Genomic DNA, 63,086 nt, shown 5'->3' with positions numbered 1-63,086 from the left:
GTGTTGGAGCCATGGGCGGTTGCACCTGGAGCCTTAGTTCAGGAAGAACCATGTTCAATGTATTGGACCTAGATGACTAAGGTGAGGAGAATATGAGTGCATACTTGGACTATGGTCGGGCTCGTGACACAACAATCGATATTAATTAGAGCCTGCTTTGAAATTGTGATTATTGGGTTTGCCATGTACACGCGAAGGCAACTCAAGCAAATAGCCGTACCAATGAAAAAAGGCGGATTAGAGCATGGCTCTGTTACACGGCTTCACCATGTACACTCAGGCGCAACTAAGCAACTTCCTAAACCGATAAAGAAAGTTGGAGCATGCTAGTAGAGCAAGAGCTGGTGGAGCAGAGCTTAAGGAAAATCCCAGGGGCAGTAAGACTAACTAACTGGAGCAAGGGACCATGTCACTCCTAAAGGAAGTGCGAGTGCTGTAGTACACGGGCTATCTTGGCTTGAATCTTGCTAAGTTGGAGATTGTTAGTAGTATGACTCAACAATGATCTACCGATTAAAAGTAGGTAATCCATTACTATCTGCATCGAGACTCGTAAGTTTAAACCTGGCGCCAAGAGGTCCATTGACCTAAATAGTTAAAGACGGGGATACAATGAATGCATGTGAAGCCCAAGTTCTATTGTCCAATTCGTCTGCGCAGGTTTCAATGTGCGTTACTCTGTTTGGGCTTTGGATTCTATCAACCTGAGGCTAATCACGACACCATTCTATCGACCAAATTTGTTGCCAAAGTTTGGTGCTTTATCCGTGAATGTCAATATTTACGTGGGCTTTAATTCAATTCCTCAGGGCTCCATCTTTTAGGACATTTTGGATGGGCACGGTTCAATCTAATTTAGTTTGACACAAAATACATCTAATAGTTCGTTTTGGTTTGGTTTTGATTAATACTATTATTAAGACCAAACCAAACCAAAGTAGCTCGGCCGGTTTAAGCTTATTCCAACGCATCAATAAAAATGTCATACATTTGTAGGCTTTTAACTTTTTAAATGTCCATGCATCTCATACATTCCAATTCGACCAATAGGTTTAGTTTTTGAAAACATGAAAATGTCATCGAGCAAGACTAGTTTCAACTAAATAAAATCTCATGCTAGCTAACAAATTATTAGTTACAATTGTGTAAGCATAAAATACAAACAAATCTCTTACTTGTTAATAAACTTATGTTATGGTGGCACTAATAATATGTGTATGGTAAGACCTCAAATAACTTATAATATGTGTAAAATAAATAAAATAAATAATTAAAAGATATATGATATGTTCAATTTGGCTTTGGTCAGATTCAAAAGTATTAAAACCGAATCAAACCAAAATAAATTGGTTCGCTTTGATTTTTAAATTGCTTGACTTTTTTCTTAGTCAAAATCAAATTAAATTGACCAAAAAAGTTCTGATCGATCAATTTGGTCGGTTTGACGCCCCCTCTATTTTTTTGCTTTTTTATCTTTTGCTAATCGTTGGACAAATTCAGTGTCTGATCCCAAAAATTTGAATAAGTGACAAATACGGAATATCTCATGATCATATGGTTTTCACAAAAATACAGAACTACATCTACATCTCTTTTGTTGTTAATCACGTTAACTATAACACGCTTTAGAACCTACGTGAGACTGCTTTTGAAAGAGATGAAAACGCTTTCTGACAATTAAAAGTAATTTCGTCCACATTTACTCAAAAAACCTGTATTTCTGAGTCATAGAAGTTCTTTTAAAGACATTTTTAGGAAAACACTTACATAGACAAGTATTCCTCACATAAACAATCCAAACGGACAGCTTTTCGAGATCTCTGCATATTTGTAAATTTATGATTACTAGCCTGACAGTGAAAATTGGCTGGTTTCTGGATTCCAGATTGGAACTTACAAGCACGAGACAAAGAAAAGGATGGAGAAAGGTGAGAAAACAGACACAGGGTACGTTAAATAAGGCATAAGGCACAAGGCTGTGGAGCACATATACCTTTGAGATAATTACCGATACAGGGTCAGACAAGCTGCCAAATTGAATTAGCACAGTGACCTTATGGAAAATATACATGGTTATTGCTTATCACCAATATCCTAATCCCTGGAGAGGTGGACTTGAGACACCTACGTAAAATTCAGTATTCTTGCGTTCTTTTTCCTTTGAACACTTGAGAGAGATCACTCTAAATCGAGCAGCAAAGTGAGTAAAGATTAAGCTCAGTCAAGTGTTCAATTCCCGCCGAAATAAAAATCAGTTGATAGAGTTTTATGATGGTACTAGCTCGAATTTTGTATCCCTGCCACCACAGTACAACACTACTGCCTCATAATACTCGGTTATGATTCTGTTTTAGTGTACTTGTTATTAGTATGCTTTTTACCTTGAATCTCATTGTGAAAAAAACTCATATATTATAGCAAAATGTTAAATAAGAAAAGAAAAATTGGAGGAGTTTGACTAATTTATATCTGTTAATTTTCTTTGATTAATTCAATTCAATGACTATAAGAAAAGAGGAGGGGCAAGCGAGGAGAAAACGGAGTGCAAAAATTATTTCCCAAAACTACCTTAATTTATGAAGAGAATAATTCAAGCTTGTATGTAAGAGGATAAACACTCTATCATAGATTGACCAACTGATCTAACACGCATTTTTCAGATTAATTATTTCAATTCAAATGCTTGTTGGGAAATTTGAAACCCATAAAATGAAACAGAAAATTACCTAAACCGAGAGCAATATTGGACCACAACACTATCATAAATCATCATGTCATATGGACCACCTTGTACGGTCGATGGCATTGGGCGCATGGTTTGGGCAAGAAATAATGGAGTTTGTTTTATTTTGCATATCTTCCCTCCCTCTGGACTATATAAAATTGTACGTTTGGCATTTCATGAGATAGTGACTTGTTAAGGAGCCAGCCCAGCAAAGGCCATTGGATACCAATCCTGCGGTTTGTGTCGTATCCAACTGGCTATCTACTGCTTCTGCTACAACTGCAAGACTGCAACAAAACCAGGGATAAAGATCGATGGCAAATTTAAACCGTCCGGTTGGATATACTTGGGAGGGATAAAACATAGAATCAGGACACCATTAACCACTCACGAGTCGAATGTGCATTCTTCTTCTAAATTCATCTGCAAAATATTCATGGATTTCAATGTCCAATGTCTCGTCTCTCATATCTGTAATAATTTATGGAACAATGGGTCCACTGCTTGCATGCACTTTCGAATCTAGATTAGGGTTCTAGTGGCGGTATGATGACTGAAACAGTTCATTTTTAAGAACATTAATTCAAAATATAGAAATTTTAAGTTGATAGTGTGCGTGCATGGGATAGTTGACCATGCACACATAATTTGCACTTTCATCAATAATTGAAAGTTGTGTGCGCATAAATATGAGATTATTAATAATAAAATTTTTACAATAATGTTGTTCGTATCACATTCTTAAGAACCTTATGTGGCAATAAATGGTGGTAAGAGATTGATCAATAACATTTATAAAATTCTTAATCATTAACTATTTGATTAATATTGTGATAATCCAATGTTTAATCGAAATATTGCATTTTAATTGATTTCAAATTTGGTTGAATTTTGTCATAGATAATCTTCAACAAAATACGTGACTCATATAGTTAACCTCAACAGACGTGCTTGGTTTAGTAGGTAGAGAATCATAGATCATGCTGGATAATAAGCATCGAAGGTATTGGTGTGATTAAAGTGTCTCATTGTTGATTGGAAAGGAGAAGGTAGTAACTACACAAGAGAACATAACTGGCATTCCTCATTAATAAGTAGTGTGTTGGTGGAGTGTGATTGAATTTGTCGCATTTTTTTCTCACGGCCCTCAAGTAATGGTAGTGCTCATTACATTATTTATGATCTTTGAATGAGTTTAAATTTTGAGATTTGTATTTACCCACTACACATTTTCGACACAAATCTAGAAATTTAAATTCATCTAATGGTGTTTTTTTCTTTTTCTTTTTTTTGAATGAAATCTAACGGTGTTAAATAGAGTGGTGAATATCGCCACCACTTGAGGGTGGTGAGCAAAAATATTCCCTCTAAAACTGTCTCTTGGGATTATTTCTGACCCAATTATACTTTACGACGCGTTTGTGTTATTAGTGTTTTGAATCAAGGACAATGTTTTCACCGTTTCCATAATTCTAAACATAATTGAGGGTCTCCAATCTCCATAGTTATAATTCAGTATCCACTCAGAAAATAATTAGTCCTCGCATTGAATGCTAATCGAATAATTACACGATCATAGGAACTGATTGAAATTGCTAGCCCTTTGGTTGATCTCAACAACTGTTCTCCAAATGATTCGCAACCTAATGAACCTGCATGCATGGCAAAATTAATTAGCATGAACAATATAGAACAATAAAAAACGTTTTAAATATTCATCATTAAATTTTACAACCTAATTTGATATGATTGTTGGATCATGTTTATACGGTACGTACGCAATCTTTTCTTTTGTGTTTAGAATTATTGTTTACGTGACTTTCCATTTTATGAGACGTACGTATCATATTATAGGGTAAGTACTTATCAAGTTCTTGGAGTTCGCCTTTGTTGGAATTGAACTCTAAAGCTCAATTCTAATTGATTTACATAGTTGTGATCGAGATAAATAAGAGTTTGGGTTGTATATGGTTAGCTATTTTTTTGTGCCACAAGTAATATTGATGACTAGTTTTAATTACTAAGGTCATAAGGGATTCTTGTAAGGAAAGTAATCCTATGGACTTTAGTATTCTAGTTATAGGCTCATTAGGGTTTCTTGAATCCGTTGGTGGGTAGGATTGAGCATTGGATAAGGAAGAGGTTCCCATGCATACTGCTATTATAATCACAAACCCTAGAACTCCCCATCAGTTCGTGACTAAGGAGCAGAGATCCATAGAAGAACCTTCACCTACCCTATCCTCGTGTACGTGTTCCCTTATGGTGTTTTAATAAGCATGAAAAAAATGTTACATATATAGTATTTACTGAATATGCATGCAACAATATACCATATGTAAATTGAATCTCGATAAAGTATAATGTTGCATGTAGTATATTTACTAATTGCGTACTTAACAAAGTAAACATATATACGAGGAGCTTGCAAATTGTTAATCTGGATGTTGAATATCTGATCAAGGGAAAAGAAAAGAAAAGGGTGAACTTTGAAGAGTTCAAAGATGGCATGCAGCAGCATCGGCCATAAAAGAAGCGATGTTATACCTCTGGAACCCATCTCTCTCTCTCTCTCTCTCTCTCTCTGGACATTTATCAACAATTCATATCTTATCATTGTCTTTCTTCCTTTTTCTTTTTTAGGTTGAAATACGCTACAGCCTTTGCCCTAAAAGCAAACCAAAGTGTAAGGAACAACAAAGACATCTCATACAAAATCAAAAGATATTGTTCCCTGATTTCAGCAATCTCCCCCCCCCCCACCCTTTCACCTTTTCTTGCTTTTTCTATCCAAGTTCTTTTGGTTATGTAAAATTATTTCTTTTTAATCTTCTTCTAAGTGATAATCCCTCCCCTTTATGTTGATAATCCGGCTTAATTCTCCACTTTCTTTTTTGGTTCCTCTTTCCCATAATTCCCACCTTTCATGCACTGCACTTGCCCATCTCTCAATGTCAAAGATTTTTCAGTATAACTGGAATAAAACTATACATCACATGTCATTATACAACTTAAAGAAAGTTTTTTTTTTCCTCTAAGTGTTCCTCCAATTACATAATAGCATGTGACATATCATCGTATGTCCCAATCACACTAAAAAAATCTATTCTTCTACAACATTCATTTAAAATTTTGTATCTTTCATATTTTATAATACTCCGACAATCGCGGTGCATGAGCAAATCAACAGATTTAATTATTCAATTGTGCCTAAGCAAAGCTTAAACACTAAGCATGCAATTTTTCTCAAAAGGGGGAAGTAAGTAGAAAGCACATGCAGTGCTTATTGTGAGTATGAGTAATGCTAATGTGATTAAATTTACAAATTAAATTATGTGTTACCAATAAGAATAAACACGTTTATCAACGTTTAAGTAATAAATCAATCATCAACTTTCATGTCCTTTAGTTTTCAAAACTCTTTCCGAATTTAGTGTTCCTAACATTACCAGCTTACTATGAGTGTCTTTTGTGCATTATCGACAATTAATTAGTGAGATCAATTGGTAAATTCAATTCTTAACTACAAGTGGCAGTAATCTAATGAACAAACACAAGATTGGGATAGAACTTAAAAAAACATTAAGTAAGTGGATATTAATATTTAGGTACAACGGTCATATATAAATCTAAGTTAACTAAAGGGTTTGAGGAAAATATATGTATATATATGACCATATTGTAGATGAAGTACAAAGGTCTTCACTTGTTTGGTGGGGGGTGCTACTACATGTCCCCTTTGCTCTTTGGAAATATTGAAGGGTCCCTCATAGGGCAATTGTTTGACATTTCTTTTGATTATCAGAAAGCGTTACTAACAATATTTGACATAAATAACTACAATTGTTACTAAACAATAAAAACGCACCATCGTGTTTTAAGAAATTACACAGATCATCAAGCACTTCGAATTACATTTCTAGAAAGCATTTGTTTTGCTAGCTAGTAAAAACTTTCGTGTGCTTCTATTAAGAGCGCTCGGAGCAAAAGTTTACAGAAAAGAGTTTTACACGTAGGCATTTTCATACGAGCACTTAGTCCCTATGCGCTTTAAAGTAATTATATCAAGATTGAAGCTAAAATATAGCATAAATGCTAAATAGGCAACAAAACTAGTCAATAGGTGTGCATTGAAACACGATGTGGACGGTGTTGCTGCAGATTTGGGTGGTTTACAACTGTTGGTCTTTGTTCCAGTCGTTAGGGCAAAATTTCAAACCCCAAGTCATACAAGATTTTAGCTCATCCATCGAGGTCAAACCTTATTTAGAACACCAAAAATACTATTGGCCGACAACATGTTTCTCTAATTAGGAATTGGATCCGGGACATTAATGTTTGGAATCTAAAAATCAATTCATTTGACCCGCTTATTGGTGTGTAAAAAAAATCAGTGTCATTAATTTTATGTGATAAATCAGACAAGTAAGTTAATAAAGACCATTGAATTAAATTTGTGCGACCCAGATGAATTAATCCATAGACTTCAAACACTAAAGTCCGGAAGGGATCCAATTCCCTCTAACTAGATGCATTCAAACGTCAGATTTTTTTAATGTGTAAGAAGCTCGGTCCGATATATCAAATGTAATAATATGATTGTAAATTTAGAAAAGAAAAAAAAAACTCCAACCAGTTGTATATAACACTCGGTATATCTGTATTTCTAACACTTTGAAAATTTTCTACATTCAACCCCTCCCTTCCTTTCCCAATCCTCCCTCCTGAATGCTGATCTAAATATATATATTTAGGGATTTTTAACAACATAATATTTAAACAAATTAACAATGATGAGCAATTATAAACAATGTGGAGCTAGCTACATAAGTATTATTGTTTTGTTTTTTGTTTTTTGTTTTTTCACTTGAAAAAGGCCATGCAAGAGAGTAAAAGGAGAGATACATAATTATTACTGCCCTACAGCTGCTGCAAGTCCTCTCTTCATTGCTATGTTCTTAAAAACTTTCCTCCGGATAAAATGTCAACCATCTCCGTTTCCAAATCCCATACATCCACCTTTCCACAAGGATCGGATCGTTTGGATTGCACTGGATTGGATTGGATTGGGAAAATTAGGATGAACACCCAGAGATGGTAGGCCATTTAACAAATCCACATAAGAAAAGTATTATTAGACATAGAAAAAGACTATTTTTTTGGGTCCTTAAAGAAAAAAAATTGGAACCAATTGCGGAACTAGCGAGGGATGATGCCGAGGATATCTGCATTACGGTTGTGGTCGGGATTCCTCTTCTTCGACAGAGGCTCCGGCGAGGATGAGACCGATGATCCAATGGCCCACGAATCATTCGAGCTATCAGAGCTAAATGACACATCCATCACTCCATTGGGACTGCATGGAACTGAACCAAACTTACGCTTGTTGGATTGTTTGCCACTGCCATTGCCTCCGGAAGATGTTAATTCGGAGATGAGCTTCGAGCATTCATCCACTTTGTCCTGTTTAAAATTCAATTGAAATCTGACTTCAATAAAAGTTTCAAAATTTCGCGTTCGAAATGGAAAAGATTAGTACTTTTCGGAGATTCAAGGTAATGATTAGCGAACCTTATCGATTCCGAGAATTCCCAGGAGCTGGTTTTGGTATTCCATAAGTAGACACGGTTCTATGTTGTTGACAACATGCAGCATTATGGCAGTGGCAACTACAGATGGAAGGAAAGACATGAACCTAGAATCTGCAGTTCACAAAAAAAAGGTTCACAATTCCAACAACATTGTAAGACAAAGCATAAAGATCGCAACTTTACTTTGTTTTCGATCATGTTATTACGAAAAACAAATCGAATTAATGAGAGAAGAACAAGATTTGGATACCTGAAATTAGACTCAGAAGGATGAGCTCACATCTTTTGAGGACTTCCCAGCAGAGATGGTTTTTCAGACCGAGTCTTCGGGTGATGTAATCGATGAATGAAATCGAAGTGACAGGATTCATCTTCCATTGGAGAGTAGAGAGCACCACAATCTCCATTCGTTTGATTGTTCTTGCTTCAAACACATACTTGCTATCCTCCACCTTAAAAAACACAACAAAACCCAACAAATTTCAACAACCAAACACAAACATGGGACAAGATTCAAGAAACCAAAGACAAACATTGTACCAAACAACATACTTGGAAATCCAGCAAAAGGGGAACTTGGGTCTCCTCAACTTTGGCAGCAAGAGAGATACAAGCCACGGCAGCGAGCTGGGTCATCCACGGCTTCTCAACCTGAAGATGGAGGCTAAACAAGAACCTGTCGAAGTAATCCGCCGCGAGCACCGCCGTGAGGGCGGAGAAAGAGTAGTGGGAAGCGACTCTCAGCATCCAGTCCACCGCCTCTCTGCGAGCTCCGGCCAGAGAGGGGCTGATTTGGAGGGGTTTTTGGAGCTCGTTTTGCTCCGATTCTTTGGATAACAGAGAGATTAGCTCCTCATTATCCCAGAACAGGTCTTGCTCGACTAAGATTGGAGCTTTTATTGGGTTAAACGAAGAAACGTTGCTGTTAAAGCTGTCTTCTACTAATTCCTCTTCTGGGAAATAATCCACTGGGCTCACTTGCTCATCCACCAAATGCTCCTCCGAGCAGTACAGAGCGTCAAAAAGGGAAACTGGGTTTTGCTCTTCACTTGATTCTACTAGTTGATGATGATGTTTTCGATCCATCTTCTTCTGAGAAGAAGAGATTTGATTCTGGGTTCATTACTTCATTGAAAAGCCAGAGGCTGAGAGAGTGTGAGCAAGAAGAAGGAGAAAGAGACGCTCTCTTTCTCTATCTTAATCTCTCTCTAAAGAACTCTTATCTGTCTCTGATTGAAGAGCAGTGGGGGAAGAGGAGGGAAGGGACTAACCACAACCCCAAATATGTGTTTTATAATATGTGGGTTTTTGTTTTTCTACACTGTCACTGTGAAAACTCTGTATTTTTGTTTTTATTTTCAGTTGAACTTTTTTTTATTATTATTTTTCTTGGTTCTCGTCGGGGCATAAGCAAAAAAACAAAAAAAAAAAAAAAATTATATATATATATATATATTATAAGACCATCACAAAGCAACGAGATTTTAGTTATATTTGTAATTAACAACTAACGATAAGAAATACGAGTTTGCTAAAAAAAAATGGAACCAAATTGCATAAGAAACCCAAACGAGCTAAATTATTAACAACAAAATTCTTTCACTGTAAATAGGTCTAATTCACAAGACCAAGTTTAATAATAAGAGCATGACAATTCGATACTAAACTTTCTAAAAGATGATCACTCACTTTGCATTTAAAATCAATTTTACTGCAAATTGAGAATTTGATTCCACCTTGGTGCATAAAATATCATCTCATAGTGTTTTTTGAAATAAATTGATGTTGAAGATGATAAGTTAAATTGGCTAGTTATTTTAAAATTTTGACACTATTTAATAGCTAATTTAGCAAAAATTTTAACAAAACTATTGGGAGATGCCTTAGAGTCGCAGTGTTGTATTTGAAGTGATAATATACTAGTTGCGAGAACAAAGTGACTAATTCGAGAGAGTAGTGTAGACTTAACAATCGCACTAACGTCATGACTCATGTGAGATTATGCACAATTTAAATTCACATGTTAACTTATCCTGCTCAAATATATAAATTTGAACTCATCATAAGTTTTACGCGTCGCATCGTGTTTTATTCGTTTACATGTCGCTCTCTTTGTTTTCAATCAATCAACTATAATATAAAAGTCATCGATAAATATCAAGGACAGCAGATGTCCAACCATTTCCGAAGAAAACATACCGAAAAGAAGTAAGTTATATGCTAAAACGATTTTTCAAAAGAAAAGATAAATAAAGGATATTCGATAAAGTTCTGTGAGTGAACATCCATCTAACCGGTTACCTAACGTATACCGCGTCAACTTAGTTACCACATTTTGAAAAGGCTTTGACTTAATTATATATTTTTCGTGCGTATGTGTATTATGTTATTAACTGTTCTAAAAATCTTTACGCTAAACGGGAAGTTACCGTCTTGATTAGTCTATAGGTGTTTGAAAATGAAGAAAGTGCTCCTAGACTCTCTTAGGTGTCCGCCTAACCAGTCTAAGCACACGCCTAGCCCGTCTAAATCCACCTAGGAATTCGCCTAGGTCACGACTTTCACTTAAACAGAAAATCAATAATTTTCACTTTGCATTTAGACTTGTTGAATACTTGAATGAACACTCATTATATATTTATTTCCCATTTTTTCAATATGTTTTAATACTTTATATCTATATTTCATTTTATTTTGCAATTTATCTATTCCAAAACAATTATGTGTTTGTTTATAAATATACACTTATTTAACAAAGATAATAAATTTACTTAAATTTGCTTAGTCCGTTTAAGCGCTAGGCCCCAACTCGTCATCCAATCAGCGCCTAACGTCTTTCAAAACCTTGATGTTATCATATCATACATTACTTTACCATGTGTAGAATAATGTACTAGTCGAACCATGTGAAGGTGCGCACATTTTAGAAAAACTGTGTGCCAATATGGTAGTATACTTGTGCGCATGTCCATTGTGAGCTATACATGTATATTTTAAACCAGGTAGATCTTAAACCCTAAAGTATTACTACATCTTGGTAATATACACTCGCGTACAGGTCAATAGTCAGCTTTTTATCATTGACTATGTATGATTTTAATTCATATAAAAAATCAAGAAGTATTTGTCAAATTTTTCTCGAACTTATAAAGAGTTGTCAATTTTCTTTTATGAACTTTAATTTTAGCCAATTATTCCCTTGCATTTTAGTTTTAGCCGACTACAGCCTGATCTTTTATAACTGATCAATTTCCCCTCTAGCGTTAGATTTTGAAAATTTTCATACATCTTGGTCACGTACACGGTACATGACAATTGTCTGAGGTAAAAAAAAATGTAATTTTATCCCTAATGTGGACAACATATTGTTTTTTCCTCTTTTCTTCTACTAGTTCACTCTGTACATTTTTTGTTTGAATTTTATCTTTAATGCGGACAACTATGAATCTTCTCCACGGCCTTGCTTTTTCATAAACATGTTGGGGTTGTGATGCAATTTCCTTAGCATTCCTAGTGACTTGATTCACATGACTGTCTCATTTCACATATTTCAATTCAAGATCCAAATTCAAATAAGAAAAGTAATTACTCATCTCAACAAATTTATTGCTAGAAATTGGCCAATTATGAACGTTTAGAGCTTAATCAGTTAAAATTAAAGTTCATGGTTGAAACTGGCCAATTATAAAAGTTCAGAAAAAATAATCGGCTAAAATTAAACGTTAAGAGAAAAATTGACAGCTCATTATAAGTTCGAGAAAAAAATCAATGAATACCTCAAAAATCAATAATAAAGTTTTTGCGTTGATTGGTTTGGGTAAAAGGGAAAGTAAAACTTTAGGCAGATAATTTTGAGCTTTAGCCCAGAGCACAGAAGTAAAGGCATCCGTGAGCAAACTTTTTCCTTTTTCTTTTATTTTCTTTCTCGTTTTTCACTTTTAATTTTGACGATCGATCGTATTCTCTGGCGTGGGGTTTAGGGTAATCTTCTCAAGTTTTCAATCTTGTTTGCGACATTCTAGTGTAATGATTGGTATAAATAATACAAACAATATTGAAGGAAGGACAATATATTGAACCAAATAGAAAAACTCGAGTGTCGAGAATAAATGCTTTAATCATATGAACTACGTAACTTTCAAATTTCTATATCTACCTCTTCCCCGATGAATGTTCAAAACAAAACAGAAGAAAAAAGTTTGCTTGCGTGACAACCTATTACTCAAACTTTACACAGAACAATAGTGTGCTGTAAAACTCTAGCATACAACTGAGTTCAACTAATTAAGGTTTAAGATTATGAAACGCAGATTAATTATCCTTTTTTATGTTTCTTTTTAAGGTTAAACTTTACCGTACTATTATCTCTTTGTATAATCGATTATATATGTGTCTGTCTATATGTACAGGAACAGAGCCATAAATTTCTTCTCATGGAGATAACTGAAAACAACTAAGAAAATCTTATTATAGTATGATTATACGCAATATGATATTAAGGATGATATCAAATAATGATGTATCACAATTCTAATGTTACAAAAATTTCAATGTAGTAGTGGAAAGTGGCAAAGTGATGAGAAAAATATAAGTATAGGATAGGCGGGAGAGAGTTTTTTCAGTTTGAATGATAGAACAAGAGCACTATTGCTTATATAATATTTGATATAAAGTATAAGTAAAATGAATATATGTTGGATATTCAATATATATATTTTCTTCAAAGATAATTTATATATATTATATAATTGTAATGAGCAACTAAACAAACGAATTACTTAAGTATGGTATCTACCCACAGTGGGCTTTCACTGGCTCTGTCCCCGTGTGTGTGTGTGTGTGTTTCTTGCAATTACACACTTCCCAGTAGAATTTACTATCCCACCAGCAGCGCAGGACAACTCAATTCCTCTTTTGTACGAAAAGTTGGTCTCTCCCTCTCTTCTCTCTCTCTTTCTGCACTGCACTCAACCATTATGTTTACAGCAGCAAACCATTACAGAAGAGAGAGAAGGCGTAGAGAGAGAGAGAGAGAGAGAGAGAGAGAGAGAGAGAGAGTATGTGCGTATCAGTGTATGTCTTCAAGTTTCTCTGTGTATTTCCCGCTATGCCATGCAAACAAAAAGAGAGGAAAGGAAGAAAAGGGGACACGTGGAGGGCTTCTAGGTCTTTTTCTTTTGAGTTGTAGCGTTCTTTTGTTTTCTTTTTCTTTCTTTTCTTTCATCTTTGTCTTCTTAGTCTTATTTCTCCTACTTGTGGTGCATTCATCGAGAAATGAAGCTAGGGAGCCAAGGTAGGACAAAAAGTGTTGGTGCTATTGCAGTTTGTAGTGTGGGACTCTGCATCAAATTATCATGGATTTGTTGGTGGATTTTGTGGTGGTGGAGAGCAACTTACCAAGCAGAGTTAGGACGTTATCTTAACATTTCGTCTTAATGATATAATAACATATAAAAGGAAACTCATACTTCATTTTATATTGACATTGAACACCAAAACAATGGTGTATCCGTCCCATAAAAATCCTTGTCGTGGTGCTTGAATTTTTAACACAATACAACAAAGGCGAAATTGCACAAATCATCAATGTAGTGTGTTTTCATAATTCATATGTCAACGTTACTTCTGTGTAGTAAAACTATCTCGTTAAATCACTCGATTACAAATATAAAATCTTGATCTAAAGCGAACCTTGAATCTAAGTTCTATCACTTTTATGATTATAAAATTATAAATATATTTTAATCTAATGAGTTACCCAATTCTCTCTCGCTATTTCAACTAACCTCGAGAGAGGTTCAATTTTGCTCATGTGAATTATCGTGTAACCATCATTTTCAAGGGCGGAAATGTCCTTTGAGCCCATCTAAGCGTGTTTGACGTATAAATCAGGTTTGAAAGATTAATTTACCTATGCAAGTGATGAACGTAGAAGAATTTCAGTGCAAAATTCGATGCATACTAAGATCAGTAACGGACTTAACCACGAAATAATTATTCATAAAATCGCATGAAAATGGATGCTTCGTGGAATTTGGCGTATACCAAAAACACCCTCTAAAAATCAACCAGAACTGAACAAAGGTTGGCACTGTTTTACTATCAGAAAGCCTTCAAAGCAATCTCCTTTTTTTTTTTCCTTTTACTTTTTATACGATCATTGGCAATTTCTTTTCTCTTTTTTTTTTGTTTGTTTTGTTTTCTCAGATTTGTAAACAATAATACCTCCTCCTTCATAATTCTAGTCAAAGTCAGACATGCCCACTCCTCAGAAAACTCAGAAAGTGGTTCATTTTCCTTGCATCAATTTCAATCACGGAGAGGAATTGTCTACCCTTTCATTTTCATACTTTTCTTATGCATTTCTGTGATATGTGATCACGGTTAAGCCACGTCAACATTTTATATTAATTTTTTATAAAAATAATAAAATAAAAAGTAATAAAAATATAAAATGTTGACGTGACTTAACCGTGACCACATAAACAGAAATGCATAAGAAAAGTATGAAAATGAGAGAACAAACAATTCACCTCCTTCAATCACCCCAACGGAAAGTAAAGGCCTTTATGGGAACTCATCAAACCATCCTCATAGCTCGTGGTTGATACTTGATTAGACCCTTGCACATATCACAACCCTTCAAATGCTCGGAGATGGATAGTCTGCCCTCCCCATCCCATCCCATGGTCTAATCAAGTATGGGGGAGGGTAGACAATCCAAAAATAAAAGAGCATAGTATGGGGGAGGGTAGACAATCCATCTCCCAAATGCTCTGCTTCACCATTGACACGTACTTGCCCTACTTATTGGATTGCTATTGTAACGGTATTTTAAATAAATAATGTGTTGTCATACGTTGAAGTTCAACCGTGTAAGAAAAAAAGTTCCACATGCACTAGTACAGTGAGACGGTTAGATTTGCACGATTAGATTCTTAGAGTCTCAACCAGGCCGTTCAAACATTGCAGGTGCAACCTAAACTTGAAACACCACCGCAGTAACGTTCCAAAGAAAGTCTATGATTCAAGATCGCTAAAGATCTTTCAACCCCCATGTCTTGCAAGCAAAAGAGAAAACTAATGTGCTATATGGACTGTGAGGGGTTACGTCCCACATGGATCCTCCCTTCCAGCTGTGTGGCACTCTCGAATTAGCGGGAGGCCCACCAAGTACAGTAGGCAAACCTAATGATGATGTTTGTCCAGTAATTATGGCACCACCCTACAGAAGTTGCTCATATTGACTGTAACCATGCACGATAATGGAAGACAGTTGACCTAAATGAGCAACCTTTTCTCTTATTCACCTTTTTCTTAATCCCTAAACACCATAGTTAATACATGCATTATATAATTAATACTTTTTTTTAAGCAAAAATGGTTCATTGACATAACTCTTCATTTTGATATTTGAGTTTTAAAATTGATAAAAGTGATTCTTGATTTATTCACTATCAATCATTTTGAACATTTATTGAAAAATCTCTGTTAAATTGAAAAATCACATATTCTAGTGAAGGGGTTGATTTGACAAAAATACTCTCAATTTAACAGAAATCTTTCACAAATGATCAAAAGAATTGATGGTAGACAATATGAGGGACTACTTCTATCAATTTTAAATATCATAAACCGAAGTGAAGAGTTTATGTCAATCTTCATGACCATTTTAGCTAAAAAGCCCATAATTAATTACACTAGATTTCCCATTATTTCATTACCCCATAGTTTCTATAGTGAGGCCTCCTAGCCACCATTCAACGCTCTAGCCAATGCTTCAAGTCGATGGTGTGGGCATGAGGTGATTCTGGCCATTGATGTATCGTAAATCTCACAAGCATTAACAGTCAAGATCAGCATGCGCGACTAACTCTAGTACTGATTTACTATCCTGAAATGAGTGACGTTAAAACTAAACCATATATGATCCTCAAGAAAGATTAATTGGCTAATATTCACTCCCTTCTTTTTGAATGGTACAAGAAATGAGAGGAAGAGTGAAATTTGAGTGCATTTATATATCACATCAAAAGAGGAGGGAAACAGCTGGTTTTACTATCTTTGTGTGTTGTTCAAAAATTAAGGCAAAGTAAAAGCTTATGGGTGGGGAAACATTAAAGTTGAGAATATTCCAAACATTTTTAGACCACAAAGCATTAAACATCCTTGAGGGAAAGTCCCTGTTTCTAAGTCTCAAAGAATGAATATGTTTGAAGGGTAACTGCCTGTAGGGAGCATTTCTCTTTTTCTTTTTTTTTCTTTTTTTTTTTTTTTTGTGGAAACAATAGGGAGCATTTCTTTTGAGCATAATTTACCACCAGAAATATGATGTTCGCCTTCAACATTAACCACATTCCTGCAGCCATTTCACGGTTTTGACAGTGCAAATAATTTGAGTGCTCCGGAGTACCTGATACTCCGGAGTACTCAAGAAAGTCCCATAGAGTCTAGACAACGTTCATCTGTGAGAGCTTGACTCTTTTGACTCACAGTACCAGTCTCAACTACTGGATTTCTACTAGTTGGTAAAAAGTACGGGACCACGAAGGCAAATGACTTCAAATTATCAGACTTCTAAGCTGTCAGACTACAAAATTTCCATATCTTCACTCATGATACTACCTACACTGATCAAGACCAAGTCCTATTGGATAAACCATCCATTGCCGGCCCGTTAAACACGATAAAAACTAGGCTAAGGGTGCTCGACTATCATCTGTAGGGAAGCTCTCATGGACCCTATGTATTTTGGTCTCACCCGACCCACCATATGAGAAAACTCCTCAAGTCAGTCTACCTTACCGAAGTTTTTTTCTTGTTAATCGCAGCCAAACATAGAGACAAATATCATCAATAGTTGTCACAATGCAAAGTTATTATCTCCGTTGAAGGTCAGCCAAAAAGCTATAAGACCATTGATCACCACATCGAACATCTTCGGAGTGATGGACTATACTGGCACAAGTCTTGAACGCCCGACAAAGGACTCACATATTTTCCTCCGTCTGAATTTTCTAATTACGCTAAAACAATTGATGAAGCTTCTAATCAATGAGAGAGCCAGGTTGTTACCTAATGAGCTTTGAGGACTTATAGGTGCAAAGCTAAGTAAATCAACCACCCCAGTAAAAGCAGGTCCTAGGAAAGACAGAAAAAAACCAAAAGTCATGAAATTAAAAAAACATGTTCAAGGCCAAGGAAAGGAGATGCAGTCAACAAAGTGAAGTCAACTTCAATCATTTTCTTAGTTGTCATTCTTAAAGATACATGTGAGTTTCAGTCAAGGATTATCTACTACATTGACAATTTGTAAATCTAGGTTATATGTGGGTCACTGAAGATCTGAAAACGAAAGACATTCCCCTTCCAAGGGATAATTTGAATATCATTTCATACGCATCTGTAATTACCAAAGCAAAATTAAGCCCCAATACAAGCGTTAGGAAGGAGTAATGCACATTTAGCCACTACCACGTTTAAAATGTTCCCGAATGAATCTATCTGCATGGGATGGGTACTTATCTCGGATATATGCTCGGAGACACTTCTGGTAGGAGAAGTCTATCCATACACCATCAGTTCTTATGACAAATAGGCACCTCGAGCGTTTAAATTGGGGATGCCGATCAACCTTCAGCAAGACAAGTTACAAAGAAAGTGATTAATTTGCACAGGCAAACACAAGAATCCACATCGCAGAAAACACAGGTTGATCATATATAGAACGGAGGACTGGTTCAGAAATCAATAAGAACTTAAAATTCAATGTTAAATAGTTTAAAAACCCAATGTCAACAAATAGTCATTTTAAGTTCTATTCATATAAAGATCAGACTGAAGAAGAGAAGTTTTGAGATAGAGACAGATAATTTCATGTCCCAGAACTATACAGAAACAATAATAGAAATAGTTTTATCTACCACATATTACACTCGTAACTCGTTTCTGAACCAACAACCTAAGGAAAATGTAGCCAAAGAAACAGCAGAAAAAAGTTACACCAAAACATTAATAGTTTACACTTTCAGCTTCCGCTATCATTGAATTGTATTGAAATGGTATGAAATAAATAATCTAGGAAAAATAAGCCCATATAGTCAAGGATAAGTTATGAACATCCAGATCTAAAGTTCCAAACACTTGCCCAATTGCTTAGGACATGCCCTAAAAAAGGTTAAAGTGGTAAGAAAAATGCAATGGCATGTAGCTCATTAAGCTAGAGCACCTGTGACTGGCCTCCCATTGAACTTCATCTTACACAGAGGGGACAAAAATAAATTTCAGCCTAGATAAATGCTTTTCTATTCACATAATCATTAAGAGATGCCATAAATTTCTTAGTTGTGGATGTTTGTGCAGTGATACTTCAATCATTTCTTTTATTATTCGGTTGCAATAGAGTTAACATCTTACATTCATCTCAGGTTTCCCATTACATTGGTTGGTGACACCAATTTCCTGTTAAATCTTTTGGTTGACACAAAAATTCCAATGACGCATGAGCAATAGCATATTAAAAATAGTAGAAGACAGGCCGAAAACAAGGAGAGAAGGGCGGATGTAACAGGGGGAGAAGGGGAGAAGGAGAGAAGGGCGGATGTAACAGGGAGAGAAGGGGAGAAGGGCGGATGTAACAGGGAAAGAAGGGGAGAAGGGCGTATAAAGATAAGGAATTAAATAAATAAGGGTAATATGATTATTATCACAATTTTTAAGCCGTGATGAGTAAGGGATTGCTGCAAATAGGATGAACATCAACTTGCTAGCTTTTCTAACCTATTTCCCCACCCAAATCACTTGCCTTTTTCTCCCCAATTAAATCTCTATAATCCACACTCCCTCACATCTAGGCCTCCTTATACTTCAGAACAACCATGACTTTTAAATTACCTGCCGCATTCCTTTCGAACATGTTCAAGTTTTAGTCTTCAACAGTCAATACGTTCACCACAAAACTAATACACAAACCCTAAACCCCCTCTTTATATGATTTCAACCTTTGAAACCCTTTTTCGGCTGACCCAAACCGCTCATGAAAACATCAACAGCCTTGTTTCTCTATACAACATAAACTTTCATACTTAAAAGAAGGCACACATTGTGCATTCACACCAACAGTGGTCTGTGACACACAACAACGCGTCTTCCAAACCATCCTTCACACTTCAACAAACAACTTGGTAGATACTACAAATTTAAAACAGACCTTCCTAGTCAATAATAATTCGAGGCTACATTCAAAAGGAACGAATGCACCGATGCTCAAAACCCATCATTTACACCACAGAAAACATATTGGCAATGACTAATGAGTTACTTACACTCAATATTTTATATATTTGATTACAATCCAACCTAAATTCTTCACAAGACATTCAATTAATGGAAATCTCCGACTGTGAATGGTGGAGGAGAAAAAGTTACCATGATAGAATCAATTGCGCAGCCAATTTTATCCTCTGAGTGTGGATGATGAGCAAGAAGCCTTTCCACCACAACCTTTTCATCTTCCTCCGTCAGCCGCTCACCATCCATATACCTGCAAACCACCAAAACCAGTTCACAAAGTAAAACGACGGGGCTCAACGTCGTTGCGAGCTAAGCTCACAGTAAGCATACCTATCAGAGTGCAGAATCTCCTTGGCCAGCAAAACGACGGGCTCGATGTCGTTTAAAATCTCCCGTTCCTTATCTTTCCACTTGCAGTAGTCAGGGTCGTCCCAGCAAGGGTACTTCGGTGGCTCCTTCACGCTTAGCACTCCTCTCAGTGCAGACCTGCCCACCGAGGACAATAGACTCTCCGGCCGAGTCGACTCGCTCGCCCCGCTACACCACGCCCTGCCGCTCGGGACCGCAAGCCCGAGGCCCAGGCGTCGGTGGTGGACTCGCGCGCAGAGGAACGAAACTGTACGCAGCAGCAACGGGTTTAGAATCGCCATTCGCGTCGTCGTCGTCATCTCATTGTTTGAGTGGCATCAGTCGGCGGTGATGATGACACAGTGAGTCGTGACTGATGCCGTGGACTTTGTGGGAATATTGATATTTGTTTCGGGTTTTTGGGAGAATAAACAAAATTACAGGCCCATTATGAGGCCCAATTTGAATTGGAGATAAGTAGTTGGGGCCGATAGATGGGTTATCTTATGCCTGATTGGTCCATCACGTGTTTTGTTTTGTTTATATTTTGTGTTGTCCGAGAGTCCAACGAACTGAAAATGCGTGGCCCACACTGCTGGATTTGGGTTATCATTAAGGTTTGAAACTTTGAACTTTATAGTTAAATAACAGAGGTTTTGAAATGGTAACGAGAGTTGAGAGTATGAATTCTCACATACTGAAGGAGTTTTGTATGTATTTATAAGGAGTTTAGGTATTATTTAGGGGCGTTTTGATATAAGCGCCTCGTTTTTTAATTTTTTAGACTAAACATATACTCCTTTTGAAAATTTGATCAAACATTTTTCTAAAATTTTGGTTATTAATTTCAGTTTTTCACATAAGTTCAATTTTGTTTAGAATTTTAGTTTTTCACGACTTCTCCTGGGCATTTCGTTTTTTTTTTTTCTTCTTTTCCTATTATCCCTATATTTATGCATTTATTATCCATCTCTATGCATTTTTTTATTGTTTGTTGTAAATTTTACTTTTTTTGTGAATATAGTAGAATATTTATAAATAAAAAAATTGTCAAATTTTATTATTTAGAAGACCCAACACATAATAAAGATTTGTTTGATTATATAGCTACGTCTAGTTACCTATAATATGGACACATTTAGTTTTATAGTAGATTTGATTTTTTGTATTTCTCGGTACATTTGGAATGTAAATATACCAAAATGGTTATCTGATAGAAACAATTGGTTTTGTGGTACAATTGGGAATTTTTTTGTTCATTTGGTCTTTTGGTACAATAGGAATTTAAACGTACCAAAAGAGTTACCTGACAATGGGCACATTTGGTTTTATGGTACATTTGAAATTTTGGTACATTTGGTTTCTCTGTATATTAGAAATCTAAACGTACCAAAAGGGTTACATAACAGTGGGTACATTTGGTTTTATGGTACATTTGAATTTTTGGTACATTTGCTTTCTCGGTACATTTGAAATCTAAACGTACCAAAAGTCAATACTTTTGTTCTCAAATGTACCATAAGTTTTAAGTATATTTTTTATATATCTATACAGGAAAAAAAATATGTATTGAAGACCTTTTATTGAGACAATTTTAATAGAAAGAGTTTTTTTAAATGAGGAATTAGTTAATTAATTTTTTATTTTATTTTATTAAAAAATATCATTTAATGCGTAGAAGGGGATTGACGAAATTAAATTTTTATATTATAGGCAATTAGTTACTAAGCTACCTTATGCCTCTATATAAATGCATTTAATGACATGGAAATTAAATAAATAGAAAATTATTGAGGTGTCAATTGATCAAAGCACCTTAATCAAATCTTTAAAAGGGATGAATGTTTAATCTAACCACTATAAAAAAGCTGCAGGATATTCTAATTTTCCCTATTATTTATATGTATGTCATTTAGTTGTATTGTGTATATTTTTAATTTTTATCATGATACCGAAGCAGCTTAGTTTATGTGTTGAGCCAACAACCTATGTCGGGGTGGAGCCACTAAGAGACCAGGATGGTCTCGAGCCCAACCTAATCACAGTCTTCCCTGAATATTCTAATTTTGATGATGAGGGTGAAGGCATAGTCGAGGCAGAGGATGCTGTTGAGTTAACTGAGAGGCCTTCCACTTCTGGTGAGAGGGTGAAAGCATAGTCGAAGCAGATGATGATGATGTTTAGTTGCATGAGAGGCCTTCCACTTCTGGTAATTAATCTCTTTTCTATTTATATACCAACTCACTCTATTCATTTTACATCAATGTTCTAATTTCTGGGTAGAGCTTTTATCATACTTGCCAAATTACAAGATTATTCCAACAAGTATAACAGTATATATAATGTTGCAATGTACTTGTAACTCCCAATATCGTGATTTGCAATGCTCTAGTTTTGTTTTATTTTGAAAATCTCCAGAAACTATATGCAAGAAAGTAACAATTTATAGTCACAAAATTTTGCAGGAAGTTTCATGAGCACGCTTTTGGGAGGCCGGAAGACCTCAAAATTCAAATGGCTGGATTTGCCAAGACCCTCCTGTGGTCTGATTCAGCTGCTAGCAGGTACAAGGTTTACAAACAATGTTGCCTGAAATAAACTGAGACCACTACACCGGAGCTCCCTTTGGTGCAAAAATCATCGAAAAGGAAGAGTGTGGAAATAGGTAATCTCAAATTAATTGGGGTGTACAGTTTATGCATGCATGTTTCGTTGACCTCTTGAAGTTTTTTCATTAATCCTACCCACCTGACTGTTGCGAGTGTTGTTAATGAATGCAGGGCTCACATACTTTGGCTTTAGAGGAAGTGAGATGGAAATGGAGAGAAAGCTGCATGCATTACTAGAACCGGTGGCTGGCTGCTGGATTACATATTTCACCGGAATGGTCTTTTCCTTTGCTTTCAGGCAAAATGAAGATCGTCTGGACATAGGCACATTCAAAAGCTCCATTGCGTGGTATGTGTAGTATAATGCAGGGAGCTCCAGACTTGTTTGAGGTCTTCAGTATATTTCTCAGAAAAATGTTGTTCAACTACTAGAATATTATTCACTGGACCTGCCGAGTACAGTGCAAACTTTATGTAAATACTAAACAAATTAGTTAAGTTTGGCGAATTGAACATAAACAACTGAGAAATTCAAATAGAAAATGTATTATGAAATAATGGTACACTAGTTAGCACCAAGTTTGCTTCAATGTCATCAAATATGCATAAACCTGGGGAAGGAAATAATTCAAATAGCATTGAGATAACCTTAAGATGTTCTCATCGAGGAAAAAAAAGAAAAAAAAAGCTTTCTTAGATTGATGGACCGTGATTTTGAAATTTTGAATCCTCCAACCAAAATATGAATTTATTTATACTTTTTTTTTTTTTTCGTGTCATTTTTTTTATTTATTTATGATTTTGGAGTGTATTGCCTGTCAAAATGAACTTTGAATCCTCCAACTGAAATTGTTTTAAGTCCAGTACCAAAGTCAGAAGCTCTTTAGGCTGCCATAACTTGTGTGGAGTGTACCATCAAACTGGTTGTGCGACGAATGCAACTCCTGAATACACACTTCCCAGTGGAATTTACTATCCCACCAGCAGCGCATGACAACTCAATTCCTCTTTTGTACGAAAAGTTGGTCTCTCCTCTTCTCTCTCTGCACTGCACTCAACCATTATGTTTACAACAACTGCAAACAATTACAGAAGAGAGAGAAGACGTAGAGAGAGAGAGTTTGCGCGTATCAGTGTATGTCTTCAAGTTTCTGTGTGTTTTTCCCGCTATGCCATGCAAACAAAAAGAGAGGAAAGGAAGAAAAGGGGACACGTGGAGGGCTTCTAGGTCTTTTTCTTTTGAGATGTAGCTTTCTTTTATTTTCTTTTTCTTTCTTTTCTTCCATCTCTATCTTCTTTGTCTTATTTCTCCTACTTGCGGTCCATTCGCCCGGAAATGAAGCTAGAGAGCCAAGGGAGGAAATATTGTGTTGGTGCCATTGCAGGCCGTAGAGTGGGAGAAATTTTTAGTTGTGACATGAATATAATTGGTACATTACGTGTTTTAATAAGAGTGGTGTGAAATTTTATTTTTTAAGTTATTAATTTTTTAACACATATATCCTATCATTTGTATAATGACACGTGGTATGTCGTCCCGTGTACCAATCACACTAAAAAATCTCTCGTAGAGTGGGACTCCGCATCAAATTAGATTTTCATGCATTTGTTTTAGTTTTTGTGGTGGTGGAGAGCACTTACTAAACACAGTTAGATCGTTATCTTAATATTTTGTGTTAATAATATAATCACATATGAAAAGAAACTAACACTAAACATCCCATGACGACAGTTTACTCATCCCATAAAAGTTATTCTCATGGTGTTTTGAGTTTTTAACGCAATACAGCAATGGTGAAATTGCACAAATCATCCATGTAGGCATGTATCTTTCATAAGTAAATTTATTATATTTCGTATAAATAAGTATCTGTTTATACTTAAAATATATATATAAGTTCAACATAAATTACAAAATAGAATTACATATATATTATGAAATAATAGAACATAATGATAAAATGAGGAACCAACATATAATGTGGGTTCGTTTAAGTATTCAACAAGTCTTTTACAATTTATTTATAAAAATAAAATGCAAAATGAAAGTTATTTATATTCTGTCTAAAGTGAATTACAACCTAGGTGGGTCTGAGCGGGCTAGGCAGATGCCTAGACGAGCGCCTTAGTAGGTCTATGCGTTTTTTTTTTAATTTTCAAACGCCTAGACTTTAATCGGAATGGTAACCGACCGCTTAGCGCCCATGCTAAAAGGAGATTTTTAGAACAGTGAATATGTTTTAATATAACTTATTACCCAATTTTCTCTTGCTACTTGAACTAACCTCGAGAGAGATTCAATTTGCTCATGTGCACATCATGTAACCATCATTTTCAAGGGCAGAAATGTCCTTTGAACCTATCCAAAGCATGTTTGACATGTAAATCAGGTTTAAAACATCAATTACCTATGCAAGCTAGTGATGTACGGAGAAGAATTTCAATGCAAAATTCTAAGTATACTAAGAATATTAACGGACTTAACCACGATATAATTGTTCATAAAACCGCATGAACATAGATAACTCTTGAAATTTAGCGTATACCAAAAATACCCCTCTAAAATCAACCAGAACTGAACAAAGGTTGGCACTGTCTTACTATTAGAATGCCATCTAAGCAATCTCCTTTTTCTTTTTTTTTTACCCTTTTACATTTTACACGATCATTGTCAATTTTTTTATCTTTTGTTTGTTTGCTTTTTTTTTCTTCTCAGATTTGTAAAACAATAACACCTCCTCTTTCATAATTATAGTCAAAGTCAGATATGCCCACTCCTCTGAAAACTCAGAAAGTGGTTCATTTTCCTGCATGCATTTCAATCACAGCAACGGAAAGCAAAGGCCTTTATTGGAACTCATCAAAGCATCCTCATAGCTCGTGGTCTATAGTTGATTAGACCCTTGCACATATCACAACCCTTCAAATGCTATGCTTTACCATCGACGAGTACTTGCCCTACTTATTTGGAACGCTACTGTAACGGTATTTTAAATAAATAGCATGTTGTCATGCGTTAAAGTTCAAACGCACGAAAAAAAACATTCCACATGCACCAGTACAGTAAGACGGTTAGATTTGCACAACTAAATTCTTAGAGTCTCAACCTGACTGTTTAAACACTGCCAATGCAACCTGAACTTGAAAACCCACCACACTAACGTTCCAAAGAAAGTCTATGATTCAAGATCGCTAAAGATCTTTCAATCCCCATGTCTTGCAAGCAAAGAGAAAATATGGACTGTGAGGGGTAAGGTCCCACATGAATCCTCCCTTCCAGCTGTGTGGCACTCTCAAATTAGCGGGAGGCCCACCAAATACAGTAGGAAAACCTGATGATAATGTTTGTCCGTAATTATTAGAGAGTTCTAACGAAAAACTCGCGGTACTGTTCACTTTAACGAAAAATTACATTTTTACATTAAAAAGTCAAACTTGATACTATTAATTTTACCTTTTATTTTGTCCTTATCTATAAAACTCAAAATTTTCAAACCATTTTTATTAATTTTCTATAATTATTATGGCACCACCCTTATACTTCAGAACAACCATGAATTTTAATTTACCTGCCGCATTCCTTTCAAACATGTTCAAGTTTTAGTCTTCAACACTCAATACGTTCACCACAAAATTAATACACGAACCCTAAGCTCCCTCTTTCTATGATTTCAGCCTTTGAAACCCTTTTTCAACTTGTTTCTCTATACAACAAAACTATCATACTTAAAAGAAGGCACACATTGTGCATTCACACCATGATAGAATCAATTCCGCAGCCAATTTTATCCTCTGAGTGTGGATGATGAGCGAGAAGCCTTTCCACCACAACCTTTTCATCTTCCTCCGTCAGCTGCTCACCATCCATACACCTGCAAACCACCAAAACCAATTCCCAATGACTCAGTGAGTCGTGACTGAACCGGTGGACTTTTTGGGGATTATGATATTTGTTTCGGGTTTTTGGGAATAAAATTACAGGCGCACTATGAGGCCTAATTTGTGTTGGAGATAAGTAGTGGGGCCGATAGATGCATTATTTGATGCCTGATGTGTCCTTCACGTGTTTTGGTTTGAACTACGTGGCCCACACTGCTGGATTTGGGTTATCATTCAAAGTTTGAAACTTTGAACTTCACAAATAAGTGACACAGATTTTGAAATCGTAATGAGAGTTGAGAGTATGAATTCTGGAGTTTTGAATGTATTTATAAGGAGTTTAGTTGTATGGTATACTTTTAATTTATATTATGATACTAAAGCAGCTTAGTTTACGTGCTGAGCCAACAATCCATGTCGAGGGGAGAGTCACTAAGGGACCAGGATGGTCTCGAGCCCAACCTGGCTACGGTGTCGGAAACTTTCCGATGGTCCCAGGCTTGCAGTTTTCATGAGACATAAAGAGGGAGATGAATTGTTGCTCGTGAGAAAGTCGAGTCGAACCACATCTTTTGTTGTTTTACCTTTGTAGTTTAATGAAACTGTGAGTTTGTAGATGAGGTTATTAAAATAGATTTTAATATTATTTCTAAATCAACCTAATCAAATATTATTTGCAGACCTCTTGTTTTGCCCTCCTCATGCAAACCAGAATTATTTTTTTTTGTATGTTTTTTTATATTTTTAATTTTTTTTAGTGATTAAGCTGCTCTTACCGCTTAGTACTAATGTCTCTTCACTTGCAATTGAGAAGTCTTATATTTGATTTTTACCAAAGGTGAATTTAAACCATATTATTTCTAGCAAACAGTGATATAGGAGATTTATTTCGGTTGGTATAATTTTTATTTACTTTTACTCTACTTTACTTATGCTTTGAAGTCAAATGTGAGATTTGTTCAATTTCGCTCACATGCGCACTCTTGTAATAGTAACTTTTAGGTTTAAATTTATTCACATTTTTTTTCCCACATTACTACACTTTATGGATTTGTCACCTTCCGGGTGTCGACCAACAGAGCTCGATTTGGAGTCCAAGTGGACATTCCGAGTCGGGATGTGTCACTAACTCTCTCCACCAATGCTAAACAAAAATAAAAATCATAGGCGATTTAGTAATTACATGTAACATGTTATAGATATTATATTAAAGTGTGATTGTATAAATCTTAGATAGATTTAGTTACTAGTTATTCGTTCCCTACTAGTATTGTATTTACTTGAAGGACAAGTATTTCTCTCATCTTTACTACTATAAATAAATACACTATGTAAAGAGAATAACATCTCATATATTCAGAGAAATCACTACACTTTCTCCACTCTCTCCCTTGTCAGATAAACTGGCCACAGCACAACATGAATTTTGTTGTTTTTTACACTACCTTTACAACCATATAAACATAGCAAGCCTTAGTTAAAATTTAAAAATAAAAAATAAAAAAAGTAAATTTATTCTAACCTCTTTCAAGCACACTCGTAGTCGTACGGGTCTGTACAGTTTGGAAGTATATGATACAAATAAGCTGACAACTGACAAGGTAAAAAGTATCAAACTTTAGGGCAAAGTGCTTTTTTACACTCCCTTTTTTGGGGGTTTTAATCAAAATGGACCACGACTAAAGTTTTTAAATCGCACCATTTTATGCCTTTTTGTTGGTTTAACCATTATGTATGCCGTTAAATTATTGATGTAGCTTTTATGAAATCTATCTTGAGTTGTGTCAAAAGAAAAAATTGCAATTTAACAGCATATACATTACAATTAAACTAACAGAAGTCATAACATGATGCAATTTAATATCTTAACAGTGTAAATTGACAAGAAAGATGATCAATAATGGCTCTTGAAGAAATAAGTGAGGGATGACTCACCTCTACCCTATTATTTGTCTAGCAGGCCCATATTCTTATCTCAAAAGCATAAATAATTTTCAGATTAAAGTTTAAAAGTATGTGTGAATTGCCAATCGAACTTTTGACTTTTGAGATAAAGATTCCTGCTTTCTTCCTGGTCAATAATGGCTGTTGAAGAAATAAGTGAGGGATGACTCACGTCTACCCTACCATTATTATTTGTCTAGCCAGCCCATATTCTCATCTCAAAATTTGGCCAGAAGAAAAGTGATACCATATACCATACCAATCTCAAAATTTGAGTTTCTTCTCACTTCATATCTCTTGTTTTTCTCTGTTTCCACTGCTAACCGAAACATGGCTGAGGCACTCATTTCCGTGCTTCTCGAACAACTGGCTTCAGTAACTTTCCAATACGTCGGAGAAGAGTTGAAGCTGGTTTTGAATGCGGAGAAAGATGTTCAAGAATTCGAGGCCAAACTTAAAGTGATTGGTGCTGTGCTTGAGGATGCGGAGCTAAGGCAGGTAAAGGAGGCCAGCGTCAGAAATTGGCTGGAGCAGCTGAAAGATGTGTCGTACAAGATGGACAATGTGTTGGATGAATGGAAGACTGAAATACTGAGACAACAAGTTGAGAAACAAGAAGAGCACGGTGGAAGTACTTCTCTTGTTACTAAGAAGAAGAAGAGGGCGGTATGTTTCTCTATTCCCTCCTCTTGCTTTTGTTTTGGCCAAGTCGGCCAAGTCAGTCGGGTAATTCTTCGTCTTGACATTGCTCATAAGATCAAAAGTCTGAATGAAAATTTAGATGTGATTGCTGAGCAAAGAGAAACATATAACTTTCAATTCACAGAGAGAACGACCACTGAACAACTTGAGCGAGAGAAAACTTCTTCTTTTGTTGATGAATCTATCATATTTGGTAGAGAACAACAAAAGGATGTTTTGGTTAGCAAGTTGTTGACTGAGAGTAGTCAAGAAGAGAGGGGCCTCCTTGTCATCCCCATTGTCGGGATGGGAGGAATGGGGAAGACAACTCTGGCCCAACTGGCTTTTAACGATGAAAATGTTAAAGCTTGTTTTGAGATCAAAATATGGGTTTGTGTTTCGGACCCTTTTGATGAGATCAAAATTGCCAAAGCCATCATTTCTGGTGCCAAAGGTGTCGGCCCAAATTCGGATGAGTTGCAAGATTTCTTTCAATGTATGTCTGAATCCATCAAGGGAAAGAAGTTTCTCCTTATCCTAGACGATGTGTGGAGTAAAGACCAAAGAAAGTGGGAGAAATTGAAGTTGCCATTAGTACAAAGTGGCGCCCATGGCAGTAGAATATTGGTGACCACTAGAAACCAGGTGGTTGCTGATATGGTGGGAGCTCCCACTCACACCATTAATTTGGAGAGGTTGAGCGAACAAAATTGTTTGTCAATATTCAACCGTATGGCATTTTATAATAGGGATAAGGATGGTGTGTTGGAAGCCATTGGTGAAGAAATAGCTAAAAAGTGCAAGGGTTTGCCTCTTGCTGCAAAGACTCTGGGGAGTCTCATGCGTAACAAGAAAACGAGGAAAGAATGGCAAGAAGTTTTGAACAGTAAGATATGGGACTATGAAGAGGTTGAGCAACAAGTTTTCCAACCACTATTACTGAGTTATTTTGATTTGGCACCTGCAGTCAGACGATGCCTTCTATATTGTGTTATCTTTCCAAAAGATCATTTGATCTATAAAGATTATTTGATTGAGTTGTGGATGTCACAAGATTATCTCTATTTGAAAAAAAACATGGAGAAGAAAATAATTGGCCAAAGGTTTTTCAATAACTTAGCAATGCGATCTTTCTTCCAAAACTTTGAAGAAGATGTTCTAGGAAATATCAAGAGGTGTAAAATGCATGATATTGTGCACGACTTTCTGCAGTTTCTTACTCAAAATGAATGCTTTACAATGGAGGTTAAGGGTGGTAACGATACAATAGAGGCCTTGGGTGACAAGATCCGCCATTTGACCTTAATGCTTGCACCCGAGGGTCCACTCTCATGTGTTTCGTTTTCCAGCTGCGATCTACGTACTCTTGCAACTTTTGATTCAAAATTTAATGTTGTGGACTCAACTTTGATCTCGCAGTTGAAACATATTAGGACATTGAATTTGAGTGATAATTGTATTGAAGAGCTTCCGGAAGAAATAGGTGAATTGGTGCATCTAAGGTTCATTGATTTGTCTGAAAATTATGATTTGAAAAAGCTACCGAATGGGGTGTGTAATTTATACAATTTGCAGACATTGCGCCTTAGCGGTTGTAGGAAACTTGAAAGTCTACCTCAGAGCATGGGAAAGTTGATTAACTTAAAGCATCTTTATGTTTGGGGTTGCCTTCAACTGAAGTACTTGCCGAAAGGGATTGGGAGATTAACAAATCTAAGAAGACTAGATCGGTGCCCTGTTGGCGGTGGTAAAGACGACAATGAAGCGTTCAAATTGGGAGATTTGAGAAACTTAGACCAACTTCAGGGGGGACTCGAAATAGATATTGATGGGGATGTGGAAGTTGCTGTGGGTGAGGGTGAGAAAGCATCACCCCTGGGGAACATACAACTCTTACATTTGGATGTAAGTTTTGTTAATTGTGGAACAAGTGCAGAAACACTGAATTTTTTACGACCGCATCCAAATTTGGAATTTTTAAGAATTGAAAGGCATAACGGAAGCACTGCCCCCAACTGGATCATGTCATTAAACAATTTGAGAGTTCTTTATCTTGTGCGGTGGAATGAATGTGAAGTTTTACCTCCTTTGGGAAAATTGCCGTCCCTCGATACACTCTGGCTTTGGAGCATAGAAAGAGTAAAAAAGGTTGGAGTTGAGTTTATGGGAATAGAAAAGGAAACGTCATCAGCATCATCATGCATTATATTCCCAAAATTGAAAAAACTCCAATTTATCTCCATGGAGGCGTGGGAAGAGTGGAAAGGAGTGGAAGAGTGGAAGGAAGAGGATTCTCATATTACCATAATGCCATGCCTTTCTTCTTTACATATTTGGGAGTGCCCTCAGCTGAAAACACTGCCAGACTTCTTGCAGAAAACACCACTTCAGACACTTGACATCAAGTTATGTGGTAATCTTGCACGAGGTTGCCGAAAAGGCAGAGGAAAGGAGTGGTCCAAGATTTCTCACATCCCCAATATCACAATCAGGCCTGAATATTCTGATTCTGATTCTGATGATGAGGGCGAAGGCATAGTGGAAGCAGAGGGTGATGTTGAGTTGGAGGAGAGGCCTTCCACTTCGGGTAAGTAAGCTCTTTTCTATTTATTTACCAACTCACCCTATTCATTTTACATCAATGCGCTAATTTCAGGGTTGAGCTTTTACTATACTTGCCAAATGACAAGATCTCATGTTCCAACTAGATAGTTTTATTTTATTTTTAAAATCTCTGGATTTGAGACTATAAGCAACTTTAAACCGGAAATTATATGCAAGAAAGTAACAGTTTATGGTCACAAAATTTTGCAGACCTCCAGTTGTGTGATTTAGCTACTAGCGGTTAGAGGGTGTACAAACAATGGGCCTGACTGTTGCCAGTGCTGCTAATGGACGCATGAGAGGAAGTGAGATGGAAAGGGAGACAAAGCTGCATGCATTACTAGAACCGGTGGTTGGCTGCTGCATTACAGATTTCATCGGAATCGTCTTTTCCTTTGCTTTCGGGCAGAATGAAGATCGTCTAGACTCTAGACATAGGCACATTAATTGTGTGTATGTGTGTACAGTATAATGCAAAGATATCATTCACTGGACCTGCGGAGTACAGTGCACATTTTATGTAAATACTAAACAAATTAGTAAAGTTCGGCAGATTGAACAAAAATGCTATCGAGAAACAATCGATGATATGCAAACCATACTTGCTGTTAAGTGGGCTCTCGGCATTAACCGCAGCAACCGACATGTAGCCCTCTCTAGCACCGGCAAAAAAGACATTTTAACCAGGATCCAAAGCCTTCGCTGTTTGCAGCGAGCGGATTGATCGGTTATTCTAGGAAGCTCTTGACATTAACTTGCGGCTGCACATCAAAATTCTCAAAATTTAATTAAAATGCAAGCTTTATCAGTTGAGGCAGTTCATCAAATAGATTGTGTGCATAATAAAAGAGGTCATCTTACCTTGGACCAGGACCAGTACTGGACAGAGCCAGAAGAGGCAGAAGGCTCGCGGAGCTGAGAGGAGGAAACAAATGAGGCCTTGAGGCGGAGAGGCGCAGAGCTTGTAGCGGAGCTGGTCGGCGCCGGTGCAAAGGTCACAGCAGCCGATGGTTCGTTGGATATTCAACTTGTAGCGGAGTATCGATGGATTGGACTGGTGAATTGGGGTTTCTCACAAGGGTTTTATTGAGCGTTTGGGAATCTCGAATAGAGTAATGAATTAGGGTGCGAATGGTTCGTTTCGGTACAGTTTTGAGTGAAATCGAAATTTTTTGCGGTTTAGTTCGGTGCAATTTTAAAGTTAAAATTAAAATGAAACCAAACTGCTTGATCTGATTTGATTTTTTAAGAAGAAGAAATGTACAGTTTAAAATTTAACGTATTGATATGCATTTTCATATACAAATTTTAAAAGTTACATTTAACAATAATTCCTGCAAAACATCAAGAAGTTTGATTAGAACAAATGCTAGTACGCACCTAGTGCAACAACAGCAACATGAAAAAGACATTTGTTATGGAAACAATTAGTATAGTGCATGCAGTCGTGATGTTAAAACAAGTTTGTGCAACAAAAGGGTGTCACATACAAGGTGTAACACAAAACAAGTTGAATAACTTTTAATTCATATATATTTTTGTGTGTGTGTGATGTATAAAATAAGAAAGGTCCTTCAAATTAATGAACGAAAGAAAGTGATGAATGATGATATTCTAGTGTGGTTGAGTCCATACTAAATGTATAGACTCTAACAACAACCAGTTAAACATGACATCTACTATAGACATTTAATTAAATGTTAATTAATAATTGTGGTGTGGTTTTCAAAAACCAAAACCGAAACCAAACCATTTACTACACCTTGATTCGGTTTCAAAATCGAAACCATTTGAAAACCGCAAAATCGTTCGGTGCGGTCTGATTTGTTTCGTGTTTCGATTCCAAGTGCCCACTCCTATAACAGATACGTAAAATGTTGGTGGTGCTGCTCTCTGAGAATTTTGCTAGGGTTTTTGAATGGCTCGTAGCCAAGAGAGCAATTTTGCTAGGTTTTTGAATGGCTCGTAGCCAGACACAAAAGGTCGGAAAGGTTCTCAAAATGAGGTCATTGGCAATTGTTTGAATGTTTCTAATTGTTGTCCTCAACTCATGGGAAATTTTATTTGAACTCATATAATCTCTTTCTATATCCAACTTAAGTTTTAAATCTGAGTTGTCGTTTTGGCTATATTATAGTTACCATCAAGTATAAGATGAAATTAACAATAAAACTAAAATATATCAATAAACCCACACTTAGTAATCAACTCCTACCATCACGTGATCTTTTATCCTACGTTCATTTTTGCTAAAACCATAAGACGCTCCCACAGAGAAAGACAAGCTTTCTTTACTTGATGGATGATAATTTTGAAGTTTTAAATCTTCCAACTAAGGTATGAACTCATTTATGCAAGTTTTTTTTTTTTTTTTTTTTTTTTCGTTTGATTTCATATTTTTTAGGGTTTAGGAGTGTATCACCTGTAAGAAGGAACTTTGAATCCTCCAACTGAAATTGTTCAAGTCCAGTACCAAAGTCAGAAGCTCTTTATTCTGCTATAACTTGTGTGGAGTGTACCATCAAACTGGTTGTGCGATGAATGCAACTTCTGAATACATGTTGAACATATCAATAGGAATATGACCTTTTAGGGCATTGACCTGCACAAACAAGCACTCCACCTGATCTTTATTGCCAATCAAGTTTGGAAAAATCAACACCATTTGTATATTGTCAACCCGAAGGTAGTTGAATCTAAAGCTAATCCGAAAGTAGTCTTTTAATCTATTTGGGCAAATGAATCTTGGTGGCAATTACATATTATCAACCTGGTATGTTTAAAAGTTTAATGAATTTATTTGATTATTTTATTTTTTGAATGGATGTAAGGATAAATTTACATATTGAATTGGATTTGTGAGGGCGATTTAGATAATAAATTTGGATTCAAAAAGATATTAATAGTTTAATTAAAAATAATATGAGTTTAGGGAGTAAACTGGGTGTAAAAAAAGATTATACGAGTTCAAATAAAATTTTCCGACTCTCAATTATGTATTAATTTTGTATACCTTTCCATTGTTCAAAAATTCGTATATGATATATAAAAAAACAAAATTGTTAATTGGTGTCCATTGTTGATTGATTCCGACATCTTTCACTGACACCTCATAATGTTTTTTGTTTTTAATTCGACCGTCGATTTGAATTTTAGAAATTTAATAGGCATTTTTTTGTACCGGACGGATCATAATTAAGGGTCTTGCACTGGTTTTTATTTACAAAAGAGAGAGACAGTTTGCGCGAATCAGTGGGAGTCTTCCAAGTTTCCGTGTTTTTCCCGCTATGCCATGCAAACAAAAGGACAGGAAAGGAAGAAAAGAGGACACGTGGAGGGCTTCTAGGTCTTCTTCTTTTGAAATGTAGCTTTCTTTTTATTTATTTTTTCTTTCATCTTTATCTTCTTTAGTCTTATTTCTCCTGCCTGGGGTACATTCTCCGAGAAATGAAGCTAGAGAGCCAAAGGGAGGACACAACGTGTTGGTGCTATTGCAGGTTGTAGAGTGGGACTCTGCATCGAATTAGATTTTCATGGATTTGTTGGTAGATTTTGTGGTGATAGAGAGTAACTTATTAAGTACAATTGGGTCATTATCTTATCATTTTGTGTAAATGATATAATAAATTAGTGCTAGAGTCAGTATGCGTGACTGGCTCTAGCACTGATTTACTATCCTCAAATGAGCGACGTTCAAACCAGTTTTGATGTGTTTGTTTTTGGGGGGGGGGGGGAACCATTTTTGTGTTTTGTTCAAAAATTAATGCAAAGTAAAAGCTTAGATCATCTTCAATGTCAAATTTTAAACCTAAAATTTAAATTTAAAAGCTTACATAGCACTTTGGCATCTTTTAAACTTTTGCTCTATAACCGATATGTCAAATTTTAAATATAAAATAATAATTCCTATATACTTTCTTTGCATTTGAAATGAAAAGAAACAAAAGGATAATGCTTTAAACCAATAAAAAATTAATAAAAAGCATTTAATAATTAATTAAAAATTTTGAAGGTGCTGTCAAATTTGGCAACAAAAGAGGACAGATGTCGATCTATGTCATGCCATATCAGATTTGACTTCTCGAATGGAAAACATTAATGCTGTCTTTTGTTACCGTTATTGCTGATCTGGACAATTTGATATCTTCTTTGGAGATGCTCTTATCGGTGGGGAAAGCATTTTTTCTAAGCATAATTTACCACCAGAAATATGATGTTCGTCTTCAACGTCAACCACATTCCAGCAGGCATTTCACGGTTTTGACAGCGCAAAGAATCTTGGGTGCTCCGGAGTACTCAAGAAAGTCCCCCGGAGCCTAGACAACGTCCATCCGTGAGAGCTTGATTCTTTTGACTCACAATACCAGTCTCAACTACTCGATTTCTACTAGTTGGTAAAAAGTATGGGGCCATGTAGGCAAATAACTTCAAATTATCAGACTTCTAAGCTGTAAGAATATACAAAATTTCCATATCTTCACTCATGTTACTACCTAAATTGATCAAGACCAGGTCCTATTGGATGGACCATCCATTGCCGGCCCATTAAACACGATAGAAACTAGACTACGGGTGCTTGACTATGCCATCCGTAGGGAAGCTCTCACCCAACCCACCATATGAGAAATTTGAGGTCAGCCTACCTTACCGAAGTTTTCTCTTGTTAATCACAGCCAAACAACGACACATGTTCGTATCATCATCATTTGTCACAATGCAATGTTATTATCTCCATCGAAGCTCAGCCAAAAAGCTACAAGATCAATGATCACCACATCGGACATCTTCCGACTGATGGACTCTATTGGCACAAATCCTGAACGCCGGACATAAGGACTCACATATTTTCCTCCATCTAAATTCTCTAATTAAGCTAAAACGATTGACAAAGCTTCTAATCAATGAGAGAGAGCCAGGTTGTTATCTAACGAGCTTTGCTGACTTCTAGGTGCAAAGTTAAGTAATTCAACAATCCTAGTAAAAGCAGGTCCTAGGAGAGCCATGTTATTATCTAATGAGCTTTGAGGACTTCTAGGTTATATGTGGGTCACTGAAGATCTGAATACGAAAGACATTCCCCTTCCAAGGTATAATTTGAATACCATTTCATACGCATCTGTAATTACCAAAGCAAAATTAAACCCCAAAACAAGCGTTAGGAAGGAGTAACGCACATTTAGCCACTACCACGTTTAAAATGTTCCCGAATGAATCTATCTGCATGGGATGGGTACTTATCTCGGATATATGCTCGAAGACACTTCTGGTAGGAGAAGTCTATCCATACACCATCAGTTCTTATGACAAATAGGCACCTTGAGTGTTTAAATTGGGGATGCCGATCAACCTACAGCAACACAAGTTACAAAGAAAGTGGTTAGTTTGCATAGACAAACACAAGAATCCACATCAAACAAAATAAAGGTTGATCATATATAGAAGGGAGGACTGGTTCAGAAATCAATGAGAACTTAAAATTCAATGTCAATAAATAGTTTACAAATGGTCAGTTTAAGTTCTGCTCAAGTAAAGATCAGACTGAAGAAGAGAAGTTTTGAGAAAGAGACAGATAATTTCACGTCACAGAAACAATAATAGAAAGATCTTTATTTACGATTACATATTACACTCGTAACTGGTTTCTGAACCAACGTGCTAAGGAAAAAGTAGCCAAAGAAACAGTAGAAAAAAATTAGACCAAAATTTTAATAGTTTACACTTTCAGTTTCCACTATCATTAAATTGTATTGAAAAGGTACGAAATAAATAATCTGTAGAAAATAATCTAGGAAAAACAAGCCCCAATAGTTAAGGATAAGTTATGAACACGTGGATCTAAAGCTCCAAACATGCACTAAAAAAGGTTAAAGTGGTAAGAAAAAAGCAAAGGCCTGTAGCTCATTAAGCTAGAGCACCTGTGACTGGCCCCCCATTGAACTTCATCTTACACAGAGGAGACAAAAATAAATTTCAGCCTAGATAAATGCTTTTCTATTCACATAATCATTAAGAGATGCCACAAACTTCTAGTTGTGCATGTTTGTGCAGCGATATTTCAATGGTTTCTTCTCTTACTCGGTTGCAATACAGTTAACATCTTGCATTCATCCAAGGTTTCCTATTACATAGGTTGATGACACCAATTTCTTGTTAAATCTTTTGGTTGTGACAAAAATTGGAATGACCCATCAGCAATAGCATATTAAAAATAGTAAAAGACAGGAACTGTTTTGGAGAGCAATCCTTAAAGCTACAAGAGCAACAACATCAAAGAATAGCTTTTGCTCAAAAATAAGTGTCCTGGTGTTTGTTAAGACATTAGCGTTTTAGTTCAAGGAGTTAAGGATACTCGAATAATGTTGAGTTCACTGGACATTTTCCACAAGGGTGCTTCTATTTGGACTGACATTTTTACACTTTATACTCGCCTTCCTAAAGTTTCTTTAACTTTCTCATATTATTCATCAATATTTTCAATTTCTTTCTTTTAAACTTAAAAATAGATACCTGTAAAGGCAAGTGCCAAGGTTCTCGGGGAAGAAGAGAAGAAGGAACTGGACAGGGAAGGGAGGAGGTAACAGGGAGAGAAGGGCATGTAAAGATAAGGAATTAAACCAACAAGGGTAATAGAATTGGTACATAATGTTTTTAAGCAGCGATGACTAAGGGATTGATGCAAATAGGATGAACATTTAGGCCTCCTTATACTTCAGAACAACCATGACATTTAATTACCCGCTGCATTCCTTTCGAACATGTTCAAGTTTTAGTCTTCAACACTTAATACATTCACCACAAATCTAATTCACAAACTCTACTCTCCTCTTTCTATGATTTCAGCCTTTGAAACCATTTTTCCACTAACCCAAACCGCTCACGAAAACATCAACAGGCTCGTTTCTCTATACAACATAAACTATCATACTTAAAGAAGGCACACATTGTGCATTCACACCAACGGTGATTTGTGACACACAATAGTGCGTCTTCCAAACCATCCTTCACACTTCAACAAACGACTTGGTAGATACTACAAATTTAAAATAGACCTTCCTAGTCAATCATTCGATGACAACCATTTCTAGTTAAATTTTTCAGCCCACACAAAATTTGATCGGTGCATGAGTATCAACACTAAATATATAACTAATTAGGGGCTCAATTCCAAAAGAACGAATGCACCGATGCTCGAAAAACCGTCATTTGCACCATAGCAAACATATTGGCAATGACTAATGAGTTACTTACCCTCAATATTTTATAAATTTGACTACAATATAAACCTAAATTCTTCACAAGAAATTCAATTAATAGATAACATAGGGCAATCTCCGACGGTAAATGGTGGAGGAAATAAGTTACCATGATAGAATCAATTGCGCAGCCAATTTTATCCTCTGAGTGTGGATGATGAGCAAGAAGCCTTTCCACCACAACCTTTTCATCTTCCTCCGTCAGCCGCTCACCATCCATATACCTGCAAACCACCAAAACCAGTTCACAAAGTAAAACGACGGGGCTCAACGTCGTTGCGAGCTAAGCTCACAGTAAGCATACCTATCAGAGTGCAGAATCTCCTTGGCCAGCAAAACGACGGGCTCGATGTCGTTTAAAATCTCCCGTTCCTTATCCTTCCACTTGCAGTAGTCGGGGTCGTCCCAGCGAGGGTACTTCGGCCGCTCCTTCACGCTCAGCACTTCTCTCAGCGCGGAACTGTCCGCCGAGGACGATAGACTATCCGGCCGAGTCGACTCGCTCGCCACGCTGCACCACGCCCTGCCGCTCGGGACCGCAAGCCCGAGGCCCAGGCGTCGGTGGTGGACTCGCGCGCAGAGGAACGAAAATGTTGGCAGCAGCGCCGGATTCAGAGTCGCCATTCGCGTCGTCGTCGTCGTCGTCGTCATCTCATTGTTTGAGTGGCACCAGTGTATCGTGGATCATGGTAGTGACTGTACTAGACTCGTCTGAGTCGGTGGTGATGATGACTCAGTGAGTCGTGACTGATGCGGTGGACTTTGTGGGAATTCTGATATTTGTTTAGGTTTTTCTGGAAAATAAGTAAAATTACAGGCCCAGTATTAGGCCCGATTTGTGATGGAGATAAGTAGTGGGGCCGATGGATGTGTTATCTGATGCCTGATGGGTCCATCACGTGTTTTGCTTTGTTTTTGTTTTCTGTTGTCTGAGGGTCCAACGAATTGAAAATACATGGTCCACACTGCTGGACGTGAGTATCGTTCAAAGTTTTGAAACTTCGAACTTTACAGATAAGGACGGAGATTTTGAAATCGGAACGTGAGTGGAAAGTATGAATCTCACGTAGTTAAGGAGTTTTGTACGTATTCGTAAGAAGTTTGGATACTCTTTATTTTATTAATGGTTGCATGGTATAGTTTTAATTTTTATCATGGTATGAAAGTAGCTTTTTTAGTAACATAGGGGGTTGAAACCCTAAAAACTAGCTCAAAGCGTTACCGCATTAATTTTAGTCTTAGGGACCCTCATCATGTTATCAAATAATTGAGTTCCAATCCAATCAGGAGGATTCCTAAAATAATAGTACCCGAGATCTATATTATAGCTTAAATTGACATGGTCATCTGCCACCATGTTCTTCGTCCGCTAAACATACACTAACTCGCATTCGGCTATGCATGTTAAAACAGCTTAGTTTATGTGTTTGAGCTAACAACTAGCACGCTCTTACTCACGTCACAAAATACGTATATGATATTTAAATAATTTAAAACCCGGTCTCTTTATCAATTAAGTTCGCAGCTCACTTAATTTCGCAAGAGTAGTTACATGTAATTAATTCAATCATCATCTCGACATTTTGATATTACACTAAATATATACATTCACATGAATAATATTTAACTATCATCGATAATTATAGTAAATACATGCATGTATTTTAGTCAATATCTCCACATTTTGATATGATTTCAAAAGTACGATATTCATGTGTTGTATACTAATCGTCACACGTGTTCCCACAACCTCCAAGTGATGTAAGAGTGGTGCAATTTAAATGGTCGTATACGGAAGAGGCTTATCAAAGAGAAAAGTACATGAAGAGCCCATCAAATAATAAGTTAAGATTTTTAATACAAAATTCGTATTATTAGATAAAATGGAGGTGATGATTATGACATATGAACAAAACCGCTACTAGAATATTAGGCTGTATTTTATGTGACAATCATTAATGGATAATGGTGGACAAATATTTGTTAAACATTAATTTTGCAGAGTAGTTGTACCATCATAATCGCAAAAAAATTATTCATATGACGTATAATGCGTATCGTCTAGACAATCAAACTAAAGAAATAAAATTATGAATTATGTATGTAATGCACCTAACGTGTGACTAGTATCTCGCATTATAGAAATGTATATCTAAGTTGAACCAGTTGATTTGTTCCACTTTCTTACCTCCAAATTTTAGTTATCCTTATACATATAGATTAAAATATCTCAATCATATTATGGAATACGGAACGTTCTAAAAAATAATTTGATAAAGTTTTGATATTACACATTTTATGAGTTTTAATTCTCTTTCCTCAATAAATAATAGAGTAAAATTTATTTTTAATTTTTTCAGTAAAAGTGATATTCTACATTTAAATTCCCATTATGAGGATGGAATAGGGTTCAAACTCGAAAATCAGAAAATTAAAGAAAAAAATTCTACATTTAATTACAAAAATTCACAATTTTCTCATTATTCGCAGCAATTGGTTGAGATTGAGAATTGCTCGGATCCTTTGAAAATCGAAAAACTCCCTTATCCCACTCTGAAGCCCCAAAATTTTCGAAATGCAAAGTTTCAATCTTTGTCAAAATTCAGAGACCCCCTTGGTAGGACATCAAAACCAAAATAACTATTAACAGGTGAAATGGATAACTTATTAGTTTAACGGGTTGAGTTTGATTGACCCATTAATTTAACAAATTGAATTTAAGTAATCTAGAACTTAACTAATCGGGTCAAACCCGACCCAAACTCAATAAAACGGAACTGTTTACAAATCTAGCTGTAACAAACGTGAGCATGGTCAAAGACTCATATTAGGTGTCAATTTTTTATTTTTGGAACTTTTGGTGTAAATTGCATCGTAGTTGCTATTTTTGATTTAACACCCACAGACGACGACACACCTGAATTGTCGCTATCCACAGTCCTAACTTCAAATTTAGTTTTGGTTTTACTAGTCGCCCAAATCTTTAATCAAACCAATTAACAGGTTTAAACTTAAATTCGAATCAAGATCGCGGGCCCCACAAGCCAACGAGCAAAATAAGGAAAGAGTGCACACAATAATCACATGAAAGCGCCCGCTTTTGATTTTTCCTCCGGAGAGGGAGATTACTATTATACCATTACCCAAACACTGAGAACAGTTTCCAGAAGAAGCCAAGTGCAATCGGATTTCAAGTCCGCCCTCCCATACATTTCCACAGAGGGGTTGTTGCGAGAAAAACCGCTCCTCTACGACGCTGTCTACGGTTAACCGTGCTGACGTGGCAGAGCTCAGCTGTTGATTTCCGGGTGGTTTAGTTGATGGGCCAGTCAGCTTCGGCGGCCGCCAATTCAAGCCGCCGTGAGAGCATCAACCGCATCCATCGATCCAAGTCCAAAGCAACGGCCGCGATCTCCCCGATGCTGCAGGCCGAGGAGGAAGGCTCTGAGATCGTCGACTGCGCCGATTTCATCTCCGATCTTCCCGACGAGTGCTTGGCCTGCATATTCCAGTCCCTCGGCTCCGGCGATCGGAAGCGCTGCTCGCTGGTCTGCCGACGGTGGCTGAGGATCGAGGGACAGAGCCGGCACCGTCTCTCCCTCTCTGCCCAATCGGATCTCCTCCCTATCATTCCTTCCCTCTTCTCCCGCTTCGACGCCGTCACCAAACTCGCCCTCAAATGCGACCGTAGAGCCGTGAGCGTCGGCGACGAGGCGCTCATCCTCATTTCTCTGCGATGCCGCAACCTCACGCGCCTAAAGCTCCGCGCGTGCCGCCAGTTAACCGACGCCGGGATGATGTCGTTCGCCAAAAACTGCAAAGGGTTGAAGAAGCTGTCGTGCGGGTCGTGCACGTTCGGAGCCAAAGGAATGAACGCGGTGCTCGATAATTGCTCAGCTCTGGAAGAGTTATCGGTTAAGCGGCTTCGCGGCATCACCGACGGATCCGCGGCGGAGCCGATCGGTCCCGGCGTGGCAGCCGCGTCGCTCAAAACGATTTGCCTCAAAGAGCTCTACAATGGACAGTGCTTTGGTCCTCTGATAATCGGCGCAAAGAAACTGAGGACTCTGAAGCTCTTCAGGTGCTCCGGCGATTGGGACAAGCTCCTCCAAGTGATAGCTGAGCGAGTGACCTCCATGGTTGAGATCCATCTCGAAAAGCTTCAGGTTAGCGATGTAGGCCTCACTGCCATCTCCAATTGCTTGGATCTGGAGATTCTGCACCTGGTCAAGACCCCCGAGTGCACCAATGTAGGATTGGTCTCCGTCGCCGAACGCTGCAAGCTGCTAAGGAAGCTTCACATTGACGGATGGAAGGCTAATCGAGTAGGCGACGAGGGTTTGGTCTCGGTAGCAAAGAATTGCGCAAACCTTCAGGAATTGGTGCTCATTGGTGTTAATCCAACAAAAGTGAGCTTGGAGGCATTAGCTTCGAATTGCCCCAATCTCGAAAGATTGGCATTGTGCGGAAGCGATACCGTGGGCGATGTCGAGATTTCGTGCATTGCTGTGAAATGCGTGGCGTTGAAGAAGCTCTGCATTAAGGGCTGTCCCGTCTCGGACATCGGCCTCGAAGCGTTGGCCGGTGGTTGCCCTAACATGGTGAAAGTGAAGCTCAAGAAATGCAGAGGAGTAACAGCAGAGGGAGCTGATTGGTTGAGGGCGAACAGGCCTTTATTGGCCGTGAATTTAGATACAGGTGAAACAATCCCAGAGGCCGCCATTGATACCTCCGTTGCGGCCCACGATAATTCTGTCGAGTTCCCGCCGTTGGCCATCCAACCGGCGTTTCCGGACATTGCCTCAAGCAGTGCTGGGCGGCCGACCTTTAAGTCAAGGTTAGGGCTTTTGACGGGGAGGGGTTTTGTGGCTTGCACTCTGAGAAGGTGGGCGTCGAATCGGAATCATAGTTAGTGTTATTGAAATTGAACCATACAGCAAAACCTCCCCTTGTTCATTGTTCACTTTTTTGCTGCATTATTTGGATTCTGACCTTTTTTTATGTACTTAATTTGATGTTTGTGTGCTGTTTATTGCCTTTTCTCAATCGAATTTTCATACTTTTTTTAATTTGCTTTGATGTTCCCATTTGATTTGTGTATAAGGTTTTGGTCTTTGTTGGGTAATATTTGGGCACTAGCGATGCCGGGAGGGAAAATCGAACTTAGGACCTTGGGTGTAACGAGTGAGTGATCTCTTGATTAACTAGAGCTGGTCAGTTTGATCTTTTCTCCGTTTGTGACTAGCAGGCAAAACCCGGTTACAAGCAGTGACGAATTCAGGATTCGAACATTAGGGAGTCCCATTGTTAAAGATCTAAAACTCGGCTACCAGCCTTGCCTGCAAAAAAATTTAGTTTATTGGCATTTTGTCGAACACTTGATAGGTTTGTTGTCATCAGCCGAACCATTACATATGCTGAAGCAAGTTGATGAGTGCTCTTGATGTAACTTGCCGAGTGCTGTTGAGGTATATCTAGCAGACATTACATTAAACACTTAGCGGGCACAAATAAAACTTATACCAATCATTCAAAGGGTTCTTAGAACATGTGTCTGCCACTGGCTACGAGCCAGATTCTCTCACAGTTCGGATAAGGGGATATAGCCTACTACAAGGTAGATTCTCTTGGATATTAGGCATGGAAGTAACTTGTGTGCTACTTCACTTGTGTCATAGGTGTTGGAAGATATTGACACATATTTATCCAAACCAAAACGAAAAATATTGTATTAGGTGAGAAAGGCCAGTTTAGGCTATTTGATTGCAACAATCTTGCCGGTTGCTTTCTGCAGCAAAGCAGGCTAAGAGCAGTTCCATCCTTAAAAAAATATGTTAGCACTTAGACCATTTAATTCATTCAGTGAACAATGATAAATTCCAATAAACAGTAATAGGCAATGCATCTCCGTCCCTAAAAAAAATAGCCTACTCAATTTTATTAAAATATTATTATTTTTTATTATAAAATAATAAAAAATAATAATTTTATTTTTAATTTCTATGAGGAAGCAAGTAAACATTGAGCAACCGTTTTTCTTTCTCATTTTCTTTCCGTGGTACAACTGTTTCGCTCTCTTTTTGACGAGCAAGCAAACTTTGGTGACAATGATCACAAAGCAAGACACAGTGAAGAAAAACATAGTCACAAAATCCCTCGCATTCCACTTCCTCACCTCCTTCGCTTCGACTCTCAAACTCTTGGCCCTCCTCAACGCGTCGACCTCCTTCAACAAATCAAACTCCAACCCCTTCTTCTTCAACTCCTCAATGCACTTTCCCGGCAGGTTCTTATCCTCATTTTCTCTCTCCAACAACTTCTCCAGGTGCCACTCTGTGTCGCTTTTATACCTTATCACCCATATGATCCCCAACGAGAAGCAGAGATAGCAGAGCGACGGGGATCCAAGACTTGCGTCACGCGAACCTGTGCGGGTCCCGTGATGAGGAACTGAAGAGAAGGGTGAGATATGTGGAGTGGAAGAGGAAGAAGAAGATGAAGAGCATCGTGATCTCCTTTCAAACCGAGTCGATTTGGGACTCCTTGATATTAGGACTTCAGCTTGTTGACGTCATACGGGCCGATCCATGGCTCTTTCAATTTTGGGTTGGCCTGGAGACCAGCTTGGACTGGGTGCCAGCCTATCTACTGGGCTAGAGTGGAATGGCTGGGTGCCGGGCCAATAATTTGGCTAAGTACTGGCCTATTTGTTCCCCGGTGGAACTGCTCTAATGGGGTGTGACAAGGTTTCTTCTATGTAAGATTAATTGAAACCCCATGCATATTTCTCTAGGAAGAGGCTTTCCCGTTGCTTACGGGCAAGGACTCCCGCGCTTGACGACGACTCTCGCGTCACCCAAACGATGGGAAATTTCTTTTCTATCCTTGAATTTGTAAACAATTCATGATTATAAACACAAGCCGTCATTAATCAAAACAAATCCAAAAGAAATCTGGTCTAAAGCAAAAGCTATAAAACAAGCATAGTGACATGTCATGATAAAAGGAGTCGATGTTCACTTCGAAAAAAGAAAAAGAAAAGGAGAATCTGCCATAATTTCATGTTAATCTCAATGTTTAGCATTAAAAAAAAAAAAGACAAAAAAATACTGACAGTTTGATGGATAACGTCGTCTCCTTTCTACAAACTAATGGCTAACACCTGTAGAAATATATATTACGAATTGGACGATGATTGCTCATTTCCTTCCTTGAGCACAATTGCAGTGTTTCGCTGACTTCCTTGCTGGAACTGTTGGCTTCTTTAACTGAAGCAAACCTACCCACATCTCGGGTTCAGTTTTCTACTCCGTTTTCTTTCCCTTCTCAGCACGCGGCTTTTGCTTTTGGTATATCAGTATCTGACTCAGGAGGGTAAAATTCGTTGCGATGCCAATCACAGAGCCCAACAGAACTAGTAGAGGATTAAGGAGAAGCAAATGAACGAATACATATATGTGCACGTTTAGTGTCTATTTTTGGTGATGCAAACAAACACTAGTCATGATCATCTTTGACGAGGAACTCAATTTTGTCGGTCATTTTAGGGGAACGAGAAAGAAACTAGCGGTAACTAGGTTCTGAGCGAACCCAATCAAGATGCGCGAACCTGAGAACTTGCTACTTCTACACAGACTAAGACTATGAAAACAATAATAATTTTTTTTGCTGAATTATATTTCAATAAAAACGCAACTTATCTGATAGACATGAAAAAAGGATACCACTTTTGGGTGCTTGTTCTTGGATGCTGGTGAAAACTCTCACTGCAAAAGAACGTTAAGAACTCTGTGAGTCTGCCAATATATCAATTATATTCTACGCCTATAACCCTACTAATATGTTTAACATACCCATGGAACCTGCAAAATTCATTAAGTTCGTTAAGAAGCTGAGCTCCCCTGTACTTTTATTCTGCGCAAGAAATTGTTAAGCAGAATCAGAAAAATAGCTAAAACAGGTTGAGAGAAAGAACTGAGTATTGATATAGTAGGAGATTAAACTGATTGCCATGCCAGAGATCGTGCAAACTCAGAATTACAACTTCGGGCAAGCAGTCAAATCATCCATGCTCACATCAACAAAGAGTACTAGACAAACGTCTAAATTAAATCCCACTTACAGAAAAGTTCGCCCATATCTGTGGGATCTTGGCACCGAGAAAGATTGCATGCTGGGATGCCTGTATCAGATTGTTTCCACATCAGTACATCTATGCATAAAGAACCATATAGATAAGAGAAAAGATTATATTTACGCATAAAAATAGCTGAGTATGGAAATGAATACAAGGCAAGGGAAGGAAGGAAAAGTGCTTGTCATCCCAATAGTTTATAAGCCAGGGCGCCTTTGAAATCGGCTACTTACATATAGAGCCTCAAAGAGAACAGGATCAATCTGGCCAGCTAATATGGTTGGTGCTACAGCACAATATCTGGAAAACCATCATAATTAAGGAAGAAGTTGACCACATTTCTCCCTTACACAGAATGAGAGATTAGGAGGAAAAAAAAAAGTGAAGGCTGAACTGATTCTCAAGAAAGGATACAGTAATGCCGTGATCATTGTTCTGGTACTCATAGGTCGGGAGTAATAATAGATAATGGCAATCAATATTAGAGCTGTAAAAGAGAAACATAAAACAAATTGTGTTAGATCTTGTGCGAGTGCTATAAATTAGCTCATCCTAATGCCATAAAATTGAAGTCAAAATGCCCAACAAATTTACCAAGAGCTTAGATCTATACTTGTCAAAATCATCATAAAGGTATAATCAACGAACCACAACTCTTTGTTTGCCACAAAACTAACAGTTCAATCACATATGGCTAATCTGATAAAACTAACTCACTCTACCGTCAAATTCATGCTTCTGTACCTCTACTTTCACTCTCATATCTCTATGAAGCAATTCCCTGGTATACGTTTACTGACACAAAAGTACAAGAAGCCTTTGACATACCTTGGATCAAAAGAAAGGCCAATTCCCCATAAGCTGAGAACGGAAGCCCTTTATGAAGGCAATACGCCAGAGCAATGGTGTAACCAACTACTTCGAGCTCAAAAGAGATAATACTAAGACCTCTGACACTTCCATGTTGCAAAATTTTTATTATCTGCAATCAAAGAACAAAAGCACCATATCGTGTACAATGTTAAAAATAAATTCAAACGACTACATAACACGGTGCAAAGCTTTTCAACACGAGGACAAAATAGGGCAATGGCACATAATTATTTAATTAACAAGAAATTCATAATCATTTTTAAACTTAAACATAAAGAGGAAGATTCTGTTCCTTCCAACAGTTTAGATCCCATAAATCGTCAATAATCGAATTTCAAGGATATGCGGGAATTAAACTACCGGTTTCCAGTTTAAACTGTGGCAATTTAAAAATACCTTGAATTGAAAGAGAAAGAAAAAAATCCTATTCGTTCCAACATTCCATAACACTTTATCAATAAAACTTCAAGGATCTGCAGGCATTAAACAACTGGTATCGAGTTTAAACTGTTAAAATTTAACAACGAATTGAGTGATTGAACATAAAACACACAGCTAGTGACTTAATGGGTCAGCAAAAAATGCAAAAAATCTAAAAAACTCAAATATTTAGATAATTTTCTGGGAAAAAGGATTTGGGTTTTAGTTCAAAATCCAACAATTTCAAATCTTTTGCCAAAAAAAAATTACTAAACAAACACTAATTGAGAACATAAAATCCTTTTTTAACCCATTAATCGATGGTGCCCATATCAGAGATCTGCCTTCTGTTCTTATAAAATACAACAATTTCAACAGAGATTGTGAAACGAAAACAAAAGGTAATTGCTTTAAGTAATTAACGATGATAGGCGAAAAGCAACGGGAGGAGAAAGAAAGTGCCTGAGGGAGTTTGACGGTGGTGGAAGCGGCGACGATGGCGTAGCCGAGAAGCTTGGAAATAAGGGGCAGCAAGCAATCTTTGTCGGGGAAGTGGCCGTCGCCGAGGGCCCCCAAGGCGCAGGTGAAATCGATTCCTAGGACCTTCATCGCTGCGTCAAATCAATGGAGATCCTTTACAGTTTTTTCACTCCTCCAAGACACGAACTTCGTATATGTCGAAGACTGAGAGCCCAGGTACGCTATGACTTTTTGGTGCTTTCAGTATTTTTACCGACGCGCGTACGCCAACCATTTTTATTCAATTTACAATTAGTTTTTACAAAGTTCTATATAAAAAAAGTTCATATTTATTGATCTTAGTGCAGGTTTGATGTTATCAATTTTTATTTTCTTTAACAACTATTACAGACACGAAGAACATCGAAAATGAAATATTGACAAGTTCTTTTTAGTTGGTACCATCTTACTAAGGTCGGTCTTGAAGGTAGCCGATTAGGCATCTGCCTAGACCCTCAATATTATATATTAAAATTTTTACAATCCAAATTCACTAAAAATATTAAAAATTAAAATCATAGGCGTCTAAAAACTAGATTATGTAAACTTATTAAAAAAATTGGTTGAAAATTAGATTGTGTAAACTTAATTAGTACATTTGCATCTAAAAATACAAGATGTGTATTATTTAAGTAATTTTTGTATATCATCCTTCTTTTAATATTTATTTTTGATCATATTTGATGTAGAAATAAACCTTTTCATGTATTTAGCGATTTTTTTTTTATACAGATCAATGTACAAAGAATCAGAGGTCAAAGAACTCTAGGGCCCTACTTTGAAGGCCGCCTAAGACCTCCAAAGTCCCAGGGGCCACCCCTGGTAGGTACAACGATATTTTAGACGAAAATTTGAGCTAAGTTAGATGATCAGTCAATTACAATAATAATCTTTCAAACTTGTCATTCTGTTAGTATAAGAGAATCTGATTAGGATATATTGGGTTAGGTTAAGAGATAAAGGCTCTAAAGAAAAACGACACTTGGAAACTAATCACGCTACTAAGAGGCAAACATACGATTGGATGCAGGTGGGTCCCTGAAACACAAAGTTGGTGGCTTCATCGAGAAGGCTCATATTGTGGAACAAAATACTTGGCTCATTCTCATTACAGACAAATCATAAATTTATACGTGTGTATAACCTTTTATTTTGTAATTTTAATAATTTTGACACATATTCCTAAGGTTTTTAATCTCTAACGTTGTTTGAGGCCACCAATCGACCCCTCTTTTTATTAAAAAGAAAAGAAAAAGAAAAATGAACTCAAACGAAAGGTGTTGATTAAAATAGAAAACTCCAAATTTGAGATTTTTTTTTTTAGTAAAGATGAATACTATTAAACTGTAATACTAAGTGACTCAACTCTAAGATTTTAACATACAAATAAAATCCTAGTTTAGTGTAAAACATATCAAATTTCTTTTCCTAATCATTATGGCTGTCAGGTGTCATGTGATGCCATCCCAACTTGAGATTGGGCTTTTTATTTTCTGTGCGTTCATAATTTTAATTGTCTCGTTAGGGTTTCGAAACTTGCCTACAACAAGAATTTCATGTGGGGAAATCCAAGCCAGCAGCGAATTATCTTCAAGATTTTAAAAGATGTTAGGCGTTAGTCGGCGGCGGGCTGGGGCCTAGATGAATTTAAGTAAATATATTATATTTCGCGTAAATACGTGTCTCTTTATACTTAAAATATATATAATTACATTATAAATTACAAAATAGAATAACATATATATTATAAAGTATTGGAACATAATGAAAACATGGGGAACAAACATATAATGTCTGTTCGTGTAAGTATTCAATGAGTTTCTTACAATTTATTGAAAAAAATGATATGTAAAATGAAAGTTATCTATTTTCTGTCTAAGTGAGTCGTAACCTAGGTGGGTGTTTAGGCGGGTCTGGGCGGGCTAGGCAGGTGCCTAGGAAGTCTAGGTGGGCACGTCAGCAGGTCTAAGTGCCACTTCTTAATTTTCAAATGTCCATACATTAATCAGAGCAGTGGTCAGCCACCTAGCGCCTAAGCGGAAATTTTTAGAATAATGACTATCATACCTTTCAACTTTTATTTTTTTCCACGAATTTGTGTTTTCTCCTTTTTTCTCATGAATGTGCATGCCTTTTTAGACCATCAATTTCTATGAGAAATATTTTTAAGTACCGAGTATTAAAGTGATACTTTAAATATTATAATACAAGTGAAGAAAATAATATATTTTTTTCGCATTTCTCAACTTATCTTATAACACATAAGTACCCACTTGAATACGAACCGACACTTCGAAATTTTTTTTCCATATCTCTGTGGTATATAAATGGTTGATTGTTTTCTGATCCATCATTTTCTGGGGAGGATGGGTGAATTGGAAAGTTCCGATCCATCATTTTCTGGGGAGGATGGGTGAATTGGAAAGTCACAAATGTGGACTGTCAAAAATTAGGTAGTGCGAGTTACAAATAAGTTGTTGGGAAAGTTGAGGGATTTTTCATTGGAGTCAACACATTGGGCCATTCCACAATGTAGCCATTCACTTCACTTCGTCTAGTCTAGTATTGTTGCTGGACCTTCTGCTATAATTTTGACATTGAATAACATGATGAAGGTTAACAGTAAAAACCAAAAAAAAAAACTTTCCAGAGATTCTATAAATACTATGTTTGAAGTCGACGAACTAGAAAGTTTGGACCACACAATGTAAATCTCCAGCCCTCGTTAGCCCATCACATTGACCCAGTTTACAAAAAATCAAGCCCTTAACGGCCCAAATCTATCCCTCTTTCTTGAATGGCCCAAATTTTTGAATCCGTCAGCAGATAGATTCGAAGAAGATTTCAACTCCAATTGATAAACACTGACCAAATGCTAATTTCTTGCAAGTCCCATCATGAACAGGCAACCCAGGGTGTACATGCTTTGTGTACCCAAGTTGGCAGGTGGTCCAGATTTACGTCTACAGCAATGGCGATCATGACACATATCATGTTTAGTGATTGAGAGAGGCTTACTTACATTCGATTGGAGGAACACTAATCTAGCGTTGTGTTTAGTGATACGGAAGACAAAGGAGTTTGGATTAGTTGAAATGTACTATTTCTTTATTATGGATTTAGGGCGCCGAGATCACTGGGTCGGTTCTCTTGAGTCTCAGAGTACTGGGTTTGGATTTCGTGTCTAAGGTCTCAAGCACAAATTAGAGTAGTGAAATTGAAGCATCTCAAGTTTTCACAAGATAAACAATCCTAAGTAAATGCACATGATAGGATTAGGGTGAGATTATTTTTGGATTGGTAATCCAATCCTTCAACTTATCCTATCCCCAAAGGAAGACTCAAATTAAAAAAAAAACGTTTAAAGCTGATTAAACAGGCATGCATATCGCCGTTGCAGATGAGGGGCCATTAGAAGGACAACGTTTGGTGTCATTTATTTGATGAAAGCGGAAACCAGTAGGGATTTGAGGACCACTGCAAAAAAATAGACAAAACCATTAAGGCACCGTGAGCTGTTAAACACTGCTCATCGTTCATGACAAATCAAGGATTGCTGTTGTACGCTTCCCAATGTTCTAAAAAAGGGCCTAGGCGTTGGGCGATGGTGATCCGAGATGTTTTCTTGCAAATTGGTTGGAAAAATCAGCTAGGCTTGAGGCGGCCCTAAGTGGGCTAGGCAGCTAGGTGATCTGTTTTTTTTTTTTTTTTTTTTTTTGAAATTAAAAAAAAAAAAAAAAAAATCCTATCTAAGTCTAAGTGCCGTGCATTGCAGCTCTTACCCTAATTTCACAAACAAAACCGAAGTTGAGTTTGAGTCCTACATGGAGAGAGTTTTGGAGGGATATGGTGAGGAAGAGTTTGATGCCTAGCTTTGTAACTTTGCAAGTATCTTACATTACTATATTTCCTTATTTTCCTCCTATTTTGCATTTTATGTGGTTTTAAATTGTGAACTTGTTGTACATGTGTCATCCTACAATACTCCTCACTATGGTTATATGACATATATGCTTAATGTGTTTTTAAATTTTGGACTTGTTGAATACTCTTTTTGCATTTTATCATTCTTTTATTATCTTATCCATGAATTTCATACAAGTATATATTTTTTTAAGTGTCAATATGCACTTATTTATAAGATATACAAGAAATTTATCTAAATCCGTCTAGGCCACCTACGCGCCCGGCGCTAAGGGCCAGCCCACCGCCCGACTAGCGCCTAACATTTTTTAGAACCTTGCACCTTCCTAATTAGCCTACACCTGGTTGGTGTTTTTTTTTTTTATTACTTATGTTTTGATTTATGATGAGAATTTGATTAAGATTATCCTGAAAATTCTGCAATGGTATTTTATATAGTCCGGCTATTCGTATTCCTTATCAAAGAATGGACTTTTGATAAGTACTGATGTGGTATTGATACATTGTTGACAATGTCGATGAACTTTTGTTCTTTAACCATGCACGAATACAATGGTGAAGCTACCTACAAGGCTACCATGAGCTATAGCCCAGGTGCCAATAATAATGCTAAAGTTGAATGTCAGTTAATCAAATTAATCCTAACAGCAAAAAATTAGGTAGCCCATAAAAAATTTCAAGCTCCGCCCTTGCACAGAAAATTACTGGTATTTCGTACATGATAGCATAATAACTGATTCACAGCGCAAGTTAGTCGGGAGGATCTTAGGTTTTAGCTCTCTCCGACTGTATATCTGTTGTGTGACTTGTGTCTATTTTTCTTTTGTACGACACTCTTCTTAACTCCTCCTTTCTGAGTTGTAAATATATAGGTCCCACTGTGAAACAAACTCCAGGGATCCCAGCGGTCCACTACGCGGTGGGTTTGGTTGGAGCCTCACTCCAATGTCCCAACACAGCCAGCGGACATTGGTTGTTTGTTCCCAAGTTTCCTCTTTTCCTATTAATTGTGATGGAAACAACAGCACACTCACACTTAACTTCACTCTAAAATCCACCCCCCCCCCCCTTCTCTCTCTCTCTCTCTCTCTCTCTCTCTCTCTCTCTCCGTGTTTCTGTTTCTGTGTGTGGCAATGGAAAGTGGACTTCCCGTGCTTAATTGTCTCTTGCAGCACACGCTGAGGAGCCTCTGTTCATGTTCAGATTCTTCTTCCAATTCCTCCAAGTGGGTTTATGCTGTCTTCTGGAGAACCTTGCCTCGGAACTATCCTCCTCCAAAGTAAGAAAATTTTACTATATAAACAGAACATATAGCACACTACACATGAAAAGCTACTTTCATGAAACAAGTCACATTGCTTTGGTTTTTTCAGGTGGGATTATGGAGAGAGTGCTCTTGATCGATCCAAGGGAAACAAAAGGAACTGGTAAAATGATTAACAAGGAACTGTGACAAAACAAAACCCATGTTTCTGATTTCGATGGTTTTCGAGTTTTTAAGTGAATGTTTGGTTGCAGGATTCTTGTTTGGGAAGATGGGTTCTGTGATTTCTATGAATGTGAGCGAGCAGGAAGTGGGTACATTAAGGGGAGGTTTGGAGCTGACATCTTCTTCAAAATGTCACATGAAGTATATAATTACGGAGAAGGGTGAGAATTTACTTTCTATTGGTGATGTTGGTTAGGCCAGTTAGTTGTGCAGTCTGCCCGTCCTAACCGTCCTTTGCATCCGAGTTTGAATTTCCCTCCACAAAGATTAAATTAGTTCAAAGTATCACATTGTCGGAAAAAGCATCTTCCTTCTAATATTTTTGTTGGCAAGAAGGTAATTACAAATTTATTTGCATTGAGTTGGCTGCAGATTGCTTGGGAAAGTTGCAGCAGATAATAGTCACAGATGGATTTTCAGAGATACCCCAAATGAAGGTGATCCTAACTTCATTTCCTCTTGGAATGCATCCACCGAACCAGTAAGCCAATTCATTACATTATTCGTCTTACAAAAGTAAAAATGCAAGCATGAATTTTTTTTTTTTCTTCATTTAAATCCTTAATTTCCCTTTATTCATTCTCACATGCAGCAACCAAGGGCATGGGAGTTTCAATTCCAATCAGGCATACAGGTTCACTTTCTAAATCTCAGTTTTATAGAAACAGAAAGAAAATTTAGTAACACGATTCACTGGCTTGTTATATCGAAATTTTGCAGACAATTGCCATCATTTCTGTTAGAGAAGGCATAATTCAACTCGGCTCATTCGACAAGGTATGTGTCTGTCTTCCCTGATTTTTCCTTCAAATTTCAGCAAGTAGCAATTTTCACCCCATCTTTAGCCGTCTGCACTCCAAGTTGAATATTTCACAATTTTATCTGCACTCATATAAGAACTAAGAAGTAAGCGTAGGTGGCCGAAACAAGTGTCAAAATTACTAGCCTTCGATGAAGCATCAATCGATTGACTCATTGGGATTTTCAGGTATTGGAGGATCTCAATTTGGTGATCAGTATACAGAGGAAATTCAGCTACCTTCAGAGCATACCAGGGGTTTTTGCCATGCAAAGACCGTACCTACCAATCCAACATCCCTACATCTTCAAACCAAATCCTCAGATGATTGGAACTGAAGATCAGACAGCTTTATCAGTCTACGAAAAGCGCCAACTGACCGGTGTGAAAAGATTGTTCAGTGAAGTTCCTGATGATTCCCAAATCAAGTCCATAAACTTAGGCTGGAACACACCACAAAATGGATTAGCAGGATCACCACCTTGGCCAATTGCTCCTCTTCTGCCCTCTATTTCTTGCAGCCTTGGAGCTCTCCTATCGAAGCTGCCTTCGGTTAATATTCCATCGCATAATGCTGCTGAAGCCCCTGACATGCTTATGAGCAACAACAGGAACAATTGTGCAGACCAGATGCAGAAGGTTAGTGGTGACCTTACGAAAATAGAGTCATCCTGTCATTTAGATGTAGCTCATGAAGAAAAGCACAGTTCCGTAAACCCTAATTTGGGTTTGGAAAATGGAGGAGGGGTAGACTTAAGATTCGGACCGGTTCGAAAACAAGAGACTTAAGACTTAGAGTGCTATAAACTTAATTAATTACGAAGCTGGTTTTATTCCAACTTAAGCGCAAGTAGGCGGACATATTGTCTTGACCAACTAGCTTAATTCACGTATGTAACTTAGTTTTATCTATTGTCATAAAGCAATATATATGCAATCACTCTTTCATGAAATAATAATGTCTGCAACATGAGAGAATTTCTAATTGTCTCCTGATTTGGGTCCAATTTTCAATCATTAGGGAGACCAAATGCAAATCAAATACAAAATTAGGGTTTAAATTATTGGTGCTTATAACTCCTGATGATCATGTGGCACCATCTCCTCCTAATTCTACTACATGTGCACTCATTGAGGATTGGTGGTAGGGTTAGAGTAATGTGGTCTATCCCTACCCCTATCCCTTTGGGGGAGTGGTCTTCCATGTTTCCATGGTCCCCAAAACCCAATGAGGACCGAAACTGACCAGAGATTGTTGTAGGGTTGGATCAAAGATGTTGCATGAGACATATGGAATCTACCTCCCGGCAAAATAAATGGTCCCAAACCCTCATTCTCCCAATTTTTCTTCATCTTATTGGTCGGAGGTGGATGTGTACTTGAAATCTCTTTCAATATTAAGAAAAATATCACCGAACTAAGAGCAGTATGTTATTGAGTAAGTATGATTCTAAGAAAGCAAGTTAAGATACTATTTATGTGGCTGTGTTTAAGCTATTTGACATGTCGTCTAGACAAGTGGTCCGGTTCTCTGAATGTCGTATTTCATACTCCATACTGGATATGTGTCTGTGCAACTTGCCGTTTGGAAATCCCACACAATTGATAAGAAGGATGGACCCATTTTAGTTGGTAAGTTTTCAATACCAATCCAATTTGGTTGAGGAATTCGTAACCAAACGAAAAGCGAATTGCCTTCCTTTTGACAAATGAAGCAAGTGGGTTTATTAAACAGTGCAAACTTTACATCTAGAAGAAGGCCCACAACGCACTCATGCATTCGCAAAAATACGGACCAAAACTTACAGAATGAAGTGACCCTCAAGTCAAAACAAAGGACCAATATGAAGGTCCTAAATTTTAGTTAAGTCACACAATAGACAGTTATAACAAGATTTTGTTTTAAAGAGTCACATTTTTCTTTGAGTGTAGAGAAAATTACAGTAGGACCAAACAAATAACTCAAATCCTCACTTTGGTTCCTAAAACTTAAAATCGATATAAGTAGTCTTTAAGTTTGTTTACTATCAATCATTTTGGTCGTTCCGTAAAAAATCTCTATAAAATAAGGACCAAAATAATAAAAATACTCTAAATTTAATAAACAACGGGACAAAATCATTTGACAAAAATTAAGGTATTTTTGCCATTTTCTTCTTATTTAACAATGATTTGTTATGGAATAACCAAAATGTTTGATGATGGACAAAATCATATACTAGTTTTATCGATTTTAAATCTCAATGATCAAAATGAATAATTATGCCAATCTTGATGACCATTTTGAACAATCCAATTGCGAATGATGTAACTCAAAGCCAACTTAGGGAGATGGCTCGTGTAGTAGAAAATATTGCAAATCCACGTCATGAATCGAAAGCGTTCATCATCAATAATATTTAGATCATCGTGTTTTATATCCCGCTTCTAATAAATATTTAGTCATCGTGGACGAACTCCTAATACAACGATATGGAGCTTTTTTTTGTGAAAAAATTATTATCATATTAGTCTATAGAGACTATTTTGTTTTAATTTTTTTTTAAATTCCATTAGAGACGATTTGGGCAACTCCGCATATTGTAAGCTCGTGTTCGGATGGAACCTCAACTTTGTTTAAAGTATAACTGCTCCTAAATCCCCTTGCAAATTATATTTTCAAATGTGTTTTTATTTAATTCAATCGCCTTCTCATGAAGCACAAATAGTAAGTTAGGAAATTTCAAAATTATCAGATTGTAAGCGAATTTAGACCAAATGAGAAAATAAGGATGTTCTCTATAGGGGTGTGCTATCCACACATTTCATTTTACTTTTCACACACTCATTGATAATTTTTGTCTGTTGATCTTTTTCAATTCATTCGATCCGACGGCCGAAAATTAAAAAGGTGTATGTGAAGTAAAATGGAGTGTGTGGATATCACACTCCTCTCTGTATATATATTCCAGTGCATAAATAAAAGACTGCGTCTCTACATCCAGTCGATGACCGAGATACTGCAACACAAATCACTAGAGTATCATTGCATGACTTTTGATCAATGTTTCCTTACTTCCTTTCTATCCTGAAATGCAACTTCTGCGTTGGAAAACATCTTGCTTTTATTCAACATTCCGAGGGAATCTGGTTGCCGTTCCGGAAAAAAAAACTTAGGATAATTTTTTCCAAATTCCGAGCATGCTCAAGCAAACACCTTGCAAACTCAATTCCATCGTACCCTTTGACAAGCTCTATAATTACCTCTTTAAGATGAGAGATGCAAGCAAGGTTCTGAAGCCCCCAATCTCTTACTAAACTGACATGCATATGCGTGGAAAGGAAAGAACAATCATGTCAATACAGATAAGCCACATAAAAATAAAAATAAAAAACCAGAAATCGGGAAAGAAAACCTGGATCCCCGGAAAATAAAACATGTTCGATTAAGACGACAAAAAAGCAAAACCTGGATCGGACATTTCACTTACATCCCCCATATAGTCACTTTCGGCCATCACGTAAAAAGAATTCAAGTTTGGAAGTGCTCTTAAAGGAGAAATCAGTGACGGAACTAGATGGCTGTCAATGAAATCATCAGCATCAACACACAGAAAGCGAACATCCCTGCATATAACCTACAAAACTGAAACTAAATTAATACTTCAATAATAACACTTGAAAGTAGATCAATCAACATCATGGAATGATATACCAACCGAATTCTTTTTTTTTTTTTTTTTTTTAATAGAAAGGACGGCATATATTTCATTGAAGCCATGAAAAGGCTAATTAGTACAAGGTACATGAACATCCTCCTAAAGAAAGTCACAGATTACAGATGAAGGAGCATCTAACCAAGTACAATAATTACCATAATGTAGAGCAAAACGAGCTAATCGATGGGCAACCGAGTTAGCTTGGCGACGAATGTGGGCAACACAAGCTTCAGCAACCGTAGACAATAGGTGGTTTACATCTTCTATAATAGGCCCCATGTGCAACATATTAGTAGAAGAGTCCTGCAACGCCAAGATGATATGAAACGAATCACTCTCGAAGTCGATCATATTTAAGCCCCATTCAACCGCAGTCTCAAGCCCAACTCTAATTGCTAGCGCCTCTGCTTGGATAGGAGGAAAACATCTTCAAACATCCTAGAGATAACTGTTGTATTAGTGGCCAAGTGGAATGATGATGTTCGTTGAAAAGAAAAAAAAAGGTGGACAACATCATTGTGTCTTCCTTGGTTTGGGGAGGAAAACATGGAATTGTTTTTTGTCTTGACCCATGGGAAAAGCCACGGATGGCTTTGGGGTTTTAATTAAAGGATAGCAATTATCCTCATTGTTTGAGGGAGAGAGTGAGAGCTGAAAACAGAGGGCAGAGAAGAAGAAGAAATCTGGAGCAGCAACCCCATTTCGAAGAGAAGAAGATGCTCTTCTCTTTGGTTAGTAATCATCCATCAAAGTAATTGTAATAGCTTTGAGCTTTGTATAGAGAAGAAATTAATCACTATATTTTCTTCTCTATTTGTTTCTTTGGTGTGTGAGAGCTTTTGGGTGTATTGGGGTTAAGGGTTGTGAGTTTGCCAACACTTTGTAAACTCCCATTTGGTTGATAGTGGATTATTGGGTGAGCTCCTACTGCTCCGAGGACGTACTCCAGTTACACTGACTGTTGAGGAACCTCGTTAAAATCTTGGTGTCTTTTATATTTTGTTCTTACACTATATTTGATATATTTCCTGTTGGGTTAGCTTGAGTTGGTTCCAAAATTGATTTGGTGCTATCCGGGTTAGCACAACAATAACACCCAAACACTTCCCCTCCGAGTCCCTTAAAACCACGTACCCCTACACCACCTACCTTGTTTTCCTTATCCCACGCCCCATCCACATTAACCTTGATCCTGCCAAAAGGAGGGCATGACCACCTAGGTATGGCAGACTGATTGTCAGATCGTGATGAGTTGGTTGTAACTTTTCAAAAATCATGCCACCAATCCATTGCACAACCAACAACACTGGACGGGTTTGGGTTGAGATCTTCTTCCCAGCACTTCACATTTCTAGTTGTCCAAATAGCCCAACATAGCATAAGAACACATTCAAAGTCAAATGGCTTAAGTTCTAGAGCCATTTGCAATGCCCATTCCTTCAACGAACATTCTTTCCAGTGAGTTGGTCGCAGCCTCAAAGGAGAAGCCATCCAAATACATCACGCAAAGGGACATTGGAGCATAATATGCCTCAAAGATTCAACATTATTACCACATAAAATGCACAATGGGTCAACTGAGATTTTTCTCCTGAGAAGGTTAACCCCTGTAAGGATTATATCAGAAAATACTCTCCAAGTAGTCATTCTTACTTTGGGTGGCACTTTCGCCTTCCACAACTTACCCCATAATGTAGCGAAGGGGCTGCAATCAGAAGATGATAAGGAAGTGAGAGAAGGAGGAGTAACCCACATACAAGCCACATGATACATGATGAGCACTTTTGACAATGAAAGTTCCCTTTTTATCATAGTGCCATATCAGTCGATCCCTAGCATTTTGTTTGCTCGAAGGAAGGGTGCGTACAAGTTCAACCTCCTCAGCCGATAAAAAAGAATTTAATATCACCAAATCCCATTTAGCTTCACTCGTAATGAGATTGCTGACCATGGAAACATTACAATCCGCATGTTTTGGGGAAAAGACTTGGACGTAGATGGTTGAGGGATCCAACAGTCACCCCATACCTTGACAGAACTTCCATTCCCTATCTGCCATCTTGACCACACTTGATCACTTCCCTTGCTGCACAAATACTCATCCCCACATAAGAAGCATTCGACCAGACCACAACTTCCATAAATGAAGATTGAGGAAAATATTTTTCTTTTAAATTCATTGCTATTAGGGATGACATATCATGTATAATCCTTCACCCTTGCTTGGCAAGGAGAGCGAGATTAAAAGCGAAAAGATTACGAAACCCAAGGTCACCCTCAAGTTTAGGTAGACAAAGCTTGTTCTAGGCCATCCAATGAATTCTCCTAGTATTCTTGGATTAATTCCACCAATATGATGCCACTAACTGATTCAGTTCATCACAGAAATATTTTGGGAGTAAAAAATAATTCATGGTGTACATCGGGATGGTTTGAGCTACAACCTTTACTAACAGCTCTTTACTAGCAGCACTCAAAATTTTCCCTTTCCAGCCTTGAAGTTTCTTCCAAAGCTTCTCTTTGATATGATTAAAACATACCCCACGATCTCTTCCCACAAATGTTGGAAGCCATGAATTGTTCCCTTTCCAGCCTTGAAGTTTCTTCCAAAGTTTCTCTTTGATATGATTAAAACATACCCCATGATTTCTTCCCACAAATGTTGGAAGCCCCAAGTACTTCTCATATCTGTCAAACTCTTTCCACTCCAATCAAAGCTGCCAGTAAGTTTTGGTCATTCCTTCTGATATTACGACTAAAACACATTGCACTTTTTTGTAGGTTAACCTCTTGGCCCGAAGCCCTCTCATAGCAAGCTAGAATTTTTTGAACCGTCTCACAGTCCTCCTTTCTAGCTCTTCCAAAGATGAAGCTATCAACGACGAAGAGTAAATGGTTTATAAAAGGGGCATTTTGGCACTCTGAAATTCCTTGAATAGCCCCAACCCGCTCCATATTTGCAATAAGGGCAGAGAAACCCTCTGCACAAAGCAAGAACAGGTAAGAGGAAATGGGATCTCCCTGCCATAAACCTCTAGACGGGATTACACTAATTCCAGTCCAAATAACCACAGAAAAATGAAAATTACCTGCATGTTGTGAAAATCCAAAAAAAAAGAAGAAGTTTAACCTTGCGAATACTGCAAAGAAACTTAAATACACTGTCCAAATCATCAACTTTATCAAATAGATGAAGAACAACCTTTTCTAGACTCAACAATTTCCCAAGATGTAGGGGGTGTATTCAATTGAGAATTTAAGAGACTTTAATGGATTTTTATGGAGTTTAATTGATTTGTAGAGATTCCATATAAAATTTTAATTCAATTCCCTCGAAATCTCATGAGAAAAAGTGAGATTTGTGAATGCTTAAAATACACTACGAAATCTCTCCAATTCCCTCTAATTCCTCAATTTTCTCAAATTCTTTAAAATCAATTTCTAATTGAATACACCTGAAATGTTATAAACTTCTTTAAAATCCTAATTGAATACATATGGATTTCTAAGGATTTTAATAAACCATGTTAAAATTCTAATTGAATACACCTTAAATTTCAGAGAATCACTTAAAATCTTGATTGAATACCCCTAGATTCATTAAAAGAATTAAAATCCCTCAAAATCCTAATTGAATACACTCCGTATACTATCATTCATCACATTCCCTTGCCAACTCAAATACGTAAGATTTGGAGCAGACATAATAAACGATTTGCCAATAGGCAAATCACAGTGCCAGTGGATGTCAAGACGTTCAAGTTTCTCACAAGATATTTTAATTAGATCGAGCAGGTTCCTTAGACAAGATACCTCAAAAGATTGTAAAGAACTTTCAGTGGTGATATTTTGCATCCCGCTAACTTCATCAACGCATAACTCTTTAATACATTTGCAACAACATGAAATCCATTCGCAAAAACCCTCTTCTACAGAAACAGAAATCAAACTGAAGGACACAAGATTAGAAAAAGAAGCTGATGATGATATTGGTGATTTAAGAACAGCACAATTCATCGTCACTATGGATGGGCAACGGTTATGGTAGATGGGTATATGTGGTTATTTACCCATAACCGTTTACATGTTGAGTAATTGCATAAACGGTTATACCCATATCCATAACCGTTTATAAACGGTTAACCATACTTATAACCGTTTACCCGTTTAACCATAACCATTACCCGTTTTTAAACCCGTTTATCATTTTTTTTTACCTATTTACCCCTTTTTCACCCGTCTACATGTTTTTTTTTTAAACAACTTGAAAATTACAAAAGAAATTTTTTTTCATAATTTTCATT

The 63,086-nt window shown here is 37.1% G+C and overlaps 7 protein-coding genes and 2 long non-coding RNA genes across 10 annotated transcripts; 4 read left to right on the top strand and 5 right to left on the bottom strand.

Moving 5' to 3' along the window:
* Positions 1 to 7,634: 7,634 nt before the first annotated feature.
* LOC137717861 (cyclin-D3-3) lies at positions 7,635 to 9,642 on the bottom strand. Its single transcript, XM_068457357.2, has 4 exons — positions 8,869 to 9,642; positions 8,567 to 8,768; positions 8,297 to 8,427; positions 7,635 to 8,188 (listed from the first exon to the last, which is right to left on the bottom strand). The coding sequence occupies exons 1-4, from the start codon at positions 9,400 to 9,402 to the stop codon at positions 7,925 to 7,927; spliced, it is 1,131 nt and encodes a 376-aa protein (XP_068313458.2). The 5' UTR covers positions 9,403 to 9,642; the 3' UTR covers positions 7,635 to 7,924.
* Positions 9,643 to 17,540: 7,898 nt separating this feature from the next.
* Positions 17,541 to 20,354, bottom strand: LOC137718491 (protein DCL homolog, chloroplastic). Its single transcript, XM_068458054.2, has 3 exons — positions 19,939 to 20,354; positions 19,744 to 19,858; positions 17,541 to 17,950 (listed from the first exon to the last, which is right to left on the bottom strand). The coding sequence occupies exons 1-3, from the start codon at positions 20,274 to 20,276 to the stop codon at positions 17,780 to 17,782; spliced, it is 624 nt and encodes a 207-aa protein (XP_068314155.2). The 5' UTR covers positions 20,277 to 20,354; the 3' UTR covers positions 17,541 to 17,779.
* Positions 20,355 to 21,914: 1,560 nt separating this feature from the next.
* LOC148695229 (uncharacterized) lies at positions 21,915 to 23,108 on the top strand. Its single transcript, XR_015965734.1, has 3 exons — positions 21,915 to 22,165; positions 22,422 to 22,621; positions 22,737 to 23,108. It is a non-coding gene; the product is annotated as an uncharacterized LOC148695229 (long non-coding RNA).
* Positions 23,109 to 28,402: 5,294 nt separating this feature from the next.
* Positions 28,403 to 32,238, top strand: LOC137717623 (putative disease resistance protein RGA1). Its single transcript, XM_088698644.1, has 2 exons — positions 28,403 to 31,656; positions 31,884 to 32,238. The coding sequence occupies exons 1-2, from the start codon at positions 28,719 to 28,721 to the stop codon at positions 31,916 to 31,918; spliced, it is 2,973 nt and encodes a 990-aa protein (XP_088554770.1). The 5' UTR covers positions 28,403 to 28,718; the 3' UTR covers positions 31,919 to 32,238.
* On the bottom strand, positions 31,824 to 33,416 carry LOC148695228 (uncharacterized). 2 transcript variants are annotated; one of them, XR_015965345.1, is made up of 3 exons: positions 32,535 to 33,392; positions 32,276 to 32,434; positions 31,824 to 32,168 (listed from the first exon to the last, which is right to left on the bottom strand). It is a non-coding gene; the product is annotated as an uncharacterized LOC148695228 (long non-coding RNA). The 2 variants fall into 2 exon arrangements; XR_015965344.1 differs by having other exon boundaries at positions 32,276 to 33,416.
* A 2,962-nt stretch (positions 33,417 to 36,378) lies between these two features.
* Positions 36,379 to 39,814, bottom strand: LOC137718303 (protein DCL homolog, chloroplastic-like). The gene is made up of 3 exons (XM_068457822.2): positions 39,231 to 39,814; positions 39,036 to 39,150; positions 36,379 to 37,020 (listed from the first exon to the last, which is right to left on the bottom strand). The coding sequence occupies exons 1-3, from the start codon at positions 39,575 to 39,577 to the stop codon at positions 36,850 to 36,852; spliced, it is 633 nt and encodes a 210-aa protein (XP_068313923.2). The 5' UTR covers positions 39,578 to 39,814; the 3' UTR covers positions 36,379 to 36,849.
* Positions 39,815 to 41,925: 2,111 nt separating this feature from the next.
* LOC137717546 (F-box protein At1g47056-like) lies at positions 41,926 to 43,995 on the top strand. The gene has a single exon (XM_068456944.2). It carries the CDS (start codon positions 42,247 to 42,249, stop codon positions 43,837 to 43,839), a length of 1,593 nt encoding a protein of 530 aa, XP_068313045.2. The 5' UTR covers positions 41,926 to 42,246; the 3' UTR covers positions 43,840 to 43,995.
* Positions 43,996 to 45,897: 1,902 nt separating this feature from the next.
* Positions 45,898 to 50,392, bottom strand: LOC137717633 (mannose-P-dolichol utilization defect 1 protein homolog 2-like). Its single transcript, XM_068457054.2, has 8 exons — positions 48,816 to 50,392; positions 47,889 to 48,042; positions 47,475 to 47,547; positions 47,294 to 47,360; positions 47,049 to 47,108; positions 46,780 to 46,840; positions 46,651 to 46,692; positions 45,898 to 46,340 (listed from the first exon to the last, which is right to left on the bottom strand). The coding sequence occupies exons 1-8, from the start codon at positions 48,960 to 48,962 to the stop codon at positions 46,231 to 46,233; spliced, it is 714 nt and encodes a 237-aa protein (XP_068313155.2). The 5' UTR covers positions 48,963 to 50,392; the 3' UTR covers positions 45,898 to 46,230.
* A 3,298-nt stretch (positions 50,393 to 53,690) lies between these two features.
* Positions 53,691 to 56,069, top strand: LOC137716804 (uncharacterized). Its single transcript, XM_068456179.2, has 7 exons — positions 53,691 to 54,075; positions 54,170 to 54,223; positions 54,315 to 54,446; positions 54,658 to 54,766; positions 54,878 to 54,919; positions 55,006 to 55,062; positions 55,274 to 56,069. The coding sequence occupies exons 1-7, from the start codon at positions 53,930 to 53,932 to the stop codon at positions 55,871 to 55,873; spliced, it is 1,140 nt and encodes a 379-aa protein (XP_068312280.2). The 5' UTR covers positions 53,691 to 53,929; the 3' UTR covers positions 55,874 to 56,069.
* The last annotated feature ends 7,017 nt before the right edge of the window (positions 56,070 to 63,086 follow it).

Source organism: Pyrus communis, chromosome 8 (genome assembly GCF_041283825.1).
Source record: "Pyrus communis isolate YQ-2024b chromosome 8, ASM4128382v1, whole genome shotgun sequence".
NCBI classification, from domain to species: domain Eukaryota; kingdom Viridiplantae; phylum Streptophyta; class Magnoliopsida; order Rosales; family Rosaceae; genus Pyrus; species Pyrus communis.
Note: the sequence above shows the minus strand (reverse complement) of the source record. Positions and strands in the feature narration are given on the sequence as shown.

What these genes read in the sequence shown, in the direction of transcription:
- LOC137717861 (XM_068457357.2), bottom strand. Translation starts at nt 9,402, where the DNA reads ATGGATCGAAAACATCATCATCAACTAGTAGAATCAAGTGAAGAGCAA. An exon ending in CCTTCTGAGTCTAATTTCAG is followed by an intron (nt 8,428 to 8,566) that starts GTATCCAAATCT and finishes TGTGAACTGCAG; the next exon opens with ATTCTAGGTTCATGTCTTTC. An exon ending in GAATTCTCGGAATCGATAAG is followed by an intron (nt 8,189 to 8,296) that starts GTTCGCTAATCA and finishes AATTTTAAACAG; the next exon opens with GACAAAGTGGATGAATGCTC.
- LOC137718491 (XM_068458054.2), bottom strand. Translation starts at nt 20,276, where the DNA reads ATGACGACGACGACGCGAATGGCGATTCTAAACCCGTTGCTGCTGCGT. An exon ending in GAGATTCTGCACTCTGATAG is followed by an intron (nt 19,859 to 19,938) that starts GTATGCTTACTG and finishes GGTGGTTTGCAG; the next exon opens with GTATATGGATGGTGAGCGGC. An exon ending in GCGCAATTGATTCTATCATG is followed by an intron (nt 17,951 to 19,743) that starts GTAACTTTTTCT and finishes GTCTTGCTGAAG; the next exon opens with GTTGATCGGCATCCCCAATT.
- LOC137717623 (XM_088698644.1), top strand. Translation starts at nt 28,719, where the DNA reads ATGGCTGAGGCACTCATTTCCGTGCTTCTCGAACAACTGGCTTCAGTA. An exon ending in GGAGAGGCCTTCCACTTCGG is followed by an intron (nt 31,657 to 31,883) that starts GTAAGTAAGCTC and finishes AAAATTTTGCAG; the next exon opens with ACCTCCAGTTGTGTGATTTA.
- LOC137718303 (XM_068457822.2), bottom strand. Translation starts at nt 39,577, where the DNA reads ATGACGACGACGACGACGACGACGCGAATGGCGACTCTGAATCCGGCG. An exon ending in GAGATTCTGCACTCTGATAG is followed by an intron (nt 39,151 to 39,230) that starts GTATGCTTACTG and finishes GGTGGTTTGCAG; the next exon opens with GTATATGGATGGTGAGCGGC. An exon ending in GCGCAATTGATTCTATCATG is followed by an intron (nt 37,021 to 39,035) that starts GTAACTTATTTC and finishes GTGTTGCTGTAG; the next exon opens with GTTGATCGGCATCCCCAATT.
- LOC137717546 (XM_068456944.2), top strand. Translation starts at nt 42,247, where the DNA reads ATGGGCCAGTCAGCTTCGGCGGCCGCCAATTCAAGCCGCCGTGAGAGC.
- LOC137717633 (XM_068457054.2), bottom strand. Translation starts at nt 48,962, where the DNA reads ATGAAGGTCCTAGGAATCGATTTCACCTGCGCCTTGGGGGCCCTCGGC. An exon ending in TTCTCTTTGAGGCTCTATAT is followed by an intron (nt 47,109 to 47,293) that starts GTAAGTAGCCGA and finishes AATCTGATACAG; the next exon opens with GCATCCCAGCATGCAATCTT. An exon ending in AGATATGGGCGAACTTTTCT is followed by an intron (nt 46,841 to 47,048) that starts GTAAGTGGGATT and finishes TTTCTTGCGCAG; the next exon opens with AATAAAAGTACAGGGGAGCT.
- LOC137716804 (XM_068456179.2), top strand. Translation starts at nt 53,930, where the DNA reads ATGGAAAGTGGACTTCCCGTGCTTAATTGTCTCTTGCAGCACACGCTG. An exon ending in GTATATAATTACGGAGAAGG is followed by an intron (nt 54,447 to 54,657) that starts GTGAGAATTTAC and finishes AGTTGGCTGCAG; the next exon opens with ATTGCTTGGGAAAGTTGCAG. An exon ending in AATTCCAATCAGGCATACAG is followed by an intron (nt 54,920 to 55,005) that starts GTTCACTTTCTA and finishes GAAATTTTGCAG; the next exon opens with ACAATTGCCATCATTTCTGT.